Source organism: Ipomoea nil, unplaced genomic scaffold (assembly GCF_001879475.1).
Source record: "Ipomoea nil cultivar Tokyo-kokei standard unplaced genomic scaffold, Asagao_1.1 scaffold0276, whole genome shotgun sequence".
Classification (NCBI taxonomy): Eukaryota; Viridiplantae; Streptophyta; class Magnoliopsida; order Solanales; family Convolvulaceae; genus Ipomoea; species Ipomoea nil.
In genome coordinates, this window is record NW_017616704.1 from 3,530,593 (window position 1) to 3,601,802 (window position 71,210).

At 35.8% G+C, this 71,210-nt stretch overlaps 9 protein-coding genes and 1 non-coding gene across 13 annotated transcripts; 8 read left to right on the forward strand and 2 right to left on the reverse strand.

Moving 5' to 3' along the window:
• Positions 1-12,590: 12,590 nt before the first annotated feature.
• On the forward strand, positions 12,591-14,957 carry LOC109156591 (arginine/serine-rich coiled-coil protein 2). 2 transcript variants are annotated; one of them, XM_019304447.1, is made up of 4 exons: positions 12,591-12,696; positions 12,794-12,922; positions 13,646-13,698; positions 14,416-14,957. In XM_019304447.1, exons 1-4 carry the CDS (start codon positions 12,639-12,641, stop codon positions 14,647-14,649), a joined length of 474 nt encoding a protein of 157 aa, XP_019159992.1. In that variant the 5' UTR covers positions 12,591-12,638; the 3' UTR covers positions 14,650-14,957. The 2 variants fall into 2 exon arrangements, with proteins under 2 accessions (XP_019159992.1, XP_019159997.1); XM_019304452.1 differs by having other exon boundaries at positions 14,419-14,957.
• A 142-nt stretch (positions 14,958-15,099) lies between these two features.
• On the reverse strand, positions 15,100-15,173 carry TRNAT-AGU. The gene has a single exon. It is a non-coding gene; the product is annotated as a tRNA-Thr (tRNA).
• Positions 15,174-16,251: 1,078 nt separating this feature from the next.
• Positions 16,252-19,785, forward strand: LOC109156567. Its single transcript, XM_019304422.1, has 5 exons — positions 16,252-16,357; positions 17,197-17,482; positions 17,649-17,765; positions 18,080-18,203; positions 18,314-19,785. The coding sequence occupies exons 2-5, from the start codon at positions 17,204-17,206 to the stop codon at positions 19,441-19,443; spliced, it is 1,650 nt and encodes a 549-aa protein (XP_019159967.1). The 5' UTR covers positions 16,252-16,357; positions 17,197-17,203; the 3' UTR covers positions 19,444-19,785.
• Positions 19,786-20,752: 967 nt separating this feature from the next.
• LOC109155722 lies at positions 20,753-21,445 on the forward strand. Its single transcript, XM_019303354.1, has one exon. The coding sequence runs from the start codon at positions 20,753-20,755 to the stop codon at positions 21,443-21,445; it is 693 nt and encodes a 230-aa protein (XP_019158899.1).
• LOC109155728 lies at positions 21,442-33,473 on the forward strand. Its single transcript, XM_019303367.1, has 5 exons — positions 21,442-21,554; positions 29,872-31,382; positions 31,749-32,274; positions 32,477-33,011; positions 33,183-33,473. Exons 1-5 carry the CDS (start codon positions 21,442-21,444, stop codon positions 33,471-33,473), a joined length of 2,976 nt encoding a protein of 991 aa, XP_019158912.1.
• Positions 33,474-40,612: 7,139 nt separating this feature from the next.
• Positions 40,613-43,334, forward strand: LOC109156574. 3 transcript variants are annotated; one of them, XR_002050056.1, is made up of 9 exons: positions 40,613-41,248; positions 41,361-41,498; positions 41,589-41,657; positions 41,750-41,821; positions 41,930-42,012; positions 42,113-42,244; positions 42,375-42,588; positions 42,991-43,089; positions 43,131-43,334. XR_002050056.1 is itself a non-coding variant. In XM_019304439.1 (9 exons), exons 1-9 carry the CDS (start codon positions 40,796-40,798, stop codon positions 43,033-43,035), a joined length of 1,176 nt encoding a protein of 391 aa, XP_019159984.1. In that variant the 5' UTR covers positions 40,668-40,795; the 3' UTR covers positions 43,036-43,113. The 3 variants fall into 3 exon arrangements, 2 of the variants coding, with proteins under 2 accessions (XP_019159974.1, XP_019159984.1); XM_019304439.1 differs by lacking the exon at positions 43,131-43,334 and having other exon boundaries at positions 40,668-40,969; positions 41,000-41,248; positions 42,991-43,113; XM_019304429.1 differs by lacking the exon at positions 43,131-43,334 and having other exon boundaries at positions 42,991-43,113.
• An 8,047-nt stretch (positions 43,335-51,381) lies between these two features.
• On the forward strand, positions 51,382-52,146 carry LOC109155737. Its single transcript, XM_019303377.1, has one exon. It carries the CDS (start codon positions 51,382-51,384, stop codon positions 52,144-52,146), a length of 765 nt encoding a protein of 254 aa, XP_019158922.1.
• A 2,552-nt stretch (positions 52,147-54,698) lies between these two features.
• On the forward strand, positions 54,699-55,442 carry LOC109155745 (uncharacterized mitochondrial protein AtMg00310-like). Its single transcript, XM_019303390.1, has one exon. It carries the CDS (start codon positions 54,699-54,701, stop codon positions 55,440-55,442), a length of 744 nt encoding a protein of 247 aa, XP_019158935.1.
• A 66-nt stretch (positions 55,443-55,508) lies between these two features.
• LOC109155752 lies at positions 55,509-56,564 on the forward strand. Its single transcript, XM_019303401.1, has one exon. The coding sequence runs from the start codon at positions 55,509-55,511 to the stop codon at positions 56,562-56,564; it is 1,056 nt and encodes a 351-aa protein (XP_019158946.1).
• A 7,283-nt stretch (positions 56,565-63,847) lies between these two features.
• Positions 63,848-64,624, reverse strand: LOC109155763 (uncharacterized mitochondrial protein AtMg00810-like). Its single transcript, XM_019303412.1, has 3 exons — positions 64,412-64,624; positions 64,216-64,291; positions 63,848-64,098 (listed from the first exon to the last, which is right to left on the reverse strand). The coding sequence occupies exons 1-3, from the start codon at positions 64,622-64,624 to the stop codon at positions 63,848-63,850; spliced, it is 540 nt and encodes a 179-aa protein (XP_019158957.1).
• Positions 64,625-71,210: the final 6,586 nt, after the last annotated feature.

The following is a 71,210-nucleotide window of genomic DNA, read 5'->3' on the forward strand; positions in this document are numbered from 1 at the left end:
ATTTCAACGCGTTGGAGTGGGTTACCAGCATCTCTCGCTGAACAGATATATTTGGCTTTCAGGCACAGAGGACTAGAGCACTGGAGCGCGCTAGAACTGGAACGTAGAAGTAGATTAGTTTCCCTTTTCGGCCTGCGCGCTATATTATGCATTGTGTTTCAATGGATATTAGTTAGACAGCCTGTGCACCTGGGTTCTCTAGCCCAGGTGTGGCATAGCACCCCGTACACTTATGATATACTTATTACCTCTATTATATAAGCTTAAAATGTCTTTAAAATCTGGGGTGTTACAATAATCAACACCCAATCATGTGAATTCCCATCCAATATACCAAGAATAATACCATACGAATTCCACGATATAACCTAGGGTTCTAATTATTTTTAAATCAACAAGAACACAATTCATCTTCTAAAATCAAGATTCAGTAGGAATATCATATAAATACCAAGAACATCATATAATCATTAAGAACATCAAGAACACCATATAATCATCAAGAACGTCATATAATTATCAAGAACACCATAATTATCAAGAACCTCTCATCATCAAGATCACCCATGGAATCATCACACCAATCATCAATAATAACATCACAAATCATCAATACACAATAATATGGGGAAATCCTAAGACGGAAATCATAGCTATGAAAATAGGTTTTGTTGAGACATGGGTTACCTCTTAGCCTTAATTGATTCCTTGGCTATGAAGGGTCTTTCTTTAAGCTTTCTTCTTTCTTGATTTCTCCTAGGGGAATTCTTGGAATTCTTGGTGTGGTGAGAGATTATTGTGGTGGGAGTTCTTGGTGCCTCCTTATGTTCCCTATTTATATATCTAAGAGTCTTACTTAGGGCCTAATTACTATAGGTTTTCTAACTCTATTCCTTTTAGGACTAAGGATTGGGTTTAGGGATAAGGGCCCATGGACTATGGTGGACCTTTCCTAATTAATTATTGTGATTTAATTCTTTCTTTTGGATAATTGGTTAAATGATTAATTGGTTTGAGGGATCGTAACACGGGGTGTTACAGTGCAGGTCGGGAATTACAATTGCATGATCGCTTGCTTCTCTTTTGCTTTGGTTTGCCCAAATCACCAAGACCATTGAAAGCACCACCCTAGACTCCTTTGGAAGTGTTGCATCCATCTCCATAGCTTCATATTTGGCTCTCATTGACTCCAAATTCATCCAAAATGCCTCAAAAGCACACAATTGCCTGCAATTCTACAATTTATGCATCAAAAGATATAAGCAAAGAAATTAAGACACTTCTTTGCATAAAATCAAAGTGTTTGCCACTCAAAATATATCTATACATTGGGTAAAAATATGGACATAAATGCACTTATCAACTCCCCCACACTTAAACCTTTGTTTGTCCTCAAGCAAAGACAAAAGACAAATCACCATCCAAGCAATGAAATTCATCACACTCCCAACTTGCACAACTTATCAATCCACAAACCTACTTGCTACAACACAACTTGTTTCAAGAATCATTTTAGCATCCCACACAAGTTCCATTCTCAAGCCAATAACCAAGCACCAAAATTATTAAAGTGTGTGATGATCAAGTGTGCACAAATGCTAAGCTGAGATTATGCAAAACTTGGCTTTGAATGAGATTCCATAGGCTTGCCCTTCATACTCCCACTAGTTCAACTCTAAGATTGAATGCTAAGATCAAATAGGTCTTTATTAGGCTTGTAATGGGGCTAATGGTGAATGGCTAACAAAGAAGGGGTATAGAAATAAAACAAAGGAGAGAACTTCGCATTCATTCACAATTGGAACTAGAAGAGATATAACTTCTATGGACAAAGGAGCAATTTACAATTGACATAAAGCAACACTCTAAAGAGGTGGGGGTTGAGTACACCTTTCAACACAAACTAGAATCAATCTTCAAACTTTTATTCTTCTTCATTTTCTTTTCATTTTTTCTCAATTCATGACTTTTTTTTCTCAATCTTCTCATCATTCTTTTTTTTTCTCAATCTTCTCATCATTCTTTTTTTTTTTTCATTTCTTTTTTCAAAACAATAAACAAACTTATTCCATGAACCAATACCCTCACACTTAGACAAAATTATCAAGAGGATTGCTAACAAAACAAGCTCCAATAAATATCTCTTCAAAGAAAAAGAATAAATGCTCTATTCTCTCAAGGGTGGAGGTAAACATTTTTGCTAGGGGTTAAGGGTTAAATGATGAGGGTTAATTAACACAAGAAAAAACAATCACAATGAAGGGACAAGTGCTTAGCACTTATTAAACAAACACAAAAGGTTCAACGGGGACAACTAGCGGTAAACACATGTGTAAAGGGTAGGCTTGAAAGGCTCGAGCTAAACGAAAATGGCCTAAATCATTTCTAAACATGCAAATCTTAGACTTCACTTGGAGAGTAATGAGGCAAGTTCTAGCAAAACAACCATGACTGGAATCTCACATAAACCTTCACTAGCAATGCACAACACACTAGATCAAGAATTTATTCAATTATTAAGTGGTTAACAAGGGTATTGGCAAGAGAATAGATCAATCATGAGTTACCCCTTGGCTCATCAATCACAAGTTGAATTGCAACAAGTTCCACCAAAACAAACCACAAACCAACAAAGAGGGAGTAATCACAACTTCAAGCAAGGAAAGGCAATTTACCAAACACTATGCACAATGATTCATCCAAGCAAAGTTTCAAAAATTTTAAAAAAAAATTTAGAAAACACCTAAATTATCCCCTCCCCCAAACTTAAAGGCTACATCGTCCTCAATGTGAAAGAAAACAAAGCACAAGGGGAGAAAGGATTGCACAATAAGCACAAAGATCACAATCTCTACTATCTACACCAAGTAAAGCACTATACACAATTTAAAGAAAGTAGAGAAGGTAGATGAGACTCCCCTAATGAATCTTCTTGTGCCAAAGAGTCATCATGAAGCCTTCTTGGAATTAAGCATACTCCTTTGTGTCATTCCTAGAGTCAAGAGCATATATACATGAAAGCACAAGTGAAAGCATGATATATCAAAAATAAAAGTATTAAGAAAAATAAAGAAGAAAGTAAAATGCAATAAAATGAAAGATAACATGGGGTACCTCCCATGAAGCGCTTAGTTTAACGTCACTAGCTCAACTCAACCTCTCAAAATCAACCATCAAGGGATTGAAGGAGAAAAATTCTCATCTTTCTATCAACTTTTCCTTCCTAGTATGTTTTCAAGTGACGCTCATCAATAAATTCCTTGGAGCTCAAGTTCATCACTTCAAAGTTTAAGACACTATGCTCATCCAAATCAAACTCCAAGAATATTTCTTCCTCAAAGCCATTTTTAATTCATAAGTCCACCAATGATTTCTTCCTAAACCTTGGATCAAGATAGTAGCCATGAATTTGATCCTTTTCTTGATCTTCACTTTTCTCCCCTTCTTCATGTTCTTCATCTTTGGCAAGTAGGGAGAATCTTGGGTCATCATCATGCACTAATAAGAAGTGGGAATCCTTTGATTCAAATATAGGCCAATGTGGGCCAACACTCTCAAGGCCTTCAACTCCTCCCGGTTCCCACACTCTCCTAAAGTTCTCACCCAAGGTAGTGTCATCCATTGAAGGGTATTCCTTGTTTGTGCCACATATTTCATCAACTTCATCTTTCTTAAGCACTTCTTTAATTGGACCATCTTCAAGTTGTTCCTTATCACCATTCCATTGCAACTCTATACTCTCTCCCCAAATTGGTGTTTCCATCTCAATGCACTCATCATAAACCTCATCATCTTCATCTTTATCTTCAAGGTCCTCACCCTCCTTTTCATTTCCATCAACCACAAGACCTTCATTTGGCAAGAGCAATTCTTGTAAAAACTCTTCATTGGAAGATGAATCTTTAATGGGTTCTTGAGTTGCCAAACCTTGTCTTTGAGCCATCAAGTTGTCTAGTTGAACTTGTAGCTCATTCATTTGCATAACCATATTGGCCATCATGGACTTCATCTCGGACTCTTGATCAAATGGTTGACATTCTTGTTGAGGTTCTTGGTAAGGGACTTCTTGAAATTGGTCTTCATATTGTTGTTGAGGTTCTTGAACTTGGCCTTGATATTGGAAATTAGGATCAAAGGTGTAGCATCCTTCGGCTTCATGTGGTCCTCCACATATGGCACACCAAAGAGGTTGTGGCATGAACATTGGTGGTGTACCTCCTTGAAAAGCTTCTCGATTGACATGGTCATTATATTCCAAAGCTTGTTGTTGATCATCTTGATGAGACATTTGGTAAGTGGGAGTCAATATATGGCAACTTTCCAAAGATGAGAACCACCACATATAGCACACCATGGAGATTGTGGCTCCAAAGCTTGAAAAGTGTTTTCTTGAAGAACTTCTTGACTCATGTTGACACCACACTCTTGAGGGAAAGGTTGACAATCTTGAGGTGCTGTTGGACTTGTGGAGTTTAACTTGTAACAACTCTTCAATGCATGGGCTTCACCACAATAGGAACACCACTTAAAATAAGAAAGGAATGATTGAAGTGGACCACCTTGAAAGGTCCTTATATCCATTTTGATGAAATCGGGCAATGACATTCTTTGCTCTTGGAAATCATACCCCTCCATAATTCAAAGTTCTTGATTGAGTGGTGAAAACTCTTCCTTTTCAATTAAGAGTGAATGCACAAAGAAAAGATCCTTCAACCAAATTTCAATCAAGGTTAGACAATTAGCTCTTTGAACAATAAAAACAAACAAAAAGAAAGAAAAAGCTTAGTCTCCTAAGATTTCCTAAACTCTAATGCTAGTAAAACAAGCAATAACAAAGAACCACCAAATTGCAAACCCCCGGCAACGGTGCCAATTTTTGATGTAGCAAAAATAAAATGTGAGCTCGGGTGTGAAATATCGTCCTCAGGGGATTGGAGGATATGGAAGCAATATGCAATCACAATAAACTAGGCACTAGCATAAGAAAATCAACAAGAAGCTAAGCAAACTACAAGTTTGAGGAAATAATAAGACTAACACATATACACAAAGATAAACACAAAATAAAGAAATAGGACTCAAGCTAGGGAGCATTATCATCTAGATGCCTTAACAACCTAAGGGATTAGGGAGAACAAGTAACCAAAGAATCAAGCGGGAATGCACGTAGGTATCATAGTCTGTAATGGGACAAGAATCACGTAATTTGGATATTTGTAGGTCGAGATATGGTCCAAGGACTATGACGTCGACGTGCCAGTCGGGAATTGCAATTGCGTGATTGCTTGCTTGTCTTTTGCTTTGGTTTGCCCAAATCACCAAGACCATTGAAAGCACCACCCTAGACTCCTTTGGAAGTGTTGCATCCATCTCCATAGCTTCATATTTGGCTCTCATTGACTCCAAATTCATCCAAAATGCCTCAAAAGCACACAATTACCTGCAACTCTACAATTTATGCATCAAAAGATATAAACAAAGGAATTAAGACACTTCTTTGCATAAAATCAAAGTGTTTGCCACTCATCGACTGCCACAGGTGTCGCCTTGCCTACCGGCTAAGGCGTCGACCTGCAAACCATCTGAGCGCCCAGCAAGAAGGGCAAGGAGAAAGTGGCCAGCGGCGACATAGAGGAGATCGTTCCTCTAAAGCGGCGCCGACGTCCTAGCCCCTGGCCAAGACTCCCCTGATTACCGCCCTGTCCAAAGGGGAGCTCCCCTCTTCGCTCGTGGCCAAAATCAACGCCCTCCTCCAGGTCGAGAATGACATGGTTGGTTTGACTCTCGACCAAATGGCTGAGCGAGGGGCCCAAGATCTGATCCAAGTACGTTCCCTATATCATCAAGCATTCTGGTGCAACTTACCACACTCGGTCTAACCTCTGGGGTTTTTTGCTCTTCAGCTGACCCCGGTTCTTACTGCCCTGCACTTCCGAGCCAAGGCGGCCGATGAGGCGGAAGCTCTAAATAAGATAATTTCTCATCACGAGCAACCCGACCCATTTATCCAAGATATAAAAGCGTATTTCAAACCCAGGGGTTTCACTTTTTAAGCAAATCAGGCAAAGAAAACCCTTTCACTCTCAAACTCTCTTCGAGAAAAACCCTAACCTTCAAAGCTTCAAGCTTTTTCAACCTCTATCAATGGCGAACAACCAGACCCCCTCGTCTTCTACATCGTCTAACTCTAACCCAACAAATGACGAGCAAGTTCTTGATGAACTTAGCAACAAAGTCAAAGTTGGTTCCATGTTTGATCCAGCAGGTTACATCCGCCATAGTGACAACAAGGAAATTGCGAAGAAGGTCCTAAAATGCATGGAGGATGCAAGCCTTCTAAAGTTTGCAACCTTTGATTACAAGCAGACTCATCTTTTGGACGCGACTGAGTTCTTCATGAACGCGAAGCTGTCAGAGAATGAGGATGTCATTCTCTCAACAGTGCAAGGAACTCAAGTCACCATTGTTCACGGTGAAATCAGGGCACACTTCGATTTTCCGGTGAGGGAATGAGCTAAGCCCGATTACTTAGGTCATGCATACAACCAAGATGATCTATGGCAAGCAGCCAAAGGAGTGGACGCCCCGGACAAGCTCAAGTTCTTGTTGAAGAAGAAGCTTATGAAGCTAGAGTATGAGCATGTCGTGGACATACTCACCAAGATTGTGGAGAGCAGAGTTGCCGGCACTGATGATGTAATTGAGGAGAAGTTCACAATGCTGAGTGTGCTTCTAAACAACTACCTGGTGGATTGGTCAGGGGTAGTATACCACTTTCTAAAATCGTGTGTCCACAGATGCATTGAGAACCAAACCATTACCAAGACTGTTGGTTTCTGATTTCTCGTGGCCGAGTTGTTGAAGACCAAAGACATCAAGCTCTGAGAAGGCACATCCAAGCTCCAAGAAGAAGAAAGATGAAGTCCCAACTAGGGCTGGGCATTTCGGTTCGGGTTACCCGAACCGAACCGAGTTGTTGAAGACCAAAGACATCAAGCTTTGAGAGGGCGCATCCAAGCTCACCCGAACCGAACCGAGTTGTTGAAGACCAAAGACGAACCGAACCGAGTTGTTAAAGACTAAAGACATCAAGCTTTGAGATGGCGCATCCAAGCTCACCCGAACCGAACAGAGTTGTTGAAGACCAAAGACATCAAGCTTTGAGAGGGCGCATCCAAGCTCCAAGAAGAAGAAAGCTGAAGTCCCAACTAGGGTTGGGCATTTCGGTTCGGGTAACCCGAACCGAACCGAGTTGTTGAAGACCAAAGACATCAAGCTTTGAGAGAGCGCATCCAAGCTCCAAGAAGAAGAAAGCTGAAGTCCCAACTAGGGCTGGGCATTTCGGTTCGGGTTACCCGAATCGAACCGGTTCGATCTCAAACCGAAGTACCGATCGGTACTTGGTTTGAGGAAACCGATAAACCGATCGGCTTTCTGTTTTTCTTTTTTAATAATAATTGATATATAATGTATTAAATGTCCAAGGTGAGGTTTAAACCCTTAATCATTTAATTATAAAACAAGAGCTTAACCCATTAAGTTATAGCCACATTTATGTTCATATTTACATTTGTATGCTAATAAATGTATACATTTTTCATTAAATGTTGTACACTTCAATTATAATGGACAAAATTATCCCTACTGCATTCTTGTTAGACAAAAGTACCCTTACACCGTTACTATTTAATTCTAACTTTCATAACTCTATCACTATTATCATGCACATATATCTTTTTCCTATTGTTTAAATTTCTATGAATAGTAAATCATATGTGTGTGTATATATATATATGTGTGTGTGTGTGTGTGTGTGTGTGTGTGTGTGTGTGTCTATATATATATATATATATATATATATATATATATATATATATATATATATATATATATATATATTTATATATATATATAAATAGGCACGCACACATACCAATATATGTGTCCGGGTACTAGATTAGTATTATAGATATTTTATTTATTTATTGTAAAAACAAAGTATAATTTATATCAAAATTGTTTACATTATTAATAAAAAAAATATAAATTTTGTTCATCTCTATAGTTTTCAAATACGATGATTAAAATTTACTATGTCAAAGGAATTCTAAAATATAATTTGAACTAGGGGTGGGCACTTTGGTTCGGTTTATCCGAACCGAACCGAACCAAACCGAACCGATCCGAACCGAACTAGTAATAGAAAACCGCATGGTTCGGGATTTTGTAACCCGAATGGTTTAGTACCGAACTGAACCGAAACCGAACGGTTTGGTAAAAATCGAACCGAACCGAATGCTATATAATTTTTTTTAATAAATAATAATAATAATAATAATAATAATAATAATAATAATAATAATAATAATAATAATAATAAATTAAGAATAATAATAATAATAATATAATAAAGAAGTAAATCCAAGTTCCTTGATGCTTGCTCCGCCGTTCAGTTCTCATTCTTATTGGTACCGAACCTTAAATTTTATATTTGATTTCTTTATAGCTTGTTTTCTACATTGCACTTTTGTTGTTTGTCGCAATTGTTCTTTACCTCACAATTATATCTAACTTGAGTTATATTTACAAAATTCAGTATTTTCCTTAGTTTCATGTTTTTCTATATATTTAATGTGTTTTACAGTCATTCTAATTTTGATTTCCAGTGCATTATAATTATTTTCTAGTACTGAAATATATTTCGAGTGCACTAGCAATGACAGATGTGTCCAAAAATTAACTATATAGTAAGTGACACTTGTTCTTTTAATATCAACAATAGATGATTATTCATCTTATCAATAAAAATATTCCAATTGAATATTTTTATTTGATGTTTCATGTTTGTACTCTTTAAACATTGGATTTGAAGTTTGAACTACGTGATTCATGTTTGAACTTTGAACTTTGAACTTTGGATTCTAATTTCTAAGTATGTGATGTTTTGGTAATTAGATTGCTATTAGTATGTGATGTCAGTATTTACTATTTAGTAGTATGTTTAAACTTTGAATTATTATTTTGTTATATAACGTTTATATTTTAGATGTGGATTATGTGAATAGGTATTGTTTGGTAGTATGTGTAAACGCGAAAAATTTGAATTGTATATATTCAAAATTCAAAGTATCGGTTACAAGTAGTATCAAGTATATATCAAACGGGAAGGGGTACAATCTCTGTATATGAGAAGTCCTCTGATTCTCTACTAGCAGTATGCCTATTGGAAGTATGCCGAATTTGGAATATTCCAAATTGGAAGTGTGTCGAGTTCAAAGTATGTTGAACTTGAAGTATGCCAAGTTCGGGAGTATGCCGAACTGGAGTAGTTCCTTGCTGAAGGGCCTTCGGAGTTAGTAGCTTGTTCCTCAATGAAGGGCTAATATGCAGCTTGATCTTCAAAGAAGGGCTTCCGATGTTCAAGTGGCGTGTTCCTCGGCGTGTATACGCAGTTGTGGTTCCTCAGCGCGTATACGTAGTACAACTGCGGGCGTGTTCCAGACGATATCCTGGCGAGATTTCGGCAGAGCTTTGATATGCAGATTTCCAGAGCCCATTCTTTGAAAATGAAACCACTATTTATAGTGGTGAGGGTGAGAAAAGATCTCCAACCAACTCTTAATTCCATATTTAATTTAATTTCTTTGATTAAATTAAGGAATGTATCGGGACACCATTGTGCCCAGGTTCATGATTTCATTAAATTTCCAAATAATATCAAATATTCAAATTCCTCAAAATTATATAATCCACATATATAATTTTAGTGGGCCAAGACCAAGTCAAGCCCGCTAATTAGGCAACCCAATTCATCCAAGCAGCCTGGTCCAACTCGATTAAATATTTCGTCATCTCGGGCCGAACAATCCAACATTCAATTACATTTAATTAAGTAATTAGACTAATTAATTATTCAATGGGCCATTTAATTAACCCAACTAAATAAATATTAGTCCAATTAGCCTAATTAAAGTAATTAATTTAATGATCAATTATCCATCACGGTCCAACAATATTATTGAAAATTTTCAATGCTTACAGTATGTTTGGAAAATTATGAAATGTTGAAATTTGATGATCGTAATTCTTGTAAAGTCTTAAATCGAACCGAAGTCCGAACCGAATTAAATCCGAATTGAAACCAAATCGATTGAAACCGAACCGAACTATAATGTTAAACCGAATGGTTCAACTTTTCTAAAACCGAAAAACTGAAAAACCGAACCGAAGACCGAAGTGCCCAGCCCTAATTTGAACTGTAACTTGTAATTATTTACATTTATCAATTTTTTAATGTTGGGCATAAATTTTCACGCAACGCGCATACAAAATGCTAGTATTATATATATATATATATATATATATATATATATATATATATATATATATATATATATATATATATATATTACAATAATTAATAATTTCAACTACTCAAGTCTTGACCTCAACTCTAAGTCGTAAGTCCCAACATTTGGTGATTTAATAATTATTATTTTTCAAATATTAACTATGTAGATAGATGATTCTTCATCTTGTCATCAACAAAACATTTCAAGTGGCACTCCAAGTGAGCCAACTGAACAATCGATCAGACAAAAACACAAACGTTCAAATAGTGGACTTTCACCAAAACCGAACTAAAGTTTTTCAAAGTGAACCGAAACCGAATCGAACTCTATTGTTAAACCGAATGGTTTAATTTTTTTTAAAACCGAAAAACCGAAACCGAAACTGAAAAAAACCAAACCGAAACCTGAAATGCCCAGCCCTAGTTCCAGCTGCCCCTACTCTCACTAAGAAGGGAAAAGCTCCAGCTGCAAAAGAAGCATCTCTTGCTAAGGCACCAACAAAAGGAGCACCAACTCTAGCTCTTGCCAAGGACAAAGCCGAGCCTTTGAAGAAGTCTTCAGCCCCAGCTCCAAAGTCGAGCCTCCCAACTCTAGCCTTCCAACCCTAGTTCAAACAAAGTAGATTTTAACTGATAAGCTATTTTTCAAACACTCTCAATATCACATCATAAAGAATAGACTGAAGGAGAAATATATAAAAGGTATCTTGCTTTACTTGTAATAAATTAATTTCATCATTTTAATTGAAATTATCATGCCCATCTTAATTTTTATCCGGTTGTTATATCATGCACCGCGCGTCAGACACTACATTGTGTCTAAACCGACAGTGTCTCACGTATTATTTTTATATTATCAAATGAAACTACAGTTATATCAAAATGATACTGTAGTTGTGGTGAAATGAAATTACAGTATATATAAAATGAAACTGAATAACATTTCACATATTTGAGTGTATATTGTATAATGAAGCTGTAATTATATTGAAATGATCATGTAGTTGTGTTTTAATAAATTATAGTGTATATAAAATAAAATTAAATAACATTTTCACATATTTGAGTGTATAAATATTGAATGAAACTGTAGTTATATCGAAATGAAATTGTAGTTGTGTTGAACTGAAACTGCAGTGTATACAAAATGAAACTGAAGAACAGAGTTATTTTTTGCGAAGATTTTGTTTATTTTCATTAAATAAAACGACGTTGTTTTGACAGTGTCGGTTTAGACACACTGTAGTGTCAGACGCGCGGTGCATGATTGATCATGCACCGTGGTGCATGATATAATTTGCCATTTTTATCCAATCGTTATGCAATGGACCCATGTCCAGCATGCATTGTGTACACGGTAACGGTGCCGTTAGTGGCACCGTTATCTTCCACCAATTTTTTTTAAAATTTCAGACCGCTTTATTATAGGAGCATATGTTCATATTTTATTACGATATGTTCATAATGTCAGAGTTCTGTGTTCATAATCCATAACTGTACATTCATAATTGCATAACTGTACATTCATAATTCTGTAATTGTACATTCATAATTATGTAAATTCATAATTTTCGAAGCTTTTCGAAGATTTATGTTCACAATTTTAGAGCTCTATGTTCATAATTTTATGACTATATGTTCATAATTGTAAGTTCATAATGTCAGAGCTCTGTGTTCATAATTCCATAACTTACATTCATAATTCCATAACTGTACATTCATAATTCCATAACTATACATTCATAATTCCACAAATGAATAACGCCGTTAACGCCATTAACGGCAAGACAAAATCAATTTAAAAAAAAATAAATTAGAATGCCGCGTTTTCTCTGAAAATGACGTCGTTTTGGACACGAGTCCCCAGCATAATTTGCGATTTTTATCCAATCATTATTGTATGGACCATGGTCCACACAAATTGTGTGGACCATATTTTGTTTACTATAAAATAATGTACATTCAGTACAAAAATAATGTACATTGTGTTCAGAAAATGTACATTATTTTTGTTCCGAGTGTACATTACATTGTATAATGTACATTCAGTACAAAAATAATGTACATTTAGTATATTAAAAATGTACTTTTTTTTATGGTCCACATAACATTGTGTGGACCATGGTCCACACAATAATTTGCCATTTTTATCGTACTGGGCCTAGACTGTTGGAATAATCTAGGCTCTGGCCCAATATAGAATTTCTTATACAACCCAAATATTACTACAACTTGTCTTCTTCGCTCTCAAAGCAAAAGCGGAGCTTGATTTGTAGGAGAAAGCAAAATGGGCACCGAGAAGAAGAAACACAGAAGAAGCTCAGAACCTTCTTCTCCACAACGAGGTCCTCCCTTTAACATCTCTTCTCCACCGTCCCCGGCGGTGCGGTGTTTGCATAGTAAGTTATTGTATTCACGTAGAATTTTGTGCGATGTGAACAGATGAAGTGAAGAGGAAACGACATAGAAGTGAGGAAGACGAGAGAGAGGGAAAGAGGGAAAAGAAGGACGGTTCCAGGAAAGAGAAGAAGCATAAATCTCATAAATCTTCCAAACGCCACTCTGATAAAGGTCTAGTGTTTACCTGTTATTGTGAATTTTGATAACAATAAGGCATTATACAATTGTTGAAGCCGCAGTTGTTGATCATGAATTGAAATTTCATATCACTTTCTTCTCATTTGCAGCTTAATATTTACCTCTTTGTTTCTCTACAATTGGTACATTGCAATTAGTTGCTGGTCATAACAGCTTATAAAATGACTTGAGATTATTTTGATGGTTGGTCAGGTATACTTTAGGTTATTTTTTCCTAATGCAGAAAGTTAGAATAGGTTTCTTAGCTGGTTCTTATAGCTGTTTCTCATAACTATGACTTTTCCATTTCCTTTTTATTTTTTCCATAATGAGCTTTCAGATTTGGTTCCTCTTTGCAGTTTATGTTAAATGCCCTAAGAAAATTGTAAATATAAGTTGCTGTTGTATATGGTGTAGTTCTTCTATGCTTTTCCGATTGCAATTCCTTTGCTGAACATTGATGTCTTTTTGCTATATAATCTATTCACTTGAAATTCCTTACTTTGTTAACATGCCTTCCCTTTATTGACTGTGCAATTGATATTGTGAGTACCTTTTATAATAGACTTGATGCCTATACAGCCATTACGAGTTAGACAAAAGTTCCAATTTTGTACTATGGTTCATGTGTGCTTAAATTAAATTATTCTCCTACGAATTGGTGAATGTGTGGTTTGAAAGAAGTCATAGTCATACTTACCAATGATATCATTTCAGAGAAGTCAGGAGAAAAGCATAAAAGTAAAAGCCACAAGCATAAGGATTCCTCAGTGAGTTCTCTTTCTATTCCTATCATTACAAAAGCTCAGCATTCTAAAACACGTTTGCAGTTGAAATGAGCTGAAAATAAACTCCCTACTTGTCTTGCATTTTCTGTTTATCGTTGAACTAATTTTTTAGACCATAAACATATGAGCAGTCCTTTTGGATAAAAATGCTAGACCCATCCTCTGCTTTCAGTTTGATTGAAAATGAAATCATGAATTGCCCTCCGGACACCTCCGGTCTCCTATTGCATCGAATAGGATTTATTTTGTCATTGTTGGTGTGCTAACACTATTGGTGGCTATTTATACAAAATCTAACCCTCAATGTTAATAAGTTTACAGAAATAAAATGAAAGGTTTAATTGTGTTTCAAACTCACATTTGGTATTGTATTTAGCTGCAATTTTCTGATTGATTTACATCAACATCATTTACATTGTGATGTATTTGGTTCAGTTTAGGAGCATATTCTTCTAAATCATGAGTTATTCATAGTTTTAGAGACTTCTGAATCTCTAATTACTTCCTATGAGTGTCAATGGCATGCTGGTTATTTTGGAGTTCCAACTGCTTAAATTAGTAGTAGTTTCTTAAGTTCGAGTCCTTTTTTTAATGCCCTGGAATTGATCTTTCGAAGTATTGAGTCTAAAACCTTTATAATGTTCTTAAGTTCGGCCATACATTTCTGTTTGACCATTTCTTCTCCATGCTTCCTCTCAGAAGTTAAAGTTTGAAGAACTGACAAAGGATGACTATTTCTCAAAGAACAATGAATTTGCGGCCTGGCTGAAGGAAAAGAAGAATCTGTTTTTCATGGATCTTTCATCTGAGGCTGCACATGATTTATTCTTGGACTTTGTCAAGGAATGGAACAAGGGAAAGCTTGCGAGTGAATACTATGAAGGCATATCAACTGGGCCACGATCGTCTCACAAGTGGAACATCAAACAGTAAGCATGCCAGCCTCTTTGAATCAGCAGAGAAGTGAAGTTGTCAGTATACATTATACATAGGCTTGTGTAACTCTTTGTTTACATTGCTGGTTTAATGAGAACTAGGCAACTAGCATGACTAGTTTAACAAGAGCTTTTTGCTCAGCATACATTTATGTTGTCATCTGTAATCCTATAATTCTATTTTAATATTTTGCTTTTTGCTCAGCATACATTTATGTTGTCATCTGTAATCCTATAATTCTATTTTAATTTTTTTGGTTAAGAGTTGTTCACATAATGAAATTTTGGAATCTTGAATGTTTGCAATTGGCTGGCAAATCAGATAAGGATTTTAATACATATCAAATAAAATATGCAGTTGTAAGTCTGTTTATTTAGAGATACGTCTATTTATTGGTACAGTGGTACATAAGACTAACAGCATACGTGAACCAAAAAATCAGCATTTTGCTCTCGTTGAGAGTCGAACTCAAGACCTCCCGCTTACTAAACGGGTGCTCTAACCAACTGAGCTACGAGAGCTGTTGATGAATTTATTTGTTTATATAGATTTCTTTCGAGCACACAAATTGAGTCAAACTAGTCTAAAGCCAACGTTGTAATTGATCCAAAGGCATTAATGCAGCGTCAAAGAATAAATAGGGGGACCCCACCTGCTTCCCAATATATCAACTTATTATAACGTGTGACAAAAATGAAAGAAGAGAGCCGAATTTAGTGTAATTGGTTTGCCGTTAAATTTAAAGATCATGATCGTAGATAGGAGTGTGGATTTAGAAGATTTACATTAGATCTCTGCACGCATATAAATATTAAGATTTATTTAATGAGTTGATTATGTGATTGATGATTTTACTTTTGTAGTAGCTCTAAAACAGTAAAACGACAAATTCTTCTATTGACCATTAGTGAAATATACATTTTTAATATACTAAAAATATATTATTTGTGTACTAAATTTACATTATGTGATTATATAAAATATATATATATATATATATATATATATATATATATATATATATATATATATACACTTTCAAATAATGTACTTTTAGTATATTAAAAATATACTTTTTATTTATGATTCACAAAAATGTGTATATCATGGTCCATGGAATAATGATTGCTCTCAGGGTCGTTTTTGGTATTTTTTTATGGTACCGTTCTTATAAATAAATGAGGTCTTACCAAAAATATAAGCGCAATCTTTAATGGTAACTGATGAATGATACACGTTTCATTGTGCCGAAAGAGAAATAGAATGGTTTGACAGATTCAGGGCTAGAGACATTGTGCCCTTAGGAAAATATAATGGTTTTGTCATGTTGAATTAATTAGATCATAATTATTAGGAGAGATAAGTGATTTGGGATAAAACTGATGACTTTTGGAATTAATTGTAGATTTTTTTTTAAGTAGGTAGGTCAAAAATAAATATTGAACCCTCTAAAAATTGAGACATTATGGTGTTGCCGGTCTTGCACGCTCTTAAATCCGGCCAGCTCTAAAATAGAATCTTGCGGATTTAGAATTAGTTGGACAAAGTTAAGATCAACTAATTAAAAAAATATATATATAGAAAAAGACTTTGCCTGCCTCAAGTCGTCGCGAGACTTTAACCCTCGGCCCTCGCATTCTAACAGAACCAAAATCCAATTTCTCAAACATTCTGTGATTTTCGCCTCATCAAATCTGCTATCCAGGTAATCGAACCTCCGTGAAATGTATCTATATAGGTGTTTGTATGTAGAACTTTGCGTACTCGAGGTGTGTGTTTCAGTGGTATAAATGCCCTTACTGGAAGTTTTACGTCTATGTAACTGTGTTTTGCGTTTTCTTCATCATAGCTTCTTCCTTCGTATTGTGTTTTCATGTCCGGGTGTGTATAACGAGCTTCTAATATGTAGAAAACTCGTTGTAAGAGGGAGCTGTCACCGATTCCTGGAGTTTTTTCATCTTAGAAATTGATAGTGAGCTGATTTTTCTTAGTTCAAGTAAGAAAAATCACGAAGGAAAGCAGAATTTCAGGCTTTCTTTTTTTTTTTTTTTTTTTTTTTTTTTTTGGTTTTAAGGATTGGTTCCTAATTCAGAGATTCTGTTCGGTATTTAAACTTTGAACAATCAAGTTTTAACTCTGGTGTTTGAAATTCTCCATTTTCCTAGAGAAATGAAAAAGGAAAAAAGAGAATATGTTTACTTGTAAGTTTCTTCAATTTGGAAAGTTAGATATTTGAAGTAAAATGTAGTTGGTGAGCATTAACACAGTTTTTGCTCCTTATGTACCTGGGCCTAGAATTTAAAATCAAATTGATCCCTTTGATTTCTATGCCAGTTTTTCTGAAAGCTAGTAGCTGTTTTATCCCATTCAACTTTATATCAGTTTGAGCAGAATTGCCGGATAAAAGGAAGAATAATTGTGTAGTACCATTTGGACATAAGAATTACATGGCATAGGTATTTTGAGATTTATAATTCTGCATGCTAAACATCTGTGCAATAGTATTTGGAAATTTTCTCATTAATTTCAATTGCTTGTTTGTAAGGGTGTCATGGCTGCTGATGGTGGGTGGCTCTCTGAAGACGTTCCTGAATTTGGAGCAATCTTCATGTCCAACAGAAGTACAAAGGATGAATGTTTCAATAAAAGAGTCTTTGGACTTCCGCTGTCTTCTGCTAATTTTGTGAAGAATGTCAAAGCTGGAATGTTTTTGTTTCTTTTTGAATATGAGCAGCGGAATCTTTATGGGGTTTTTAAGGCTACTTCAGATGGTGGAATGAATATTATACCTCAAGCATATCGTTCATTGGGAATGTCCTTTCCTGCACAGGTATTATTAAAATATGATGTTCTTGCTTTCAACTAAATTTTCATATCTTAAGAGAGGCACAAGTGCCTAAATATAGTATATGTAACTATATTACTTTTTGGCTTAATATGGAGATTGTCATTCCAAAAGCAAAAGTCTCTTACACGATTAACTGCTCTTTCTGCAGGTTCGCTTTCGTATTGTTTGGAGATGTCATCCCCTTTCTGAGAATTGTTTTCGTGATGCTATTAGAGACAACTACTATGCACCTAACAAGTTTAGGTTTGGTTTGTCTGAGGAACAGGTCTGCATTCACTTCAACTTAGATAAAAGCATGATATGTTCTCAAAGATATAACTCTTCTGCACATTCCCTGTTTGACTATTGAGTTTGATTCAAACCAAGCTTTACAAGCCAATTGTTAAATAAAAGAAATTTAATTTTGTGATAACTGTCTTCTTAATTGGTTAGAGAATGGAAAGCAAGATCCTATCAAAACCTTGTTGCTCAGTTTATGTTTCTGTTAAACTGTGAATTGAATGGATTGTATTAACATAATTGTGTCTTTTTCTTTCTTTCTTTCTTTCTTTTCTTTGGTTCCTACTTTTGAGTTTTCAGGTTCAGAAGCTTTTATGGCTGTTTGACACTAGTAGGTCCAGCAGAGTTCAAAAACCTCTAGTATTCGAGAACTTGAAGAGAAGGTCCATCGAATCTTCTGATAGGAAGATAGATTTTGCTACAGGTGCTTTGAAACAAGACTAATTCTGTTGAGTTATTTAGCTTTATCATTTGAGTTATCTAAGGCCCTGCCTAAGACTGAAAGTATTCTTGCTTCGAAACTTGAATTTACAGCGCGAATCAGTGAGAATTCTTCGTCTGGAAGTCAGTTAATTCAGTTGCAGAGAGGTCTTGATCAGTGCAGGAGTACTTCTAATAATTCATTGTTGCTTGAAAACCCCGGGACACCAGTTAAGCAGGCAGACAGTAGATTTACTTCAAAACATGGATTTACAGCTCAAGTTAGTAAGGATTCTTCATCAGGAAGTCTGTTAATTCAATTGCAGACAGGACCTGACTGCAAGAATACTTCTAATGATTCATTGTTACTTGAAGATTACATACCATTATCTGATCCCGAAGATTGTGACCCTGTAAACTCTGGTGATGGAAATGATCAAAGTGACTCTGAACTTCACCCCATAGTGAGGAGGCTCTACTCTGACACTAAACAGAAAAGGCGGAGTGTGTTTACTCGGTTGCAATGTGGCTCACAAGAATTGGGAGAAAACTCTCGTAAGAATATAAATTATCTTTCTCATACAAAATGGGATTCAGAGTCTTCATCTTTTGAACAAGAAAGTGAAAGAAAATCTGGGGTTCCTCAATCAGTGCACAGAAAATTGAAGAAATTGGAGTGGAGACATGAAAAGTGGATGGTGGAGGATATAACTCCAAGTAAGAAGGCCAATGTGTTTTCCCGCATTAGTTTTCCTCCAGACTTCCCTATGTATGACAGGGACAGAGAAGTTAACAGTCTCTCTAGATTGAACAGTACATACAATGCGAGCTCCTATCTTAACGAAGCAAATGAGAATGCAAAAAAGAGAAGCCACCAAGTACCTATCCCAGACCATTCAGATGGTAAGAATATCAGCATGTCAATCCAAGTGGAGATGCTTGGAAATTCAGAAAGAGTTGAAGTAAACTTAAAGGACTCATCAAGCCCGGTGAAAGTGAAACTAACATCTCACCATCTGGATTTCAATCATGTTCATGAAAGAAGAACGTTGAAAACACTTAATGTGATTGAGGAAATGGACAGCCGTCAAGTGTTTAAAGAGCCTTTTCCTGAAGATGAACATCACAAGAGGAAGAAATTGATGAGGTCAACAGGTAGTGATTTCTCAAATTGCATCATGGCTGCACCATGCCCTGTTGCTAGTGAAGGTGGCACGAAAAAGGCTTTGAGGTTGAGAGACTGACATGAGCTAGCTATAAGTGGTTACATAGTAGTATCAGAACAATGAGAAAAAAGGCATTTAGAAAATGGTGTTGCTTTCTTGAGTCACAGAGATTTTTGCTCATGGCATGCTACAAAAGCTCTCCAGGGGTAAAGCACTTTACTTCTACATCACATCATCCTCTCTATGCATTTTCTTATGAGTATTAGTATAGAGCTTGTAAATACTTTGACTCTCAATGATGGCTGAAACCTCCTCCTCTAAACAACTTCTGTTGATTTGCTTATACATTCTTGTGTGTAAACTATGTTGCTCCTTTTCTGAGTTTTTGTTTGAATGTGTGGATTACGCTAGGAACCCTTCAAAAATTGTCAGACAAATATTTTAACATACTACAGGAGTAGAATGATGATCTATGCAATTACCCTGAACTAATAGTTTTAGCTTTTTTGGCATGCCCAATAGCATGGTTGAAAATATTACTAGGCGCTCCTTGGGCGTCTAGACGGTGATTAATCGGCGCCTAGGCGACCGTGTATTTTTATTTTTTAAATATTTGTTTACAATTTTTAAATTTTTTAAAACTTGATAATTATAATTTATAAACTGTTTAATACTTTAATAGTTAATACTAAAATATTAAATATTAATCTAAAAAAATCTAGAGTTTGAAGAATTTAAGATTATTTTGTTCAAAATGATGTCGAGTGAAATAACACATTTAAAAAAGAAGAAAACAATAACTAATCGGGTGACTAGGTGACCTAGTTGGTGCTTAGGTGACCTAGGCGGTCAGCACTTTGGCGGTCTACGCAGCGCTTAAGCTGTCTAGTTGGCCAATTGTCTAAACCACAGATTATGGTGATACGATAAGCAGTCGACCAACACCTAATCAGTACCTTACAACACTACATTAATTAATTAGTGTTTAGGCGAGATTTTTACAACATTGCTCAATAGATGTACTTCAAATTAAAACTAGCCCTTTCCTCCTCTCCTATTTCATCTTTATCCTTAACAAAAAAACTCAATTTTTGGGAAAAAGACCAGATGATGGAATGTTTCGACCGAATTCTTTTTACACGCATGAAAATTAGAGTAATCAATAAGCTGATTGCGCGAATCACAATTTACCTTTCAATGGCTCTAGGAATTGAATTTTGTGTGCTTAGAATTAATGCAACAATACTGAAATTTAAGTATAAAAAATAATATAAAATTCTTGTTTCTCTCTCGCCGCTTTAGCGAGGTTATGGTTTTTTCCCAGGGTTTTTTTTTGATTTCGACGTTTTCAAGCGACACTGATCGCGGTTTCTGAACAATCTGAATCATGGCCACGACAGATGTTACTGCTTTGTGCGCAAGCCTCACTCTCGCCGATGTTGATGATGATGAAGTGACGATACAGTTACCTCTATCGCCGACCAGCCATGACGCGGAGGAGGAGGTTTATTATGCAGTAGGCAGATTGGTTACGGATAAGCCTATTCGGCTAGCTTTCTTTCACGATACAATGGCTGCCGTATGGAGGCCGGTAATGAGGGTTAATGTCAAGGAGCTTAGTCTTCGGAAATGTTTGTTTCGGTTCTACGATGACAGATATATTAGCCGGATCATTGCTGAAGGCCCCTATTCATATGAACAGAGCTTGCTGATACTGAGAAGGGTTCCTCCGGGAAGTGATCCGGAGTCGATTCCGCTTACACACACGGAGTTCTGGGTTCAAGTTCATTTGTTGCCGAGAGGTTTTCAGTCGGAGGCAGTGGTCTCGGCCATTGCTTCGTCCTTGGGGACCTTCATCAAGACCGATGAGCGTAATTTTGATGGCTCAATGAGAACTTTCTATCGTGTCCGGGTTGCATTGGATGTGGCGAAAGCCCTCAAGAAGCAGATGAAACTGAAGAAGGATAATTGTGGATGGGCAGTCATTGATTTTAAGTACAAGAGGATGCCGACTTTCTGCTTTTTTTGTGGCGTCCTGGGGCATGGTGACAGGTTATGTCACAAGTATTCTATAGTATGAGGGGCATACCGATAAATGGACAGCGGTGGATTCCACCGGAATCTACTGTGGAACGCCAGAAGTGGAAGGCGGCCAAGGTGGAGGACGATTGTGGTAAAAATGAGATGTGGTGAGTGTACGGGTATGTAATGTCGTCCTCAGGGGATTGGGGGTTATGGCACGCAATATGTAATCGCAATAAACTAGGCACTAGCATAAGGAAATCAACAAGAAGCTAAGCAAATCATAACGGGATTGAGGCTACGGTAACTAAACAAAGTAACACAAACACATATTAACAAGATGTGAACACAAAATAAAGAAATAAGACTCAAGCTAGGGAGCATTATCATCTAGATGCTTTAACAACCTAAGGGATTAGGGAGAACAAGTAACCAAGGAAACAAGTGGGAATGCACGTAGGTATTGTTGGAAAAATAGCATTAAAATGGCATAAAATAACATGTTAAGTGGCTATTTTGTGGTACAATTATCAGTGGGGTCCACTTCCGATTTGGATCGGGTCAAAATGGATTCGGGTTCTTCGTAATGAGACGAAGAGATTGATATATTGTACGCTCAAAACGGATAATGGGTGAATGAGATATTGATTCTCAAAGTAGACCCATTGAGTTGAAAAAATGTAAGGGAAAAGTGAGCTTTGTCCCACATTGATTTGGAAAGAGGATTTCACCCCCCTTTTATACAAGAGCTCTTTTGGAACTTGTAGAATTGTATAGCATAGAGGCTCTCTCGCGCGGGGGGGGGGGGGGGGGGGGGGGTTGGTGCAAATCAAATTCCAACTAGAAACGAGATCGAACAGGCTTCGGCACCTGGGGGCATGAATGAGTTATGTCAATTTCTGTACAGTTTTCCAACACTATATGGCCACACCACGAGAGATCACCCGAGATCAAGTGATCTCTCGTGCGCTGTCATGAGGTCACACGAGAGTTTGACTCTCGTGCTCACAGTTCAGTCTCGTGTGCACTGAAGCACGAACTTTCGTGCATCTCGAAAGTAACTGAGCTGAAACAGCGCGGACCATTCGTTGGTTTTGGACTGTTACAGGATTAATCTTGTATTAATTCAACCTTTTGAATTTTTGAGTTAAATCTCAAAAATGGTGGCTGTTTCAGGTGTTACAAATCGTGGATTAAATGCTAAACTAAATGCTATTGATTCCTCACCTCCTATATAAGAAGGGGTGTAGCAGCAGTGTTTCAACACAGACTGAAAACAACACACACAACACTGAAATTCTGTTTTCCCAGCTCCAAAATCTCTGCTCCTACTCCCTTCTTGTAGCTGTGTTCGTCCCATGCTCTAGTTCGCCGGGTTCGTTCGTTTGGGTGCTCAAACGTCGAATCGTTGTACGTTTTATCCTGGGAAACCTAGGCCACAACGCTCCTAGCACTTTTGGGAGGTGGCAAATAAGGTTTTAAGGAAAGACAGGCACTTTGCCTAACTCGTACGAATCTTTCTTCCTTCTCCTTCTTTCTTGTTTTGGATTATGCTCTAAGCTAAAATCCATTCTTTCTTGTTGTTTTGGAATTATAATCTAAAGGATTATATTTTCTTTTTTGTTGATATATATTGGTATATCTTTTTCGTAGATATACATGTATATATAACCGTTGGGTCCGTTTTATATATATTTGTGTGTGTGTGTGTGTGTATATATATATATATATATATATATATATATATATATATATATATATATATATATATATATATATATTTCGGATATATATATCCAATAATATTTTATATATATTTCGTGTGTATATATATAAATATTATTTTACGGATATTAAATCGATTGTGGTTCATTATCACCAACAATCTTAAAACCTTATTATCTTTGATAATGAACAAGTCGATGGATTCCAAAAATGTTGGGTCCGTGAATGTTGCTCGTGGTGCACATTCAAATGGTCGGAACGGCAACGATGTTGCACATTCCGTGATGCCAGTTGATGGCAGCAACGTTGAAAATAATATTTCCATGGGAGTTGCAAAGACACACGATGGTGCTCCGGAGAACTTTGGTTCACAAACCGGTAGACCTGTGGCTCGTGGCACACAATTGGTACCTATTGTGTTGTCTAGTGGATCGGCTAAAAGCCATGGAGGATCCTATGATTGTGTAATGACTACATGGTCTGAGGACTATTGTAGTGTGACCAATGTCTTCAATGATAATCGAAGGAAAGGCAAGCGGAAGCTTATCTTTCAAGAAGATTATGAGAATAAGGAGAAATGCCACTATGAAGCGAATCGTCATCCTGGTGAAAAGGTTGAGGACAACTTCGCTATGTTTAAAACATGTGGATGGTTGGACGAGTAAGGTCACAACCGAGGTACCCCCGATGTGCGCTATGGACCACCCTTCGTGGAGTGGACGATTGGAAAATGGAACAAGGCACACGGGTTGAAGGATCACTACGAGATAGGAATAAGGAAATGTGTTTCCAGTGTAATTTTCCTATTTATTTATTTTGAATAAATGTTGTAGTATCCTTGTGATACATTTTATTGTTGAATAAAATGAATTGTTCCATTTGTGGGTATTGAACTTTGTATATTTTGAAATATTCTTGTGTAATATTTTTAATATATAAAAGGTTCAATATGGGTGCGTGGTGCATCACGGATCATTATGTGGAAAATGCTAAAATGGCTTAACGGCCGGAACGAAATGTAACAAGCGTGTTACATGTTTGAAATCCCGTAAAGAACTTCGGTTCAGGTTCATGTAGAACGATAAGGATTTCAAGGATCAATTTGTCAAAAATTGGGATAACTATATAATCGTGAGCGTCACAACTCAAGTGTTGAATATTTTATATAATATTCTAAGAACGATTATATGAGTTTGATTCAACTAGTGGGAAATTTGGATGATTTGGTTTTGTTAATTGTGTTATAATTAACTTGATAAAAAATTCCAAGTTATACTAGTATATTTAAATTTGAGACAAATTGTGTTTTAGTGAATAGTGCTTTTGTGGCACTAATGGAAAGTGCAATTTAATTTGGCACTTTGAAGTGCAAATTAAACCACTGTAAGAGTGCTATTAAGCAATAGGTAGAGTGCCTAATTAGGTACTTTCGGCCACTTGGTGGCTGCATCTTTAGGTGTTGAAAACTTAAGCATTTGGTGCTTTGGTAATAGCAATAAAGGTGTTAGAGTATGATTGGTCTTAATGCTAATTAGCTTAAACCTTTCGTATGTGGCTAATTAAATTTAGCGTTATAAAAGTGCTATGTAATTAGCACAAAAGGAAGTTTGGTTAATTGTGGAATTAACTAATAATCCTAGTGCTAAGTAGCACTGGAATTATAAATTAAGCAACCGAATGTTGCTGTGAGTTTATAATTTAAAGCAATAGAGATTGCTTTGGAATCGGTGCGTTAGTTTGGCAGCAATGATTCGTGCTTCACTACTAAGCACTGATTCGTGCTTCAATTTCGGAAGCATTGATTCGGGTATGTGGCCTTTCGGTCAAAAACCGAATGGATTCGTGAGGGCTAATCTGTTAGCACCTACGAGATGTGTTAGAGTGTAACACATGTTTATTCTTTATAAGAATAAAGAGAAAAACCAAATTAATCGTGGATTAATGCGGTTACGAACAATCGATGTGGTGAAAATGAAACACCTATTGGTGATTTCGGCGCAAGCATTGGTATCGTACTCGAGCGTACGACACGGTATTCACCTTGATCAAACGTTGTTGCCGAACATAAATATCAAGATGTTGATAAGTTCGGGTCTACCTCAAAGTATGTGGGGGAGACAATACTTTGGACAAGTAAGTACCTTTTAATTAAGGTTACCCACATGGAATTCTTACGAATTGTGGGTACGTAGGAAGTTCTCCTACTAATGCCCGAAATGTGGGGGTGGCTTGCCAAAGGTGTGTATTGGTTCTTAGTACACGAGTCCAAGAGTTTGGATGTACATAAGAACACGAAAGATTGATTCAAGAAATTCATCGTTCTTGGAAGATGTATTTTTGTGAAGGATCAATAAAGGACCTAGCACGTTGAAAGGAACTTTCGGCGTAGCTATGGTTGAAGGGTGTGAAAGAGAACCCGAGCTCAAAGCTAGACGTAGCAAGAAAGCTAGGATTGAAAAATCCTTTGGTCCATATTTTCTGACGTACATGTTAGAGTGTGATGCACACAATCTAACTTGTTTACTAGAAAAGAAATTGGATTTTCTGACATGGTTGTTAGAAAACGAGCCTCGAACGCATGTAGAAGTGGTGACTTCTACAGATGGACCAACCCAAGAGAGGCTATCGAGAGTGAAGTAGATTCTATCTTAAAGAATCATACTTGGAACTGGTTGCTCTTCCTCCAGGTTGTAAAACCTCGGGATCCTAAGTGGATCACTAGTCGGAAGACAAAACCGGTTGGTCATATTAAAGTAAAATGGCCAGGGTTGTAAGTGTAGATTACATGCAACGTGAGTGCCACGGTTACTTCGATATGTATTCTCTGGTGATGAGAATGAAATCCATTAGTATGACACTTGCCATAGCCGTCTAACGAGACTTGGAAGTTCATTAAAATGGATGTGTTGCTTTCTTAGTAGACATGGAACGACCTGAGGGTTTGTGGTTCCACGATGTGAAAAGAAAGTGTGTAATTGGTGAGATCATTGTATGGTTCGAAACAATTGCCTTAGTAGTTGGCATGTGAGGTTTTGATCATGCAGTGATGACCAACGAGTTTAGTATAAACGAAAGTGAAGGCGTGTCTACGTATTGCGTACGATGGACGGTGAAATCGGTGTTTGTTTATACACGATAAACTCAACGTGGGTAGTAACGATCAAATGATCAATTCTACCAGGAACATGTTAAATTCGAGATTTGACATGAGAGGTGTGGGCTTAGCAGATTTAATCTTTGAGATTAAAATTGTGAGAAGACCGTATGGTCTCGTGTTAAGCCAATCTCATTGTGTTGATTAAATCCTTGCAAAGGATGTTAATCAAGTGGCTTGAACACCGTTAGATACTAACGTACAATTAGCCAATAATCACGAGTATTGTACTTCTCATGGAGAATACATTCAGATTATTGGTAGTTTAATTGTATCCAATGGGCTATACTAGGTCGGACATTGCCTTTGCGGTTAACGAACTCGGTAGACATACGAGTAACCCTAGTGTTACGCACTAGAAGGCAATAGTGGAATTTATGAGATACTTGTGTATGCTTGTGACTTTGAACTACACAACGTGGGATATCTAGCCGTACTTGGAAAGTATAGCACGGATATCAAAGGACGCTAAATTCATCAAAGGTTACGTCTTTACGTAGGCCAATGAAGTCGGTTGGACGGAAATTCTCGAAATGAATTTGTGATAGCTAAGATCCGACGGGATCAAAGCTGAGAGCCTTACACTCGTGTCGCGAGCGAGTAGGTCGAATGGCTATGCCATTTTTCGGGAATGTCCCTAGATATAAACTCGTACCTCTAATTTGTGTGCGTTGCGAGAGTCAAGCCAAAATTGGTTAAGTACATAGTTAGATGTGGAATGGTAAGTCTAGACTTATAAGTCGAAGACGTAATACCATTAAACAATTTCTCACAACGGGAATTATCTCTATTGACTACGTGATGTCAAAAGATAACGTAGCGGCCGCTAACTCGCTAACCCGAGGGTAAGCAAATAGTTGTGGAGAAATTGGAACGAGGAATGGGTCTAAAGCCCTTGGACTAAAAGTTCTATAGTGGACACCCAACCTAGCTGGTACCTAGGTTCAATGGAACAACTAAATTATGAACGGAGCGTGTCACTGTGGGGGTCTCGGACTCCCTACCACTCCTCGTTAAAAACAGTAACTCCCGCGCAAGGTTAGCATGTTGATGCTTTAATGGGGGGTGTTGCAAATCAAATTCCAACTAGAAACGAGATCGAACAGGCTTGATTCAAGCCCGAGCTCGTGTGCGCCGGCACCTGGGGGCACGAATGTCGTCCGGAAATTGGCTGGCCTTGCGGGCTAAGTTATGTCAATTTCTGTACAGTTCTCCAACACTATATGGCCACACCACGAGAGATCACCCGAGATCAAGTGATCTCTCGTGCGCTGTCATGAGGTCACACGAGAGTTTGACTCTCGTGCTCACAGTTCAGTCTCGTGTGCACTGAAGCACGAACTTTCGTGCATCCCGAAAGTAATTGAGCTGAAACAGCGCGGACCATTCGTTGGTTTTGGACTGTTACAGGATTAATCTTGTATTAATTCAACCTTTTGAATTTTTGAGTTAAATCTCAATAATGGTGGCTGTTTCAGGTGTTACAAATCGTGGATTAAATGCTAAACTAAATGCTATTGATTCCTCACCTCCTATATAAGAAGGGGTGTAGCAGCAGTGTTTCAACACAGACTGAAAACAACACACACAACACTGAAATTCTGTTTTCCCAGCTCCAAAATCTCTGCTCCTACTCCCTTCTTGTAGCTGTGTTCGTCCCATGCTTTAGTTCGCCGGGTTCGTTCGTTTGGGTGCTCAAACGTCGAATCGTTGTACGTTTTATCCTGGGAAACCTAGGCCACAACGCTCCTAGCACTTTTGGGAGGTGGCAAATAAGGTTTTAAGGAAAGACAGGCACTTTGCCTAACTCGTACGAATCTTTCTTCCTTCTCCTTCTTTCTTGTTTTGGATTATGCTCTAAGCAAAAATCCGTTCTTTCTTGTTGTTTTGGAATTATAATCTAAAGGATTATATTTTCTTTTTGGTTGATATATATTGGTATATCTTTTTCGTAGATATACATGTATATATAACCGTTGGGTTCGTTTTATATATATTTGTGTGTATATATATATATATATTTCGGATATATATATCCAATAATATTTTATATATATTTCGTGTGTATATATATAAATATTATTTTACGGATATTAAATCGATTGTGGTTCATTTTCACCAACAGGTATCCTAGTCTACGAACCATTTTCGTGATTAATAAACAAGGATTAGAACAAGGAATTGCCCCACTTTCGCGGTGAATCAATTCCAAGTCCATCAAGCACACAAAGCATCTAAAGCCCCTAATTTTCCCTATTTTCGTAGGAAGAAATCGGGTCTATGCAAGGGGTGGCTTGGATTTATCACCCAACTCTCGTTGAGGCAAGGAATCCTCCAAAAACAAGCTAATGAATGTGTACATCAAACATTAACAAGATATAAACACAAAACCTTCACAAACACATGAACCCTAGTTTGGAGTTCTTCCCCCTTTTTGCAATAATCACAAATTGAGCATCAAGATAGAAAACAAAACCCTAACTCAAGTCCATAAACTAACTACTCATGATTAAATAGCATAAAGAACACAAAAACATAAATGTAAAGCATAAACATTGCAAGATAAAGAGATAAAAGGGAGAAGAAGCTTCTCTATTGAAAATGGATGGTGGAATCTTGAAATGTTGGAATCCATGCAAGCTTCAAATCTAAGATTACAAGCTTCAAAAGTGTTAAGAAACATAAATCTAAGCCTAATCTAACCTAAAAATATGAAGGGAAGTAAATGAGAGTGTCTAGGGTTCTAACAAGAGTCAAAAACCAAGTAGAAATGACCAAAACTCGTGCATATATAAAACAGAGCGCAGGTGACACGGCCAGGGACATGGCCATGTCCCTGGCCGTGTCCAAAATGGCAGTGCACACTGGAATTTGTACAGAAAATACACGGCCACAGACACGACCGTACACTTGGACGTGTCTTTTGGCCTTCAAAACGTCAGAATTTGGAACTATGGTCTTCATGAAAGATGTAGCCCTTCGAGTCTTCTTTCCAATGGCTCAAGAATCACTTCATTTGGACATTCCTAGGCAGAGATATGGTTCAAAACCCAAACAGTAGTCAGTTTTGGATTGGCAGTTTAGAACTTCAAATTCAAGGACAATTTGGACCCCTGTGTATTTCTTTTTAGGCTTTGATGTATGAATATGAGTTGTATATCTTTGAGTCTTCTTTCCAATGGGACAAGAATCACATAATTTGGATATTTGTAGACCGAGATATGGCCCGAAAACAGAACAGTGACCAATCCATGCGAGAATTTCAGCTTGTTGACACTTGTTCCACTTTTGCCTTGGTTTAATTTGTCCATATGATCAACACCATTGAAAGCATCACTCTTTGATTCCTTTGGAAGTGTTGCATCCATCTCCTTAGCTTCACATTGGCTTCCCTTGACTCCAAATGCATCCAACATGATCTAAAATCCTTCATTTCTACTCAAAGATAATGAATTGTGCATAATGGATCAAATGAGAAAAATAAAGATCATTTTGAACAACATTGTGACACTTCATAAGCAAAACAAGGTTAAATATGGGGTAGACATGTGGTATAAATATGAACAATTATGCACTTATCAGAGGAGTTGGCTGATACTGTGAAGGGGGTTTCGGAAAGCCAAGGGGTACCAGAGGTTACTATTTCGGATCCTAAGCGGCGTCGAACTGGTTCTGCTGATGAGATGGGGATGGAATGTGAAGTATCGGTTTCAAAAACTTGCACGAGGCGGGTCTTGCGGGGCAAGCCCGCCTAGGATTATGAATTTCTTAACCTGGAATTGCCGAGGGCTTGGCAACCCGACGGCAGTTCAAGTATTAGCGGACTTGGTCCGTGAGAAGAGGCTAAAGGTTGTGTTTTCGATGGAGACCTTTTTGGTGAAGAGCAGAATGGAGCCAATAAGGGTTACGTTGGGTTATAATAATATGCTGGTGGTCGATGCAAGCGGGCGCAGTGGTGGACTTGCTCTTTTGTGGGATGATGCCATACGGGTGGATGTCACGGGATACTCATCGAATCATATTGACACCACTGTGATCTTAGATGTGGGCAGTCCAGAATTTAGATTAACGGGGTTCTACGGGTTCCCTAAGAGCTACCGTAGTTGGGAGTCATGGAATTTGCTCCGTACACTGGCAAGTACATCCAGTCTACCTTGGGTAGTCATGGGGGACTTTAATGACATATTGCACCAGTATGAGAAACGGGGACGACGGCCACAACCCCAATGGCGGATCACGGGTTTCCGGGATGCTAAACGGGACTGTGGTCTCACTGATTTTCCCTTTGCGGGCTATCAGTTTACATGGCAGCGTTCGAAAGGTACGCCGGATATGGTCGAGGAGAAGTTGGATAGATTTCTTGTAACTGAGTCATGGCTGGTGCAGTTTGAAGGGCCTAGGTCTTTGCCATGTCCTTATAGTGACCATCTGCCACTTATGTTGTCGCCTATAGTAATCAATCATCTACCGCGCCGGCACAGGTTCTGCTTTGATAATATGTGGCTGCGTGAGCCGGTACTTCGTGAAGTAGTAGAGCATAGTTGGGGCAGAACGACAGGTATGGATGTGTTTCAGAGAGTGGAGTTGTGTAGTCGGGACATCTGGCGATGGGGGCGTGTGTATAACAAAGGCTTTCAGCAGCGCATTGACCAGTGCAGAAGGAAGCTTGAAGCCCTACAACCACGTAGGGATATGGCTGGTTGTGCTGACTATGATAGAGTGGAGCAGGAGTGGCTAGCGCTATTAGACCAGCAACATGTGTTTTCGCGCCAGAGAGCAAAAGAACACTGGTGGAAGGACGGTGACCTGAATACAAAATTCTTTCATAACTCGATCAAGGCAAGGAGGAGACGGAACAGGGTTACAAGGTTGAGAAGGGAGGATGATTCAGTAGCGGAGGGGGTGGAACAAGTTGGGGCTGTTATGTTGGAATATTATCAAACTTTGTTTACATCACAGGCAGGGGATGATGCTGATGTTATTGCCTGCATTAAAAGGAGTATAACCACGGTGGATAATGCAATGTTGTGTGTACCAGTGAGTATGGAGGAGTTCAGGAAGGCGGTGCTTTCCATGCATCCAGACAAATCACCGGGACCAGATGGTTTTGGCCCAGGTTTTTACCAGTATTTCTGGCCCACCGTTGGGGGGGGGGGGGGGGGGGAGGTAACCAAGTTCTGCCGAGATTTCTTAGATTCAGCAAAGCTCCCTAGTAAGGCGAATGATACGCTGGTAGTTCTAATCCCGAAGAAGCCGGTTCCTGAAACGATGAAGGACCTAAGACCTATAGCACTATGTAATGTCCTATACAAGATTGTGGCGAAAGTGTGTGCCAATAGGGTAAAACCGCTCCTTGATAAGATTATTTCAAAGGCGCAAAGTGCGTTTGTGCCTGGGCGACTGATTACTGACAACATTATGCTTGCTTACGAGACACACCATTGGTTAAAATGAAAGACGCATGGGGTGAACGGTGTGGCAGCGCTAAAAATAGACATGAGTAAGGCCTATGACAGGGTCGAGTGGCGTTTCTTGCGTTCTGTTATGTTGAAAATGGGCTTTAGTGAGAAGTGGGTAAGCATTCTTATGGAGACAGTAACTAGCGTTAAGTATCACATTTTTCATGAGCAGTTGGGGCCAATTGAGCCGGGACGTGGTTTATGTCAGGGAGATCCGCTATCGCCTTATTTGTTTCTGATGGTTGTAGAGGGGTTGAGTGCTTTGATAGACAATCGTATGAGCCGTAGCTTATTACATGGGGTATGTTTAGCAAGGGGGGCACCACCAGTGACCCACCTCTTGTTTGCAGATGATTGTTTCCTTTTCATGCGTGCTAATTTGGTTGAAACTAGTCAGATGAAGGAAATTTTGGATATATATGCAGGAGCTTCGGGCCAGTTGGTCAATTATGATAAGTCAGTGGTTTGTTTTAGTGCCAACACTCCCAGTGCTAACAGGGATGAAGTTCAGAATGTCCTCGGTGTTACCCCGGGGGATACATCGGGCCGGTATCTAGGGCTCCCATCTTTAGTAGGTCGGAGCAAGAAGGCAATATTGGGTTTTTTAAAGGATCGTATTTTGGCCCATGTGAGGGGTTGGAATACTAGGTTCTTATCGAGAGCTGGCCGGGAAGTTTTACTTAAAGAATGTTCTGCAGGCTATTCCCAGTTTTGCTATGATGGTTTTTTGTTTGCCTTTAACCTTGTGCAGGGAGATTGAGGTTATTTTTAATCAGTACTGGTGGACGGGGAAGGTATGCGGTGGTACGGGGCTGCAGTGGAAGGCTTGGCGTAATCTTTGTGTGCCAAAGAAGAAAGGGGGTTTGGGATTCAGGACTTTGAGAGATATGAATGTTGCACTTCTGGGGAAGCAGGTATGGCGATTGTTAACTCGTCCGAACTCATTGGTAGCACAGGTGTATAAGTGTAGGCATTACCCCAATACTTCCATTCTGGATGTTGTGGTTGGCCACAACCCATCATTCATTTGGCGTGGCTTAGTGGAGGCAAAGGGGGCGATTAAACAGTGGGCACAGCGGAGTATAGGCGATGGTCGAACCACTACAATAGGGGGAGATCCATGGCTTGTATTGGCCGATGATCCTTATGTGCGTACACAACTTCATGAAACTGTAAGGAGTGCCCCGGTTAGTTCTTTGATGAATGGTGCAGGTACTGGTTGGGACTGTGAGTGTGTCAAGGACCTGTTTGATGAAAGGGACTCGAATCTTATACTTAATTTGCCGGTAAGTACACGTAGGCCTAATGATGCATGGGTATGGAAAGGGGATCCTAAGGGTCTATATACTGTTAAATCATGCTATAGGTTGCTTGTGGGGGAGTTTCAAACTGACCGATCATGGCATTTGATATGGAACTTACAGGTTCCGCCCAAGGTTCGTATGTTTGCATGACAGCTTGCATCGAAGGTTCTGCCTACAAGGGATGCTTTGTTATCCAAACGGGTTGCATGTGTGATTCATTGTCATATGTGTGGCGTGGCGGATGAGTATACTGAGCATTTGTTCCGTGATTGCCTTCATGCCCGGGCAGTTTGGATGTCACTCCAGTTGCCGCATACAGCATATGATCAAGGTGATATATTAGACTGGTTTTTTGCTAATTTGACTAGCCTAACGGGTGATATTCAGTGCAAGTTTGTAATGCTTTGTTGGGGGCTATGGGGTAGCAGGAATGATAGTGTCTGACGGGGGATTCCTTACACGAAACAAGCTGTATTTCAACGTGCGGTAGCTTACTGGGAGAATTGGTTTGCGGTACAGGGCGAAGGTGGAGATGGATAACAGCATCAGCAGCCTATAATCTCTTGGCAATGTCCAGCTGTGGGAAGGTTGAAATTAAACACTGACGCGGCATTGGATGCGGCCCATAACAGGATGGGGTTGGGATGGATTTTACGTGGGGAGGATGGACAATTTTTGGCTGCTAAGAGTATCCGGGTTCAGGGCTAGTACACGGTGGCTGAGGCAGAAGCTCTTTGTTTACGGGAGGCTTTAGCTTGGTTGAGTACCACGGGGATGGGTGATGTGGATGTAGAGACTGATTCCCAGTTATGTTATTATGCATTGTCATCTAAACCTTTTTTTTCTGCTTTCGGTTTCCTTATTAATGATGTAAAACAAGTTGCCTCTTCAATTAACGGGGTCAACTTTAGTTGTGTAAGGTGATCTGCGAATCGTGCAGTCCATGCTTTAGCTCGGGAAGCCGTTTCTGTGACAGGTCCCGGGGAGTGGTTTGACTTGCCTCCCCTTTATCTGGTTGCAGTTCTTGGTGATGATTTAATGAATTAAGTTCCTTTTTCCAAAAAAAAAATATATAAAATAAACAAAATTTGTTATAAATATTTTATTAGTGGCCATTAAACCATTAGACCTTTCAATAGCTTAACCTTTAATCATGTATTGATGTTGAGTATGTGAAAGGTTGTATGAAACCTTATATAATGGAGTGAAGGCTAATGAAATGACACACATATTGTTGTGCCCTACATTTGGTGTTCTTCTTCTTCTTCTTCTCATTTTTCTCTTCTTTACGTATACACGCATACATATATATGAACCTCCGGGCGAGTTACCGTGCAAACATCACGTGAGAAGTGAGCTAGTTGATAGGTCAAACTACAACACGTTATCAGCACGAGTCTCTATCGTAATCTCCGGCGAACGGTACCATTGGTTCATTTTTCCTGTGCATTTTTGTTTTTGAATCATATGACATTGTTTATATATAAATATTATGTGTATATATGGCTATGAGTTTGGTTTGGGACCTTCAATTATTGTTTCTATGAAATGAGTGATAATTCTTCATGTTTGTTAACAATTTTTTAGTAATGAACTCATCATCAAGACATGGTTAAGAATTTAGGTAAATATTTGAATTTGTAAATACATATTATTTATCCAAATTCTCTCAATTCATGTATATGAGTTAGATTCTACATATGTCATGATGCTTTGAAATGGTAAATACACGTGGTTATATGTTAAATTGTATGTATATACGTGCAAATGTAAATGTGTTCATTTGTATATATATACATATGGGTTAAATATACATGTGTTTGATATTTACAAGTGAAACAATGATTCTTGCACTATTCTCCATTATTGGAATTTACTATATTCACTTAAAATGACTTCATGCCTTACGAAAAGATAATATTTACTATATTGATCATGTAGATTGATTATGTACTATTCTCCATTTTTGGCATTTATGCTTCTTTTGAAAAATACACATAAACTGACTACATGGAGAAGTATGAATCTATATGAGAACATGTGAAATATTCCATTTTCACATTCTATTTGAAATTTGCTTACAAGACATGTTTTTCACATGAATATCAACTACTGTTTCTGTAAGTATAAGTTGCATCAAATGATGATCTTGTAGATCATACCTTTCATTGAAAATGTGAATTTATTAAGATCACTTATGATTGCAGCAGTTAGTTAGCTTGGGCTCTTGATATTGAAATATATTCGGCATCTAAAGAATTGAGCCAAGTTTTTTGTTGCTAAGTCACAGAGCACTAATGCCTAGAAGGCACAAGCTCTCATTTCCATGCATCACCACGACCTTAAAATGAGTATCTGATTGATAAAGAACCCCTTGAATTAATGGAAGTTCTTGAAGGACTATTCCGACCAGAAGTCATCAAATGTTCTTCCTCAGACACATTTTGACTAGTTTAATCTCATGTTTAATTTTGAGATTATAATGTAATTCAACGATTAACTATAATTTAGCTATGTACAAAATAGTCTCGCAAGTGAAACTCTAAACAAGAAGTTTCAGAGAAATATTTATTTGGAAAGACATTGCCAACTTTTCATGCGAGTAATTTGACTCCAGCAGTAGTACAAGACAACAAATTATGAGAAGCATTCTAAGCTGATTTTAGCACTCCTTGTGGCTAAGAAACATAACTAGTTGTTGATGAAGAATCAAAATGCATGTCTGGTCGGTTTTTGCACAGGTGCCTGAAGCACATAATGTTACCAGTTGAGCAACTTTATAAGGGGTTGCAGTCGAAATTATAACCGGTGTGATATGAGTTTCGAGCTCAGAATAAGAAACAAAGTGGTCAATATATTCAAGGACGACCAAACTCATCGAGGCAAAATCCTAGCCAGAAGTAGGTTTGCTAACAATGTGGGTGCATTTGGTCGTCGAAGAATGCGCATCATCTTGATGATTTTAGGTAATTTTCCGGAAGCAAATACTGTGATACATGATGATAATGAAATGATGAGGTATTGATGAAGAAATGATTGGTGTCATGATAATGTTTGGGTAATTCATGAAAATATATTCATGGATAAAAAGGTTAGTTTATGCCTGAAGCATGAAGCATCCGAGAAGTTAACTCATGCTTGAAGCATCTGAGAAGTTAGTTTTTGCCTGAAGCACTCGAAAAGTTAATTCATACCCGCAATAACTGATTGCGTAACCGAGTAGTATATACACTCCATATGTGTTTTGAGTGCAAAGTTATTTTTTTGGATGCAAATTATTATGAGGGCAATGTGATTTTACTTTGCTGATTTTACTACTTGGATTAAATATTCGAAATTTACTATTCGGGAAGTTTACTCCTCAGAGTTACTTCTCTTAGTTTGCATGCTTATTTATGGAATATTTTCTCATGCATGCAACATGACTCTCATATGAAATTGACCGGTTGCTAATTCAAGATTGAATTATTATCAATCCCGGAAGAATTGCTATTATCAACAAATTATGAGAATCTTCTTTTGACTAAATTTATGATGTCAACATGACTAAATTCTCTCAGAATATGGCTTAGTGCAATTCTGTGTTGTTTAAGGAGTGATATACTCCTTTATAAAAATGATCTTTGACTTATTGTCATACATGATATGATTGATTTAGATGTTATTGGTTTGGAAGATAGAAGCGAATTATATCATATCAATTTGCCCGAAGCAAACGAGAGAATGAATTATATCATATCAATTTGCCTGAAGCAAACGAAGGAATAAATTATTTCATATTAGTTTGCCCGAAGCAAATGAGGGAGTGAATTATATCATGTGAATTTGCACGAAGCAATTCCCAAACCAATGAGTGAACTAATGTAAAGTTGAGGATAAGGATTTTTGGAAGATCTTGAAGATCTATTTTATTTGACAAGCTTCACAGCTTCCCTATGATTGTTGTGTACCCTTGTAATATCATTTGATATGTATGCTTTCATATCTGATTATATATTTTCTTGTTGGGGACATCAGTTTTATATGCTATTGTGGTTATCACAATCTCACCTACTGCATATCATAATTATTTCCCCTAGAACCTAGTACGTGGTATAAAACCAAACATTTCCCATCTGCGTTTTATTCACAGTGTGCAGTCTTTTTCCTATATCACCGCCATAGCGTACCTTTGTGGGCATGTATATGTTGATTATAAACCTCCATCTTTTATTTAAATTCTTAGAGCCCATGATAAGGGATCAATATATAATTAGGTACGCTGATTGCACACTTTATGAAGATCATTTCACGGCATTAGGGGGAGATAAGAGCTCAAATTTAATAGAATGCCGAGAAATTCTGTGGATGATTGATGAAAAAGATCTTCAATATTTAAATCCACGTACTAGGTAGACTGAACTAGAAGTTCAGAAGAAGTAAACTGAACTAGAAGTTTAGAAGATAATTAATCTGTCAATATATATATTGATAAAGAGTGACTAGGTCCTACATATTTTCCCCAACTTGGACCATATGTATCTACCAATGCTCCTTGACGCCAGAAGCGTGGAGACATGTTGGTATAATCCGCGAAAAGCTAAATCTAGTAGAAAATGGTGTCACTCTTGAAATCTCTTAAAGAAGTATGTCCTTAAAACATTCGTCCAGAAGGCAAAAACCCCAGTAAAATTTTAGGTGCACCCAAAATCATAATATTGGGGATGCGGAACGACCAGATAAAAATATCTTTGGGAAATGTCTAGAGTCTGGTTGAATTAGAAATTGCCATTATTTTATATATATGGGAGAAATTTATGAAAAATGTTATAGTTGTCGACAACAGAATTGCCTTTACAAATTGTTATCGTTATATGAGAATCTGGATCCAGAGCATGGCACCAGTTGTGCCTTGGTATTTTTTATGTATAATGGAGCAATTAAGGCATGTACAGCTCAGCTCGCTAAAACTGTATTCTCTTTATAACACGTACACCATTTAATGTTAACCCTGTAGGTTACAAATGGGTGTTTGTACGAAAGAGAAATACAAACAATACGGTGGTCTGATATAAAGCGAGACTGGTAGCTTAAGGGTTTTCGCAGAGACCCTGAATTAATTTTGATCAAATATTCTCTCCCACAACATATGGCATTACGTTCCGCAAATTAACATTATTGGCAGTGAATTATGAATTTAAATATGCAGTTGATGAACGTCATGACTGTAATTTACTGGTCATTAGACGCTAATATTTATTTGTAAATCCCCGATGGATTCAACACTTTTGGAATGTGGAAAGTGAAAATCGCAACGTGTATCATTAAATTACAAAATTCTTTGTAAGAATTGAATATTATTGACCTAGTGTTTTTCCTCCTGAAGAAGGAATGCATATTGAATGATTGAGTTGACTGTGTATTTTTCCTCCCGAAGAAGGAATATGCAAATATGTACCATTACGTGTTCGTTAAAGAATTGCTAATGGAGTTATTTGTTTATTATCATAGTCGATATTGATGGTTTAAATATCATTGAAACACATAGAGAGCTTGGTGATATCAACTCATGCCGAAAGACGGAGTTTTGAAATAAAAAACTTGGAAACCCAAGTATTGTCTCGACCTGAAGATCGAGCTTCTCCTTGAAGAAGTTTTATACACCAATTAGCCTATTTGAAAAATGTCTTGAAGATGTTTTATATGTATAAGTATTATTTACTTATCACACTAACGGTTGTCCAATAACCTCTTAAAGTAGATAAAGGACAATTTAGACTCGAAGATGATAATGAGGATATTTTGGGACTGGAAGTCCATTACTTGATATTTTTATTGGAGCACTATTATAGAACTAGAAGTTCTATAGTCGCATCAGGCCTGATATTGAATTTGCGATGAAATTGCTAGCAAAGTTTAGTGCTCCCTCTACAATGAAAATTGGAATGGTATTTAACATATCCTCCAGCACCTTCGATGTACAAAGATTTTGACGTTTATGTGAGAAACCAATATGTGGTTTTGATGGGCTACTTGGGCAATGGCTCTTTTATTTGATCCTTATGATGCCAAGTCCAAAACTGGTTATGTTATATTTTTACCCCCAATGTCCCATATGAGGACAAATAAGATTGTGTTGCACAAGCAAGTAATAGGTTGGTTAAGAGGAACCTTATAAAACATATTGCACCTAAGTCCTTCTACACACATGAACTCTGGAAGAGTGGTAAAATTATTATTGAAAAAGTTTACTCCAGTGAACAATCTTGCAGATATGTTCACTAAGTCTCTACCTAAAATTGGGATGCATAGGCTTAGAAGATTATTATCTTCAGGGGGAGCGACAACCCCTAGCTACACTGGAATGGACAATCTAGAAGGTCTTTTGAAATCCTGAATATTATGCTACGAAAGCATTTGGTTGTACTCTTTTTTCTTTAGCTAAGTTTTTCCCCACGGGGTTTTCTTAGGCTAAGGTTTTTAATGAGGCAATCGATGTTGGTGCACTTGAATGGATAGTCCTGAAGACCTTTGAAATCATGAAGATTATGCCCGGAAGGCTTATGGTTGTACTCTTTTCCTTAGCTAAGCTTTTTCCCACTGGGTTTTCTTAGGCTAAGATTTTTAATGAGGCAACCAGTGCAACACAGTGGTTTGACATACTTCGTGTACTCTTTTCCTCGTCTAGGTTTTTCCCACTGGGTTTTTCTAGCGAGGTTTTTAACGAGGCATGAGTATAGTTATTTAATGGCCAAGGGGGAGTGTTATAAATATTTTATTAGTGGCCATTAAACCATTAGACCTTTCAATAGCTTAACCTTTAATCATGTATTGATGTTGAGTATGTGAAAGGTTGTATGAAACCTTATATAATGGAGTGAAGGCTAATGAAATGACACACATATTGTTGTGCCCTACATTTGGTGTTCTTCTTCTTCTTCTCCTTTTTCTCTTCTTTACGTATACACGCATACATATATATGAACCTCCCGGCGAGTTACCGTGCAAACATCACGTGAGAACTGAGCTAGTTAATAGGTCAAACTACAACAAAATTCAATTTTTGTCAAGGATGCTTTAAGAATCATAATGCATGCATAGTTTGAAGATAAATGCGCTCTAAAGGGTCAAAATTTTAAAATTGTGATTTACTATATAACATCATGAGTTGATGTTATTCAACCATAAACTTATTTTAGTTTACTTTATATCATGTCATTCATGTGGCATTTCATAATCCCTATTTGTTATTATTGATATAGATTATAATATGATTATTTTATGGCTATAATATGTGATCCTTAAAGAACTATTTTCAATAAACAAGAAATATATTTAACAATCACTATAATATATTTCAATAAAAATGTAAAAAGAAAAATATTAACAAAAGTTATACCTTTGTTAAAAAAAAAAAAATTACATACTCCTGTCTGACACAAATTTTTATATTAAAATATAATTTAAAACGAATAAAGTGACTCAATAATTTATTACTCCGTAAAAATTTTTAAATGTGATTAGAATAATTTAATCATTTTAATTTCACGTTTCTCCCCTGTCACAGCTTTAAATCTTTAATTTAACAATAACGACTTAAGTTTCAATCTATGGTTGGTCGAAAGAGAACCTATGGTCGACCTTCTTGATTTGCTCCGCTCTGCAATTCATAGGAAATTTTGACGCCAAAAAATGGTAACCAATCATTTGAATGGCCAAGGTTTAACGGACCCATAAAACTACAAAAGCTACGACCTACGAGCCGAGGAATAAGGAGTGTAGGACAAATGGCCACCTCACATCTTCCCGCCCTCATTTTCCGGCCAACCCTCCACCGGAAATTCCACCCCCAACTACCCACCACCATCTCCCTCACCCATCCCCAACCCCAACCCCAACCCAGAAAAGGCCTCAGATCACATGAGAAGCTGAAGGGGGGTGTTCGGGTAAGCATGGCGGATCAAGAAACTAGTCCGCCGCCAAGCCCAAAACAAGAAACTAGTCCGCCGCCAAGCCCAAAACAAGAAACAGACCCCAATTTGGAGGAGCTGGTGGATTTCTTGTACAAAGATCTTCCCCACCTCTTCGATGACAAAGGAATTGATCCCACGGCCTACGATGCTGCTGTGAAGTTCAGAGACCCCATCACCCGCCACGACAACCTTAGAAGCTACCTCCTTAATATTGCCACTTTGAAATACTTGTTTAGGCCTAAGTTCACCTTGCATTGGGTCAAACAGGTTAGCCTTCTCTCTCAACATTATTTCTCCTCAAAATAAACCGTAATTGTTCTTCAATTCTGTTGTAAATTGATTTTGTAATGTGGTTTGAGTGATTGATTTGGTGGTGCAGACAGGGCCCTATAAAATAACCACACGCTGGACTATGGTCATGAGGTTCCTTCTTCTGCCATGGCAACCTGAGTTAGTCTTCACCGGAACTTCTGTCATGAAAGTCAACCCAGAAACAAACAAATTTATCAAACATGTTGTAAGAATCTTACTATACCCTTCATACAAAACAAACTTTTCAAGATAAATCACTTTCTTTTTTTTTTTTTTTTTTTTCTGGATATTGTAGGATTACTGGGATTCAATTGTGAGCAGTGAATTTTTTTCTATAGAAGGTTTATTCGATGTAATACAGCAGGTGCAGTTTCATCCTAGCTAGCTAGCTTGTCCATGTTATTTATAATTTGTATATGTGTTCATCTTTGGTAATGTGAAGTGTGGCTTGAGCAGTTGTGGTTTTACAAGACCCCAGACTTGGAAACACCTTCTTATCAAATCCTAAAAAGAACTGCTAGTTATGAGGTTAGGTTTGTAGATCTTGATTGGAATTTAATTTCTAACCAAAACCCGAAACTTCTTAACTTTTACTATCTGGTTTTCTTGACAGAGTTTCTATTTGTTGTGATACAGGTAAGAAAGTATGATCCATTTCTAGTTGTAGAAGCGGATGGCAATACCTTATCAGGATCAAAAGGTTTCAAGGATGTGGCTGGGTGAGATTTTCGAATTCTAATTCATGTCTGTTATGTTCTTTTCTTTATTTGAAGTATGCAATGCAATGCAATCAATCAATCTTTTGCAACGGGTAAATAGGTATATCTTTGGGAAGAACTCTGAATCGGAGAAGATACCTATGACTACTCCCGTGTTCACTCAGGCATCAGATGATCAAAAATCCAAAGTCTCGATCCAGATTGTTCTTCCATCAACTAAATCTTTGGACAGGTGAAATTTGTTAATCTGCATAAATTTCTGGAAAACATATATATGCTGTGAAATGGCTATATGACATTTGAATTTCATTTGCAAAAGGAAACATAAAAAAATTAATCTTTTATGAATTCTTCAACAACAGTTTACCAACCCCGAATGAAGAAGGATTAAAATTGAGGAAAGTTGAAGGAGGCATTGCTGCAGTGACCAAATTCAGCGGGAAACCAACAGAGAACATTGTTCTTGAGAAGGAGAAAGAGCTGAGGTCTAGTCTTATTAGAAATGGCCTCGAACCTAAACCGGGGTGCCTGCTTGCTCGCTACAATGATCCTGATAAAACTTGGGAACACATAATGGTATCCACTCCCATCCTCACTTGTTTTAGAATTGAAATACCCACACACTATTTCCATTTCATTACTTGATGGAATTTCGGGGGTCTATGACCTCAATTTCTTAAGATCACAACCATTCCCGACATATTCCAAATGTGCACTATTAACACGGTAACACCCCTTAAGCTACATCTCTAGAATGCATGTTAAGCATAATATATATGCAGTCTCGCTATTAGTTTAATCTTGTAGTTGAGGCGAACACATCCTTCAATTACGCTAGATCTCTATCTAATGATGTGAGGACTCGAGTGTTTGTGTTTTTCACCCACGCTTTTTGCTTGGCTCTATTTTGCGTATGCTAGCAATGATCCCTTCATCTCTATCTCTGATACCTGATTTCATTTACTGTGATGATTGAAGAGAAATGAAGTGCTTATATGGCTGGAGGAATTCTCACTGGATTGATGCTTTGGCAATTTTGGTACCTGGAGTAGAGGAGCAGTAGCACATATTTTTCATATAGGCAGCAAAAAAAAAAAAAAATGACAATATAAAAATTCATGTACTATTCAAGCTGTATATGTGTTTTTGTTGTTTTGTACTGAATAGTTGTAATTTGTAAAGATGCACTTGATTTTGAGATATGGATCAGGGAGGAATGTTGATTGATAACAAACAATCCTAGTCTACTAGGTTAGTGTAGTATTTGTTCTAAGGTTTCTTTAGATAGTTTAATGTAAAAGGAAAAAAAAAATCATTTTTTTAATTTCCTTATTGAAATGATATGATTTAGTGCTATATATTTTACACAAGTAATCAGAGATTCCCAAATCCTAGGCAAATTATTGTGTGGACCACGGTCCAAAATAACACTGTGAATATTATGAGTAAAAATAATGTACATTATGTTTTAAAATAATGTACATTAAGCTTTAGAATGATGTACATTATGTTTTAGAATAATGTACATTATGTGTTACAATAATATACATTACGTGTTAGAATAATAAATCATCTGGGGTAATATAATGTACATTATGTTTTAGAATAATGTAAATTATGAGTTATAAAAATGTATGTTGTAGTTGGGCGTGCGAAAAAATAAAATTAAACAAAATAACGTCGCTTTTGGACCGTGGTCTACACAACTGTGTGGAATATGATCCATGCAATAACTATTGCAAATCATGGGCTTGGGCCAGGCCTGGGTTAGCATAGACCAAGATCGGTCCGGAATAACCTGGGCCAGTCTCGTGCTGCGCCTACCCTAGACCTCTTGTACAATCATTATTGTGTGGACCATATTTTGTCTATTGTAAAATAATGTACATTCAGTACAAAAATAATATACATTGTATTCAGGGGATGTACATTATTTTTATTCTGAGTGTAAATTATATTATATAATGTACATATAATACAAAAATATTGTACATTTAGTATATTAAAAATATACTTTTTGTTATGGTGTTGTGTGGATCATGGTCCACACTCCACACAATAATTTGCCCCTCTTGTGGGCTAGCTAGTTCCGGGCTAGGACTCTGGTATTTTGGTATATATTTATTTTTATATAAAATAATTATAAATTAATTTTTTCGTTGAGATTTGAACAGTTGATTTCATAATTAAGTAATTTTCAGTTAAGCTACTCCCCCTTTGATATAACAATACTAATATATCTACTAATCTACTATCTACTAAATATAATATAAATATATAATAAATAAACATATACTATATATCTATCTACTATAGTAATAAGAGCCCAAGAGGGTTAGGCCTATAATGGGTAGAAAAAATCGCCGTCAAATTTTTTAATCAAATGAATGGCACAGATTAATCAGATTTTAATTTTTCCTTAAGATTTTCTAATTTATCCTTAATGAACATGATTATCCGTTAACTTTTCCGTTAAATATTATCTTTTCTATTAATTTCTGTTAGTTCACCGTTAACTTATTGATTTCAATAAAAAAGGTCTTTGGTTCGAACTCCATCCCAGTCAAAGTTGGCATAATTAGTATTCTATTTTACTCTTATTAAATTACTAGTTTTTTACGCGCATTGCGCGATTGAGATAATGCCCAATATTTTTTTAAATAAGTACTCTAAAGTATATAAATGCAAGATTATATTGGAATTGTTCATGCATAGATACTTGAATGTTGAATTTGCGTATTTAAATAGGTAATTCTAAGTTTACAAATGCAAGATACTATACTCAAGATTGATTATAATTGTATAGGTATGGTTGAAACCAAATACGGGACATAAGGGAGAACAAATAAAAATTAAGGCATAAAATATTAAATATATACTAATATTGAAGAGCTAACTGCTGATTGCCAAACAAGGACATTGCAAAGTAGTTTCCCACTTCAATTTGTTGTGTGAATGATTTAAATACTCCTTTTGTCAATAAATCCCCAAGGTAGTTAATATGATTGGTTTAATTATATATATATATATATATATATATATATATATATATATATATATATATATATATATATATATATATATATATATTAAACAAGTATATATTATTATTATTATTATTATTATTATTATTATTATTATTATTATTATTATTATTATTATTATTATTATACCCTTAGGTCATTTTATATGGTAATTTACCCAGCTAATTTTTTCAAATATCTTTTTACCAACCGTTGATACAATTCGCTGGTCAAATCCGCTAATATAATCCGTTAACTGCTGATTGTCAAACAAGGACATTGCAAGGTAGTTCTCACTTTTTGTTGTGTGATTTGAATACTCTCTTTGTCAACAAATCCCTCAAGTAGTTAATATGATTGGCTTTATTAATTATATTTTTAATATTTTTTCATGGTATTAATAAAATACTTGGTAAATATATATATATAACATTATTTTGTATTATAACTTTGATATTTAATTAAAAAATAGCGCACAAAAAAGATAATAGACAATGTAGTGAATATAATCCATTGATGAATTTGAATGTAAAGAATTTTCACATTGGAGAAATATAAAGACAATATAACTAATAAAATTATTTTTCTTAATTAATTTATTGATAATGAATAATTTTTTTTTAATAAAGACATTGTAGGGATAATGTAGCGAATATAATCAATTGATGAAATTGAATGTAAAGAATTTTTATAATGGAGAAAAATAAAGACAATATAACTAATTAAATTATTTATCTTATTTAATTTATTGATAATGAATAATTTTTTTTTGAATAAAGACATTGTAGACACATAATTCTAAATTAATGAAATGCATATGCATGTATTATTTTTTGTTGTAGCTACTAAATTATTATCTACTATCTACTATACTAATAAGAGCCCAAGAGAGTTAGGCCTATAATGGGTAGAAAAAATGGCGGTCACAGATTTTAATCAAATGAATGGCTCAGATTGATTAAAAGATTGATAAGATTTAAATTTTACACTAAAATTTCCTAAAATACCCACACACCGTTACTAATTCCGTTAAAATTTTAAGAATTGCCGTTAGTTCACCGTTAACTTACTCATTGATTTCAATAAAAAAAAAAGGTCTTAGGTTCGAACCTCATCCCAATCAAAGTTGGCATAATTAGTACTCTATTTTACTCTTATTAAATTATATATAAATAATAATTTAGTAGCTATAACAAAAAATTATAGATATGCATTTCTTTAATTTAGAATTATGTGTCCACAATGCCTTTATTCAAAAAAAAATTATTCATTATCAATAATAATAAAATAATAAGAGCCCAAGAGAGTTAGGCCTATAATGGGTAGAAAAAATGGCGGTCACAGATTTTAATCAAATGAATGGCTCAGATTGATTAAAAGATTGATAAGATTTAAATTTTACACTAAAATTTCCTAAAATACCCACACACCGTTACTAATTCTGTTAAAATTTTAAGAATTGCCGTTAGTTCACCGTTAACTTACTCATTGATTTCAATAAAAAAAAAAAAAGGTCTTAGGTTCGAACCTCATCCCAATCAAAGTTGGCATAATTAGTACTCTATTTTACTCTTATTAAATTATATATAAATAATAATTTAGTAGCTATAACAAAAAATTATAGATATGCATTTCTTTAATTTAGAATTATGTGTCCACAATGCCTTTATTCAAAAAAAAATTATTCATTATCAATAAAATTAAATAAAAGAAATAATTGTATTAGTTATATTGTCTTTATTTTTGTACAATATAAAAATTCTTTATATTCAAATTTATTAATTGATTATATTCGCTACATTGTCCTTACAATGTCTTAATTCAGTGAAAAAAAATTATTCATTATCAATAAATTAATTAAGAGAAATATTTTCATTAGTTATATTGTCTTTATTTTTCTCAAATGTAAAAATTTTTACATTCAAATTCATCAATTGATTATATTCACTACATTGTCTATTATCTTTTTTTGTGCACTATTTTTCTAATTAAATATCAAAGTTATAATACAAAATAATGCTATATATTTATTTACCAAGTATTTTATTAATACCATGAAAAAATTAAAAAAATATATAATTAATAAAGCCAACCATATACCAGGACTATGTGGTCCAATGGTATTCGGGTTGGACTTCCATTTGGAAGGTTATGAGTTCGAGCCTCAGTGGAGGCGTTATTAGCTCTTTGTGTTTCAGTAGGTTGAGAAAGTATATGAACAGATACTACAATGTAATAGAGCTAGTAGCATTCAAAAAAAAAATAAAAGAATAAAGCCAACCATATTAACTACTTGAGAGATTTTGTGACAAAGAGAGTATTCAAATCACACAACAAATTGAAGTGAGAACTACCCTGCAATGTCCTTGTTTGACGATCAGCAGTTAGCGGATTATATTAGCGTATTTGACCAACGAATTTATTTAATTATTAACATTGGGTAGAAAAAATGACCGCCAAATTATTAATCTACTATATATATATATATATATATATATATATATATATATATATATATATATATATATATATATATATATATATATATACTAATAAGAGCCCAAGAGAGTTAGGCCTATAATGGGTAGAAAAAATAGCGGTCACAGATTTTAATCAAATGAATGGCTCAGATTGATTAAAAGTTTGATAAGATTTAAATTTTACACTAAATTTCCTAAATACCCACACACCGTTACTAATTCCGTTAAAATTTTAAGAATTGCCGTTAGTTCACCGTTAACTTACTCATTGATTTCAATAAAATAAAAAAGGTCTTAGGTTCGAACCTCATCCCAATCAAAGTTGGCATAATTAGTACTCTATTTTACTCTTATTAAATTATATAAATAATAATTTAGTAGCTATAACAAAAAATTATAGATATGCATTTCTTTAATTTAGAATTATGTGTCCACAATGCCTTTATTCAAAAAAAAATTATTCATTATCAATAAATTAAATAAGAGAAATAATTGTATTAGTTATATTGTCTTTATTTTTCTACAATATAAAAATTCTTTATATTCAAATTTATTAATTGATTATATTCGCTACATTGTCCTTACAATGTCTTAATTCAGTGAAAAAAAAATATTCATTATCAATAAATTAATTAAAAGAAATATTTTCATTAGTTATATTGTCTTAATTTTTTTCAAATGTAAAAATTTTTACATTCAAATTCATCAATTGATTATATTCACTACATTATCTATTATCTTTTTTTTGTGCACTATTTTTCTAATTAAATATCAAAGTTATAATACAAAATAATGCTATATATTTATTTACCAAGTATTTTATTAATACCATGAAAAAATTAAAAAAATATAATTAATAAAGCCAACCATATTAACTACTTGAAAGATTTTGTGACAAAGAGACTATTCAAATCACACAACAAATTGAAGTGAGAACTACCTCGCAATGTCCTTGTTTGACAATCAACAGTTAACGGTTAGCGTTAGCGGATTTGATCAGCGAATTTATTTAATTATTAACATTGGGTAGAAAAATGACCGCCAAATTATTAAATCAAATGAATGGTTCATATTGTTCAGGTTTTAATTTTTTTCTTTTAAGATTTTCTAAGTTATCCTTAATTATATGATTATCCATTTAACTTTTCCGTTAATTCACCGTTAGTCTAATTCTAATATTAAAGTCTAATATAGAATTATAACTACACCATTAATCTAATTCTAATATTAAAGTCTTAATAGAACTTAACCACAAATCCTAATGTCGGAATCTCCTCAAACAATATTAGTATATATTTAATATTTTATGCCCTAATTTTTATTTGTTCTCCCTTATGTCCCGTATTTGGTTTCAACTATACCTATACAATTATTTTATTGACAATTATAATCAATCTTGACTATATTATCTTGCATTTGTAAACTTAGAATTACCTATTTAACTCGCACGGGCTTAGCTCAATGGTTTAGTGGGTAGAATTTGGGATAAGAGACCAAGGTTTGAACCTTGGCGGCGGCAGTGCCGGAATTATGTCCAATGTGGGCAGATTCCTTGTGCGTATCAGCATTTGGCCTTGTCTGCTGAACCATTGAGTCACCGTGATTTACAACTTCCCACAATGCTCTATCGGGTCGGAGTGTGGGGGGGCCCTTGGGGTTGGGGACTCAACCTTTGGGAGAATAATTACCTATTTAAATACGCAAATTCAACCTTCAATTATCTATGCATGAACAATTTCAATATAATCCTGCCTTAATATACTTTAAAGTACTTATTTAACAAAAAAGCATTGGGCATTATCCTAATCGCGCAATGCGCGTAAAAAACTAGTTTAATTTAATAAGAGTAAAATAGAGTACTAATTATGTCAACTTTGATTAGGATGGGGTTCGAACCTAAGACCTTATTGAAATCAATGAGTAAGTTAACGATGAACTAACAGAAATTAACAGAAAAGTTAACGGAAAATCATATTCATTAAGGATAAATTAGTAAATCTTAAGGAAAAATTAAAATCTGATCAATCTGAGCCATTCATTTGATTAAAAATTTGACCGCCATTTTTTCTACCCATTATAGGCCTATAATAACTCTCTTGGGCTCTTATTAGTATATATATATATAGTAGATAGTAGAAATAATAATTTAGTAGCTACAACAAAAAATAATACATATGCATTTCTTTAATTTAGAATTATGTGTCTACAATGTCTTTATTCAAAAAAAAAAAAATCATTATCAATAAATTAAATAATAGAAATAATTTCATTAGTTATATTGTCTTTATTTTTCTCCAATATAAAAATTCTTTATATTCAAATTCATCAATTGATTATATTCGCTACATTGTCCCTACAATGTCTTTACTAAAAAAAAAAATTATTCATTATTTATAAATTAATTAAGAGACATAATTTTATTAGTTATATTGTCTTTATATTTCTCGAAGTAAAAATTCTTTACATTCAAATTTCAAATTCATCAATTGATTATATTCACTACATTGTCTATTATCTTTTTTGTGCACTATTTTTTTAATTAAATATCAAAGTTATAACACAAAATAATGCTATATATTTATTTACCAAGTATTTTATTAATACCATGAAAAAATTAAAAAATATAATTAATAAAGTCAATCGTATTAACTACTTGAGAGATTTGTTGACAAAGAGAGTATTCAAATCACATAACAAATTGAAGTGAGAACTACCTCGCAATGTACTTGTTTGACAATCAGCAGTTAGCGGTTAGCGTTAGCGGATTATATTAGAGAATTTGACCAGCGAATTATATCAACGGTTGGTAAAAAGATATTTGAAAAAATTAGCTGTTTAGATTAACATGTAAAATGACCTAAGGTATACATAATAATAATAATAATAATAATAATAATAATAATAATAATAATAATAATAATAATAATAATAACAATAATAATAATAATAATAATAATAATAATAATAATAATAATGATAATTGTTTAAAAAAAATAAAAAAGAATAAATTAAGCTAATCATATTAACTACTTGGAGGATTTATTGACAAAAAGAGTATTCAAATCACACAACAAATTGAAGTGGAAAACTATCTCGCAATGCCCTTGTTTGACAATCAGCAGTTAGCTCTTTAATATTAGTATATATCTAATATTTTATGTCCTAATTTTTATTTGCTTTCCCTTATGTCCCGTATTTGGTTTCAACCATACCTATACAATTATTTATTGACAATTATAATCAATCTTGACTATATTATCTTGCATTTGTAAACTTAGAATTGCCTATTTAAATACGCAAATTTAACATTCAATTATCTATGCATGAACAATTCCAATATAATGTTGTCTTGATATACTTTAAAGTACATATTTAAAAAAAAACATTGGGCATTATAATGTTATATATTTACTTACCAAGTATTTTATTAATACCATGAAAAAATTAAAATAAAATATAATTAAAGCCAATCATATTAATTACTTGAGGGATTTGCTGACAAAGAGAGTATTCAAATCACACAAAAAATTGAAGTGAGAACTACCTCTTGACAATCAGCAGTTAGCGGTTAGCATTAGCAGATAATATTAGCGAATTTGACCAGCGAATTATATCAACGATTGGTAAAAGATATTTGAAAAAATTAGCTATTTAGATTAACATGTAAGTTGTTGTTGTAATTTGATTATTTGGCAAATTCGTGAGACTCGAGACCCATTGGGTGGATACATCATTTTATATTCTCTCTACCCTGATATCTAGGGTTTCCCTATGTTACATCCCTGAGGTCTAGGGTTTATGCTTTTTCGATCGGAAAAGTTGACGACGAACGGTGAGCCAGCACGCTAGGCACTGCGTACAACGACATGGATATTCAGGACATAGTCGGAGGTACGACGGACATCTCGTTGGAGGAGGAAGACCTGGGGGTTCGGTTCGAGGATGAGCCCACCGGGAGTATTGATGCTACGGTGACGCACCAGACCTGGTCCATTGTTGGCCGGTTCTTGACAGATAGAGCCCTCAAGATTGAGATGATGAAGAGGGTGCTGGCGAATGCATGGCGGCCGTTGATGGGTATTGAGGTTGCGGACGTGGAGGCGAACCTCTTTATCTTCACTTTTTTTTTTTATGAGGCGGACATGAAGCGTGTCCTGGAGGAGGGGCTGTGGGCCTTTGAGAACGCAACGCTGATCTGTCAGGCTTTGAACGCGGATGAACACCCTACGCAGGTTGTCTTGAATACCGTTAATCTATGGGTGCAAGTTTTTGACTTGCCGATCGGCTACCGTACGGAGAGGGTGGGGGATTTCATGGGGGTCTATTTACGGATTGATGACCGGAATTTCGAGAGACCGTGGGCAACTTTTTATAGGGTGAGGGTCAGGCATGATGTGGCTAAACCTTTGAAGCGCCGCATGAAGATGATCCTTCGTGATGGTACGTGGGCATGGATCAATTTTAAATATGAGCGTCTGCACATGTTTTGTTACTTTTGTGGTAAGATGGGACACACGGACAAATTTTGTTTGGACGCGAGGCGTTCATCATTGAAGCCGGAGCAGTTCTTGTATGGTCCGGCTATGAAAGCGGGAGGGCTAGGTCCGGCTAAGGTGTTTGGTGATAGGTAGTTTCAATTGGGGCAGGAAAGGCGACGGGTGATAGGGTACGGCGGTGCGCCGGTAGGTAGGGGTTCGGCAGTGGGCTACGCGGGGCCGGTGGGCAGTGGGTTGCCACGGGGGGGGGGGGGGTGTTGGAGACGGTGGGGTGGCCGGCAGTACGGTGGCTGGCAGTACGACGGGGGGGGGGGGGGTGGGGGGCTGGTAGTACGGCTGTGGGGGTTTCGGGTGAGGGGGCTGGTGTGGAGGAGGGTGTTCGGGTTGATCCGAAGCGCCGTAGGGGGGCGGATGGTGGGGTGGTGGATGCGGGTAGGGGCATGCAGGTGGATACAATTTCTTCTCGTATGGTGGGACCTGGGGACCAGGCCCGCCCTCCCCAATGAGTACCTTATTTTGGAACTGCCGTGGCTTGGGCAATCCACGGACGGTTCAGGAAGTCGAGGACCTTGTGTCCAAAAGGAAGCCAGATTTTGTTTTTCTAATGGAGACGATGGTGGATGGGGATCAAACTGAGAGACTGCGTGTTAAACTGGGCTTTGAGGGGAGTTTCAAGGTGGACAATGATCGTAGAAAGGGGGGTTTGTGCTTCTTATGGGTCAAGAACAATTATACTATCTTGATTAGTTATTCTTCTAATCATATTGACCTGGTTGTGACTTTACCGGGTAGGCCGCACTGGCGGCTCACGTGTTACTATGGATATGCTCAGAGGAGTAGGAGGAGGGCGTCATGGGACTACTTGAGATCACTGAAGGGGGCTTCTGAGTTACCTTGGGTGGTTTTGGGGGACTTTAACGATTTATTGGCCCAGTCGGAGAAAAGGGATAGATTACCGCATCCGAATGGCTTGATTATAGGTTTCAGTGAGGCTCTGGAGGATTGTGGATTGATGTATCTTCCTATGATTGGCTATCCGTTTACTTGGGAGAGGGGCAAGGGCACGGAGGACTGGGTGGAGGAGCGGTTTGATAGGGTAGTGGCTTGCATGGATTGGCTGGGTCGTTATGATAAGGCAAGGCTGTATAATATTCGTACGGACTTGTCGGATCACTCGGCTCTCTTTCTTGATATCTATGGGTCGGTGCAGGTCACTAGGCCACGTGGTTTTCGCTTTGAGAATGCGTGGTTGTTGGATGAGGGATGTAGGGGAGTGGTGGAACAGGAGTGGGCTGGTTCGCATGGGTTGGAGTTGCAGACTCGACTCGTTATGTGCGGTAAGGGTTTGAAGGCTTGGGGGGGTGACCGACACCACATGTTTGGTAAGTGGATAATTGAGTTAAGGAAGGAGATGGATAAGTTGCGAGGTAGGCGTGATCCTACTGCGCTGGCCCGGTTTGCTCATCTGGAAAGTTGTTTGAATATGGCTCTGTCTCAAGAGGAGGCCTTTTGGAGACAGCGTGCCAAGCAACACTGGTTGCAAGGTGCTGATCGGAATACTAAGTTTTTCCATAAGTATGCGTCCCACCAGAAAAAGAAGAATATTGTAGAGAAGTTGAAGGATGATGATGGGGTATGGAAGGAGGGGCAGGCATTGGATTCGCTGGTAGCTTCTTACTATAAACAGATTTTCACTTCTGGCGGGTCCCCGGGGTCTTTCAGTGTGGATTCTATGCGGTCTCGTGTGACTGAAGCTCAGAATGCTCACCTGCTGCGCCCTTTTGAGCCAGAGGAGGTCCGGGCTGCGCTGTTTTCTATGGGCAAGGATAAATCCCCGGGTCCTGACGGCATGAATCCTGGTTTCTACCAAGCCTTCTGGGATGTTATTGGTAAGGATGTTACGTCTTTTGTGCTTAATTGTCTCTCTCAGTCATCTTTACCTGATTGCTTGAATGATGCGAACATTGTTTTGATCCCTAAAAGTGTGTCCCTGAGCATGTTTCTGATTTGCGCCCGATAGCTTTGTGTAATGTTTTATATAAGGTTATGGCTAAAATGATAGCCAATCGTATGAAGCCTTTATTGGAGGATATTATTTCAGAATCACAAAGTGCCTTTCTTCTGGGTAGGCTAATCTCGGACAATATTTTGGTTGCCTCTGAGGTTGGCCATTATTTGAGAAGGAAGCAGTTAGGCTAGGTGGGGTGGGCAGCCCTAAAGCTTTATATGGCTAAGGCGTATGATAGGATGGAGTGGCCCTTTGTGAATGACATGTTGGTGGGTTTGGGCTTTGATGCTAAATGGATACAGCTGATTATGATGTGTATTAAGACCGTGCGGTATAGAGTTCTGGTAAACGGCAGGCCTACTGAGGTAATTGTGCCTTCTAGGGGTCTACGCCAAGGAGACCCCTTGTCTCCGTATTTGTTTATCATTTGCGCTAAAGGGTTGTCTTTGCTTTTGCAGGATTTACAGACGAAAGGCCGTATACATGGGTGTAGGGTGGCCCGGGGGGCACCACCGATCTCACATTTGTTCTTTGCAGATGACAACTTACTCTTCTTTAAAGCCAATCTGCAGGAAACTCAGGAGGTGAAGAGATGTCTGAGTGTCTATGAGACGTTTCTGGCCAAGCGGTGAATTTTCATAAGTCAAGTGTATCATTTAGCCGGAATACTCAAGGGGAGATGAGGGATCTTGTCTCAGGGACCTTATCGGTTGCGCAAGTAGAGGATTTCGGGAAGTACCTGGGGTTGCCTTCAGTTATTGGCAGGAACAGAAGGGCGGTTTTTGCTTACGTCGAGCAAAAACTGAGGCAAAGGTTCGGCTCGTGGAATAAGAGGATACTGTCTAAAGCCGGTAAGGAGGTACTTTTGAAGAGTGTTGCTCAGGCTATGCCAACTTATACTATGAGTATTTATCTGCTCCCGACTACTTTATGTGCCTCTTTGGAAAGATTGATGAACAGGTATTGGTGGGGTCAGAGTGGAAATGACGGTAGCATCCATTGGTTGGCTTGGGATAGGATGTGTAAACCCAAGAAGTACGGAGGAATGGGCTTCAAACGTCTTCAAGAATTCAATCTGGCTTTGTTGGCAAAACAAGGGTGGCGCCTGCTGACTAACCAGAAATCCTTAATGGCTCGGGTTTTTAAGGCAAGGTATTTTCCTTCTACGTCTTTTTATGAGGCTGTTTTAGGGGGTAATCCTAGTTATGTGTGGAGGAGCATTATGGCCAGTCAGAACTTGTTAAAGGCAGGGTGTCGGCGCAGAATTGGCAATGGCAGGAATACTCGGATATGGAGAATTCCTTGTCTACCGGATCTGCAGAACCCCTATGTTGATTCTGTCCAGGTAGCTAATGGCCATGATATGTTGGTTTCGGATTTGATTAATGCAAACACCGGGAGTTGGAATAATGATTATTTGTAGCAGCTTTTTAATACACGGGACGCAGGTTTGATCCGACAGTTGCCTGTGAGTACGGATCATGATGATATGTGGTATTGGGAAGGGGATATAAGGGGTTGCTATTCGGTGAAGGATGGTTATAGGCGGTTGGGTGTGATGACTACACAACAATCTTCTGTGTGGAATAATGTTTGGAAGTTGCAGGTCCCCCCAAAATGGAAGGTGTTTTTATGGAGAGCCCTTCTGAATATTTTGCCCACACTTGATAATTTGATAATTAGGAGGGTTGTCGATGTTAATTCTTGTCCGTCATGTGGCTTAGATGTGGAATGTGTTATGCATATATTTTGTTCTTGCCCATATGCTGTTAATGTTTGGCAACTTTCTCAAATTCAAATTCCTCCTATTGCAAACAGGAATTTTGTGCAATGGGCAGAGGAGTGGCTCGGTGCTACTACGGGTTTCTCTAGTGAAATGCAAGGCCGTATTTGCGGTGTGCTCCATTGTATCTGGTCTGCTCGCAGCGCTGCTGTGTGGGATGCAGCACTGCCGGGTCCTAGCGCACTGCTCAGCCGGCTTCACGCGCATTGGACGGCCTGGTTGGACACCGAGCACCGACGGGTTGCGGCGATCGGGAGACTTCCAGTCACAGCTCCTGCGCAGGCCACCTCTACTACGCCGATTCCTTTTTCTTGTTTTGTGGATGCTAGTTTTCATCGTCCGCAACGAGCTCCCGCTTTCGGTTTTGTGGTGTTCGGCGGCGAATTTTCCTTGGTGGTAGCGGCAAACGGTCCCTTGACATGTCCGTATGATCCCCTTCTAGCAGAAGCAATGGCGTTGTGTGAAGCCCTCTCTTGGTTAAAGGATAACGGGTACTCAGGTGGCTCAATCTACACGGATTCATCACTTTTGGTTTCTAGTCTTAATTCTGTTAGTTCGTTTCGCAATTATTTTGTTTATACGCTTTTGGCTTGTAAACATTTAATTAATGCGTTGCCTGGTACTGTAGTTTGTTTTGTTAATAGGGAGGCCAACCAAGTGGCGCACTCCTTATCTAAAGATGTAGCTGCTATTGCAATACGTTCTGTTTGGAGGGATGTTCCTCATTCGTTTATTGAGCCCATGCTGGCTAATACAATCTGATTATTTTGGCTTTCAAAAAAAAAAGATTAACATGTAAAATGACCTAAGGGTAATAATAATAATAATAATAATAATAATAATAATAATAATAATAATAATAATAATAATAATAATAATAATAGTAATAATAGTAATAATAGTAATAATAGTAATAATAGTAATAATAATAGTAATAATAATAATAATAATAATAATAATAATAATAATAATAATAATAATAATAATAATAATAATAATAATAATAATAATAATAATAATAATAATTAATTGTTTAAAAAAATAAAAATAAAATAATAGAATTTAATAAAAGAAATAAATTGTAGTGTCCTAGAACAAATTGTTGCTTCAAACTGTTGAATAATTAAACACTTTCTTTAGCATTTTGATCTTTGGGTTACATCATATTTACCAATCGTCCAATATCTTTGGGTTATATTGTAATTAAAAATTTTCAATTTTTACTACTTCATATAATTTCCTTAAATTAGGAATTTTTTTATCGATAATAATTTATTAAACAATAATGGTTGAACTAAATGAACACTGAGCAAAACACCTAAATGACTGGTACCGTTAATTCATTCATTGATCTTGTATATATGTGCATTCATTAAATATATTAGAACCCTTTGCAACAAAATACTTGGTTACTATTTAAAAAAAGTTTAGTAACAATTATAATAAATCTCCTATATTACATTGTATTCATATACTATGAGTTACATATTTAAATAAACAAATTCGACATTAAATTACTTATGTATGAACTTCTCATATATAATATTGCGTGATATACTTTCAAATATTTATTTAATTATAAACATTAGGCATTAACTCATTCGCGCAATGCGTGTGTAAAACTAATATATAAATATAATAAGAGCCAATGAAGTTAGGCCTATAACGGGAATTAAAAAGCGTTGGTCCAATTGTCTGTTGAAATGAATGGTTCATATTATTTCAATTTAGTATTTTATTAAAATTTTTCCTACTTTACCCTATGTTATATCATTTACTTTTCTAAAATATCATCGCATGCCGTCAGTGTAAACTTTAGTAACGGAATATTCCGTTAACTATTTATTATTCTTAACTTACTCATTGATTTTCATAAAAAAATGTCTAAGATTCGAACCACATCCCAATTAGAGTTGACATAATTGTTGAACATATACTATGCATATGTTATAGTGTATTAAAAAAAATATAATATAAAATTGAGAAAATTGTCAAATAGACCCTTAAATTTTCTTCAAAAGGGCAATTAGGCCCTTAAACTTTACAAAAGTGCAATTACACACTCGAACTTGTCATTTTGAGGCATATAACTCCAGTAGCCAGTTATTCACCTGGAATAACTAGTCATTCAAGATTCCAACAACATTCTGGTGACATTCCGGCGAATAAAAATTCTGGCAAGTAGAAAAATTAAAACAAAAAATCAAATGATCTCAATCGAAGAAGACGACCGGCCAATCGTCTTCTCCAATGGAGAAGTCGACCAGCAGGTCGTCCTCTCTAATGGAGAAGGCGACCAGATCTGGTCGTCTTCTCCATTGGAGAGGACGATAATGGAGATGCGACCTGACTAGTCGCCCTCTCCAGTGTCCAGTAGAAATAGTCGCAAGAATTTTTTTGTTTTTTTTTTTTTTGTTTTGTTTTTTGTTTTTTGAACGGCGGTGAACAGTAATTAGCAACGGTAACGACGGTCAACATCAATAATTTACCGGTAACAAAGGTTACTGGTAAATTAGACTTATTTGATTCATTTTCACAGGTTCGAGTGTGTAACATTTTCTCTATAAAATTTAAAATGAACTTTGGTCAATTAATTAGCCAGACTATATACTTACCATTCAAAGTTGAGCATCAAATATTACAAATAATGAACCTTGAAAAATCATTTTCTTGTATTTTTTAAAAACAAATCTAGGTTAAGTTTTTTTTTTCCCCCGTTTAATTAATCTTCTTTTGATTATTTAGGACGACTCAATATTTCAATTATGCTTTTGCATTATTGTTAATGATTTAGGTCATTATCATATTAATATTTTTTGTGTGTATTTCTATAATATACAATTGTACATTACTTTACAAATATTGTACTATTATTTTTTTATCAAACAAATTGTTCTTACATCATTAAAGTTATATATATATATATATATATATATATATATATATATATATATATATATATATATATATATCATGATCAAATATGAACTTGGTTTATCTTGATAAGTGTGGATTAATTTGATCCATCCATCTACATAACATTGAATTTCTAGCCACTTTGGGTTACACGTGAATGTAATAAATAGGTTTGGACATCCAATCTAACGACATATGGTCATAGCATCTTGATAGTTTTGAATCATATACGTAGCTAGCATCACAAGTAAAACTTGATGGTAAAACAATTTGTCATAACATCTTGGTCTTGTCTCGGTTGCATGCATAATATACAAGATACATATATAATATGTTGGATCTTGAGGTTCTGTAAATCTATCAAATTTGGATTAATTTGGTGATATTAATTTTTCTGTTGCCTTCTTGGTTACAGAATTGTGGAATTTTTTATAATATATGCATGGAATTATTGGTTATTTTAGCACACAGAGGCTTTTATCCATGTGAAAGCTTTTGAAATATGATGTTATATATATTTCTGGCTATGGCAGAAAGCCTTTGATATATTCTGTGATATTTCTGATGAAGGGATGCTGAAAGTTTTATGCATGAGATATGCATAATGAAATTCATAAAAGTTTTGAATGTCTTTAACACAAAATTTCTCATATTGAGAATGTGTTAAAATATTGAAAGTCAAAAAAGTTTACTAGTTTATCTAGTATGAGAATTAGCAGTGAAAAGAATTTCAAATTTAAATCATGGATTATGATTTAAGTTGGTATGATTCTTCAGTTTAGAAGAAACATGAAAAGTTGAAGCTTTAAATAAAAAACGGTTTCTTCTCCAAAGTGAATGGATATTTCTGAATGGATGAGGTTTATCGATATATGATTTCTCCAAAGTGGATGGTATTCCAAATGGAGGAGGTTTAAATTTTTATTTAAAAAAATCACTCACTGTTAATGAGTTCAACATGGTGATTGAAATTATTGGTTATAGAATTTGCCCAGAAATAAATATTTATTGACTATGAACCTATAAAGTGGGTTCCGATATAATCAATCAAATATTTTATTTCACAAGTTCATTGATATAATATTAAAATTCTATCTATCATCATGTTCGGTTGGCAAAGTGGATGGCATTAAAATGAATTTTTGAAATAATTGAATAAAACCATTAATTATTGTTTAGTATATTCAATTCAAAAGAAATTTCCATCTTGGAAAGATATTCTGATGCTAGTTGAATGTCTAATCATGAAACTTATTCCTCAATTAGTGGATGAGTATTTCTGCTTGGAGGAGGTGTTGTTTTATGGGCTTCTAAAAAGCAAAGTTACTTTTAAGAATCAACTACGACATATGAATTTATTGCATTGGTTTAGGCATGCAAAGAAGTTAATTGATCTAAGGTATTTAATTATTGAGATTCCGGTTTGGCCAAAACCGATGTCACCAGTTTTGTACACTGTGACAACGCTACTACACTGACCAAAACATAAAACAATGGTTATAATGACAATTAAAGTCACATAGGCATTAGACATAACTATGTACGGGAGCTCCTAAGTAATGATGTTGTAGCACGTGACTTTGTACGGTCCCTGTTTAATTTAACGGATCCGTTTGCAAAAGTGTTGGCAAGGGACAGGGTTCTAAAGACATCGGGAGGGATATGGAAAGCCTAATTATTTAATTACATGTGAAGGAAAGCTCAACTCACGTCTAAGTTATTACGTTAGACCTTGAGTTCAATGTAGATGAGTACTTCATTTTGTGATTGCATGCAAGCATCAAAAGTTTAAATTAAAAATTGTATCCCAAGAAAAAGTGATGCTTGGTTCTGCAGTGTTGTAGGGATGAATTTTTACTCTTAACTGATCTTTTGAAAAATGCAAGATGTAGTGCATGATATAAAAGATTAGTCTCTGTAAGCATGAAGTGTGGCCGCTTCAAAAAAGTTTGGGCTTTACTTGGTACGTGCTCATTAATGGATATGGACACATAACCATAATAGTGTCAAGTTACAGTGAGTTATAATGACTGTAAAACTTGTGTGTGTTATATCTACATTTCTTCAAAGAGACTGCATGATTCAAGGTTCGTCCATCACTGCAATCCGAATTAATGTAACACATATAACACTATGTGAAAGTTCAATCTGTAAGACACTTTCATTTATGCATGAGTTTTGGATCTGTCTTGGTACAATATTAATCTTTACTATATAAATGGAGGAAGAATGTTAGAAATTTATATAGAAATGGAGATTAATGTTTCAGATGGACTACCATGAAAGGTAAAATAATATTTAGAGTTGTGGCGTTATAAATATTATTTTAGTTTGGTAGAAAGTAAATTGAGAAATATGAATATTACGTACGGTTGAAACCAAGTAGTACACAAAGAATCGTGCTTAACGATTGCTTAAGGATGCTTATCGAATCGTGCACAAAGAATCGTTGCTAACGATTCATTAGTTGTGTTAAACGAATCGTAAAGATTCATAAGTTAATGCACGGCTCGAGTGGATCGATTTCAATTCGCCTCGGGTGAATGGATTAACAAAAGGAAATTATCATCCACTCGTGCAACTAAAATGCAGACTCGTACAACTCTCTTTGGTTTCAACTTTGTTGGTATTTGATGCAGATTCGTTGTATTAACGAATCAAACCAATTTTGGTTTGCTGAATGCATCGAATAGAGTAACATATATTTATATATATTATATACTATTTATTTTGCATGGAGCCATGCATGGATATATGAATAATATATATATATATATATATATATATATATATATATATATATATATATATATATATACTTCACTTAATTATTGTTATTTTTCCATGCTTAATATATCAATTAAGATATATCTTAAGAAAGTTAAGTTTTTAAACTACACTAACTTCCATGTAACTTCTCCAAATAGTTATATTTTGCATCTATAGATTAAATAGTTTGGGGAAACATCTGAAAGAAAAAGGCAAGTAATAGGCAAGACATGCAATAAACTTGCAATAAATTGAGAAATTTCACACGTCTTACAATTCTATAGGAAATTCTCATACAAAAGAATTTCATTCATCTTCTTGTATCCCATAAAATTAAATCTTGAACGTTGTTGCTTTTTCAGAGGGAGATTTAAAGCTTATAGGAAAGTGATTACACGCCTGAATATATCAAATGATCCAGTTTATGTTCCCTGATCTATTCTGTATTTTTATTGTATCTCAAATGTATTACAGAGTACAAGCACTTTTTCCAACATTTGTTGGCCTTGCATGCTAAGTTAAACTGCTCTCCGAGTCAGTGCGTCTGACAATTCTTTGTACGCTTCACATCTCAACGTCTTTTTGATTGTTCCTTATGAATGTTAATGTTCCAAATTCGACCATTGTGTACATATCAAATAAAAGCTGCTGGAATAATCACTTGGAATAGAGTAGTGTGGAGATCTCACTTAACCTTTTGTGTATACGAAAAATAGAAGAAATTTCTTTGGAATATACGTTGCCTTCCGCCAGTTGCACTGGAACCTTGTACAGAAAGTTGAATATCCTTCCAATAACCATCCTCACCGTATGGAAACAAAATAGGATATTGTAATGGAAGGTAAGATGGGTTCAATTCACTTATACGCTTCAATTCAGCACATTTGAACTCAACCAAATGTTGCATTGACCTAACATTGGGTCTAGGTCACCAATTATTAGAGCTGCAACTTCCAAAACTGTTAGTAAGTTATAGGTTCCTACATCATTATTCCTTTTACCAATAATCTCATCTTAATCTCCATTGGTGAGTTAGACTCAATCTCGGACTTAGTCATACGAAATGATTTAACTAAGAGATTATGCTCATCTAGAACTTCTTTTATGTCTGCAACTACATCAACATGTATCTTAGCTTTATCATCGTCTTTCCTACAAATATTAAAACAAAGGTAATTTTATATAAGTAAAAGTATAATATTTGAAGACATTTTGTTTACTTTTGACACGTATTCATCCAAAATAGTGCATTTAATTTGGTTACCCCACCTAAAACCAAAAAAATGAAAGAACTTAATCTTAAGAACATTGTAAAATATTTACAGAAAAAAAAATACTAAAAAACTTATTGTGAATCGTCAATCAAAAAGTCAATTAGCCTTGTAGGCTTTCCTACAATAACCTCCCCTGGGGAGAATAAATCTCCACAATCCTCCCAATAACATCTATAAAATATTATTTAATTAAAAATTATCAAGGAAACTGTATGATTAAGATAATTGAACATGTTAAATAGATTCAAATAACAATAAAACTTATCAATCAATTCTTTTTTCATTAACATCTGGATTTTCTTTCAAAGATGACAAAGACTTTAATCGATACATATATGCCTGGGAAAATTGCATCCTTTCATTCGTTAACCACTGTTTGATAGTTGAACTTCAACATATACTTGTGAGTGCTTGTTTTGTAGGTATAGAAATTAATCAAATTAGTAATCTCCAAAAAATTCTTGACTCCATAATTCGCTCTTCCTTAAATTTTGTTAGCATACTTTGAAACATACTCTTTTGGAATATGTGCATGAAGGAAAGTCCCCTGCAATGAAAGGGAACAAAACACATCACCATTATTTGAATTGTAGGTGCAAACCGTATTCATAAACAAATATTTTTAGAAATTAATAGTGCATATAAACATACCTCTTGATCATGAAACACGCACTCTTTGCATTTAATTGGTTCAACACCTCTTCTCTCTGGAATATCATACGTACACACCACCCTAACTTTTATTGCATTTCTTATGTTCAAGGGCGAGATATCACGTTCCAGAATGTAGATTGGAGCCATGTGTAATGGGTACAATGAGATTTCTAATCTAATTAGCTTCAAATGTTTATAGCCGAGTAGAAGTTAACACCTATACGTTTACTACAATGCACTGTATATATATAGGACTCTAGAGACACCTGCATATTACACATTCGATGCTACGATGAGAATTGTATAAATTGTATTGAATGATGTGATTACAATAGGTACAGACTATGGGAATATATACAAGAGAGAATCACAGGAAGATTAGGATAGGGAGTCATAATCTAACTCAAATACATAGAGTCCTAATACTCCCTCTCAAGTAGGGTACAGTGGAAACCTGTAGCTTGTCTCTAAGAAAGGGAAATCTAGGGACAGGTAAAGCTTTTGTAAAGATGTCTGCTGATCCTTGGTAGAAATAAAGTTGACTTGAATATCTCCGGAAGCAACTCTATCTCTAACAAAGTGATAGTCAATCTCTACGTGCTTGGTGCGAGCATGAAAAATAGTATTTGCACACATATATGTAGCACCAAGATTATCACACCATAATTTAGGAATGGGGATACCTGGAACGTTGATTTCATTTAGTAGTGATAGGATCCATATTACCTCAGCACAAACATCTGCTAGAGCTTTGTATTCCGCCTTAGTGGAAGATCAAGCAACATTTCTTTGTTTCTTACAGATCCAAGACACAAGATTGGATCCAAGAAAGACAACATAACCACTAGTAAACTTACGATCTTCAGGACGACCATCCTAGTCAGAATCAGAAAAAGCATGAATTTCTCTAGACACTAACTTTCATATATGCAAACCAAAAGAGATTGTTCCTTTAACATACCTCAACACACGTTTTAGTTGCACCCAATGTGATACTGTAGGAGCATGCATATGTTGACAGAGTTGGTTAACCGCAAAAGACAGGTAAGGTCGTGTGATGGTGAGATATTTCAATGCTCTAGCATGGCTCTGGTACTGCGTAGGATCATCATACAAATCTGCACTAAATGGGACAGATTTTGAAACAGGAATAGGAGTAGATAGCGGCTTGCATTCTGCCATCCCAGCACGCTTCAAAATATCATTCATTTATCTTTGCTGAGACAGTAAGATCCCCGTAAGTATTTTCCCTAATATAATATATTATAATATATTGTATTAATTAAATGGTTGTGGTGCAAGTGGAATATTAAGTCAGTTAGTGACTTAGTCTGTTAGGCAACTCAGGATATTCAGTTAAGCTTTAACTGAATATTTGCCTACGTTGATGGCATGTAGGCTTCTAAGCATAATGAGTCCTCCCACAGCTCCCGTGTTCAGAATACACGCACCATCAGGTATTCGGGAGAGAAGTGGTAGACAAAACACTAACCTTTATTCTGCAGGTTTACCATCTCGTGGCAATACCAATGACTATGGCTGGGGATATTCGGGCGATCCTAAAGCTTCTGCTGTAACGAGGTAGGTTACTTGTTTACTACAGTTTATGTTAGCCTTAATATTATTATCTAACATTTGGTATCAGAGCCCTATCAATCTCTACCTGGTTATTTGTATTGTTGCAAAAGTAATTTCGATAATGGATATTAATCCACATATACATAGATTTTCATATGTGTTCTATTTTCGAAATTTGACCTGGAATTGTTTTATTCTTGTTGCCGATTTTGGAGAGAGGCACCGCTGCAACTTTTGGCATGCAAGATGAGCAGAACAGTCTGGGCCTCACTTTTCCGGTAGCTTTCCCCTCCGGCCGCAGTCCACGATGCAACTGATGTTGAGCGGCAGAGGGACGACGGATTCCCCCCGGTCGCCGGTTGCCATGAGCAACGATGGCGAGCTTTGGGTGTTGATGACTCCGACGAGGGGTGCTGTTGACGGTGGGGGTGGGGCTTTGGTTCTCCATCGTGAACCTTGCCGCTGGGAGCACACCATCGGCGGTGGCGTTATGGTAAGGCGGCACCGGAAAAATTCAGTTCGTCCCCAACGAGCAAATGTAGGTCCCTCCCCTCCTTCAGGCGGCAATGCAAAGGTGCACGCATCTTCTGTTCGTCGCCGAGATCGCCGCGGCTCATCGCTGCTTCATTTACGTCAGGCGTTGGCTCCGATCGCTGCTCCTCAAGGTCACGCAACGCTGGTTCTGGTTTGGCAGCGTCTTCGGTGGCGGTTGCTCCTCTTGCTATGAAGACGACGGGCAAGACGGAACAGGGAGTCCTCGCTGGTTTTCCGGTGATTCAGTAGAAGAAGACTCCTGGTACGTTTTTTTTTTCTTCTTTTTTTTTTTTTGGTTTTAATTAAAAGGCAACTTAACTTCTTTTTTTTTTTTTTTTTTTTTTTTTTTTTTTTTTTTTTTACCTTTTTGTTATTTGCCTTATATTTAATATTTATATATATTAGTTTTGGTAAATGGTATATATATTAGTTTTGGTAAATGGTGATTATTTGGTTCATTATTACCATATTTATATTACCTCAATTAATACTATATATTATTTGTGGCAAATGGTAAATAGTAAGTAATTGTTTATTTTTTTGAAATAATAATGCCCTTTAGTTATTCTTTAATTTTGGCATTAAGATTTTCAAATTTGAGTTCAGATTAATTGTGACATTATTTGTGATTGAATTATTGTTATTATAGTAATTCTTGTTACAATTAAATAATTATTATTCAATTTTTGAGCAAATATGAAGTTTTGATTTGCTACTTGAATTTTAATTTAATATTGATGTGCATATTAAATTGCTTGAATTATTGCAATTTATTTAGTATTTATGAGTTAAAATATATTAATTTACAAAAATCCAATCATACTTTGTATATTTTTAAATTTATTTTATTATAATTGTACATTTAGAAAAATATATATTAAGGTTGGATATAGCATATTATTAACTCATAGATTTAATATTAAATATCATTTAATTTTGGATCCTTAGGCTAATTTTGGACAATATAGCCTATTAAATCAGCTTGTTGGTTTCTCATTTAATTTTGAACATATTTTAGTCCTATTTGTCACTTGAGACTTTAAAACCCTATTTTTGAACAAGCTATTTAGGACTTATCTTGGTCAGTATGGATCTTGCTATTATTTGATTGATATTTTAATAATAATCGTAGCACTTTTATTTAATTATAACATGTTTAATTTATTAAGTTTTAATTATTACTAACTACAGTACTTTGTTAACAGTATGTATAGTTGGTAATAATCTAATGTTTGGATCTATTTCAACACAAGACCATTTATTATTCATGTTATAATTAACTTGGGCTATTAAGATTTATGTGCCTGACTTAAGCAGTTTAGTGCTATAATTATTGTTTTTTGTCTGATTTTGAGTCATTAAGTATCTAAGGATTACAATTACCATTTGAAGTCATTAAGACTTATAATTATTGTTTTGGCCATTAAGAATTATAATTATTATTTAAGTTAATTATGTTTTTAATCTATTAATAGTTTTCAGGGCCTTAACAATAATATTCTGTTTTCTTAATGGTAAGCAATGTACATAGTTATGTTGCCTTTACATTATTGGTAATTTGGTTATAGCTTAATTTTAGTCTCCAACTCATTGCAGTCTTGATTAATTATTATGTGGTAAATTGAGATTAGTATTTAGCATCCCTTAATTACAGTTTTATATTTATTGTGGTTATTGTTAATTTACATTATTGATTACTGTTATATTAAGTTGAGGGGCTAATCTCATTTATTACCTTTCATAATAATTATTAATTCATGGTAATCTACTCTATTTGTACAATGGTAAGATTACCCATGTCACTTCATTTTTCTTATCAATAAACTGTTGCGTACCATTGGGCGATTCATTGAGATTACTAGCATTGACGTATCAACTAAACTCTTCGCGAAAGTGGGAGATTTTGGAGGCTTTCTTCGTTATCGAGGTTAGTGCTATTGATAGATGCGGTTTGAATCATTACGGTTAAATCATTAATTACAGTTTACAGTTTATTATTATTCACTACAAGAAAAATCGCGAATCGCGACGGACAATCGCGACGAAAGATATTCCGTCGCAATATAGCGACCGAAAAGGCTACGGAATATATTCCGTTGCGAAATGGCGACGAAAAAGGCGACGGAATTAAATTCCGTTGCGAATTTTGGCGCCTCTACAAGTTAAAGAGGATGAATTCAGCATCCATAATCATACTTTCTGGATACATAAACTCAGTATGAGCAGCCACCCAGCAGCTTATTTTATTTAGTATTGCAACACAGGATTATGAAAATTGAGGATGAAAAGGTGGGTGACAGTGGAGTAGATAAAGGGAGGGTGTTGAAAATTATATATGTTAAATTTCTGTTGATGCACTACTTGTATAGTACCACAAGGCCTTATTATAAATAATGATATATTCTCTGGTTGGTAGATGCTGCCTCAATTCCTCTGCATAAATTAAGAAGATAAGGTGACACTCATTGGATGTTTCTGTGTTTTTGTTTTATCATTGGTTTTTGACTTTTTTTTTTAATCAAAGAATTTCACTCCATAGATTTCAATGGTTACATTCTGACCTCTCTTTTTTTTTTTCTCTCTTTTTTTTAATTTTTTTTTTTTTTAGTTTGTGTTACTGCAATCTCTCATCTCTTTTTAAAAATAAAAAATAAACAATAGTCAGTAATTAAATAAGTGGTAAGCTTATATAAAGTTTAGAAATTTAGTATAAATTACAAGATATAATTAATAATGGCCTTGTTTGGTAAAATAGTTAGCCTATCAATTAACATTTCTCTAAGATCGGTATGTTACAAGTCCAATTAACATTTCTCTAAGGACTAATTTGATTGCTTCTTTGTTGCTTTTTCTATTGCATAATCATTACTTTGAAAATCATGATAATATATGTGTAAATATGTAGGCATATTTACAGTGATATGATGGGCGGGCATGGTGATGAAGATTGAAATATATAGTTTTGTTGACCAGGACTATATGGTCTAATGGTATTCGCGTTGGACTTTCATTTGGAAGGTTGTGAGTTCGAGCCTCAGTGGTGGAGGCGTTATTTGGCTCTTTGTGTTTCAGTAGGTTGAGAGAGTATACGAACAGATACTACAATGTAATAGAGCTAGTAGCATTCAAAAAAAAAAAAAAAAAGACTTTGATTGAGTTCATGTGAATATATTCTTAGGGGATCATGCTAGTTTTGAATTGTATGCGTTTCCAAGAATTTTTTTTTTTTTTTTTTAATTTTAATTTCCCTTTTGCTATTGGCAATTTGAATTGAAGGAGTTTGATGAGGATCGGATATTTGTTCTCAAAATTTGTTCTAAATAAAATTCTAATTCAAATTTAAAAATTTTAGTTGTAGGCGGTTTTTAATTGGTTGGCCGACTAGGCACCGAGTTAGACACCTAACTCTATCTAGTTGGCACTCTACTCGGCCGAGTGGTATTTTTTGCTCAATTGCTCATCTTCTTCTAATAATTTAAATTTAAAATTCTAAACAAAAAGTCAACAAGTCCACCGAATTTTAGTTGGTTTGTGTGAATGATTCATTGGTGGGTACGTTAAAGTTTTTGCTATATTGGGTTCAAGTTTTGTTTTTAGGTTCTAGAGTGTTTTATTTACATAGTATTTGACGAACAGGTTCGTGCATATCTAGTACGGAGTAATATATATAATATACCATTGTGCATTTGTGTTTACGATTGCGAATTTGAGAATACAATTGTTCCATGTTTTGTTGGTCGTGTATGCAGGGCCGGATTTTAGGTTTTTGTGGCCCTGTTTTGGTAAATAATTGAGGTCCTCCAAAATCTTAATTTTTAAAAGTAACATATGCGAGTTTTGAACCTTTGACCTCTAAGTTAAAATATAATATACACACATTTCTACCATCTCTTCATAAAACCTTATTAAATTAATTGTAAACTTTTAATTTTTATTTCTAAACTAACTAGGTAAATATTAAATATTGGACTTCTAAAATTGGGGGCCCCTCTAAAATTGGGGGCCCTGTGCGGTAGCCCAACTTGCACAGTCTAAAATCCGGCCCTGCGTGTATTCAGGTATAATTTGGTGTTTGTTTCTTTTACTTGTGTCAATAACTATAACAGATATTTTCCAAAATAATAATAATAATAATAAATACATAACATTTGGCGCTAGTTTGCTTATAAAGGAAGAGTTCTACATATGTACTCTTAAATTCTACTTTCTCACTTTTACTTCATGAGTGCATGTAGTATTTTCAATAAAGGAATATGTTAAGTCACACAATTAGCGGCTGGAGAATTTTAAGAAGGCAATGGGTTATGAATGTTGATGTTTCCTCGTACTATAATTTGTAATGTTTTGATTTTAGATTTCCCATATAGCTTTGTACCCGGTGTTTTTATCATGACTCTTAATGTTAATGTTTCTAGTGTTCAGATTTTGATGTAATTGCAACAGTACAGAATTGTGCAATTTTTGGGTTTTATTTGTGTAATCTAGTACGAGGTATTGTGCATGGGGTGTTGCATTGTAACCTAAAAATGAGTCTTGGAAGTCCTTAAAAAATGGTCTTTAGTTATTTATTAAAACAAATAAAATCAACAGAAAATACTCATCCACGTCAAATGAAATTTATTATTTGAATATATATTAATTTTTAAAATTTTGACTTTTCTTTTTTAAAGGTTGACTAACTCAGATGTATGTGCTAGAAAAATTACTAAGTTGTTCAAAGAAAGAATAGATCCCAATGGTTATGTATGAGGACAACTTAGTTTTGAGACAGTTGAATTTTATTGGGAAGAATTCAAGGTAATATTTAATCTCATGCATTGTATTTTAATTCTAAAGTGAGTTATTGTTATTTTGTTTACATGTCTAACGTAAGTTCATATTTACATTGTGTTTTGTAGAAATTTTTTGAGTGGGATGGTACTAAAACTGCTGTAGTGTATAATGCTTGGGAGATAAAGGCTAAAAGAAGATATGCTGATTACATAAGAAGGAAAAAGCCAAGACCTCCCTATGTCCCACCAGAAATATGGACAAAATGAAATGATGTTTGGAATTCTGAGGAGGGCAAGAAGAAAACAGAATTGGCTAAGAAAAATTATTATGTTGTTTAGATTTGAATTGACTATTATATTATGTATTAAGTGTGGATTGATAATGTATTATTATGTTGTTTAGAGTTTAATTGACGATTATATTATGTATGAAATGTGGATTGGTAATGTATTAGTATTTTAACTTAATTTAGAATTATGTTTTCTTTTATTTCAAAAACATTCATTACTATTTAAAATCAAAATTTTATTTTAAAATAATTCAAAAACGCGACGGAATCGCGACGAAATATAAGATTTGCGATGGAATATTTGTTGCCAATTAAGCGACGAAATTACGACGGAAAATATTTCCGTTGCGAAATGAGCGACGGAATTGGCGACCGAAAAGATAATATGGCGACGGAATATTCGGTTCAGAAATAACGAAGAATTTGCGACGGAAACAGTTTCGTTGCGAAATTGGCGACGAAATCGCGACGAAATAATTCCGTCGCCAAATGGCGACGGAAATAGTCCGTCGCCAAACGTTGCGACGGAATTATTCCGTCGTCTACCAAAATACGACAAGGTGATAGACGACGGAATAAATTCCGTCGCGAAACGCGATTCGCGACGGAATATTGCCCATT

Bases quoted from the DNA above. Each gene is read 5' to 3' on its own strand.
- LOC109156591 (XM_019304447.1), top strand. From the start codon at position 12,639: ATGGGCACCGAGAAGAAGAAACACAGAAGAAGCTCAGAACCTTCTTCT. The intron at 12,697-12,793 runs GTCCTCCCTTTA...CGATGTGAACAG, and splicing joins ACCTTCTTCTCCACAACGAG to ATGAAGTGAAGAGGAAACGA. The intron at 13,699-14,415 runs GTGAGTTCTCTT...GCTTCCTCTCAG, and splicing joins ACAAGCATAAGGATTCCTCA to AAGTTAAAGTTTGAAGAACT.
- LOC109156567 (XM_019304422.1), top strand. From the start codon at position 17,204: ATGGCTGCTGATGGTGGGTGGCTCTCTGAAGACGTTCCTGAATTTGGA. The intron at 17,766-18,079 runs GTCTGCATTCAC...TTGAGTTTTCAG, and splicing joins TTGGTTTGTCTGAGGAACAG to GTTCAGAAGCTTTTATGGCT. The intron at 18,204-18,313 runs GTGCTTTGAAAC...TTGAATTTACAG, and splicing joins GAAGATAGATTTTGCTACAG to CGCGAATCAGTGAGAATTCT.
- LOC109155722 (XM_019303354.1), top strand. From the start codon at position 20,753: ATGGCCACGACAGATGTTACTGCTTTGTGCGCAAGCCTCACTCTCGCC.
- LOC109155728 (XM_019303367.1), top strand. From the start codon at position 21,442: ATGAGGGGCATACCGATAAATGGACAGCGGTGGATTCCACCGGAATCT. The intron at 31,383-31,748 runs GTTTTTACCAGT...ACGGTGTGGCAG, and splicing joins ACCAGATGGTTTTGGCCCAG to CGCTAAAAATAGACATGAGT. The intron at 33,012-33,182 runs GTAAGTACACGT...TTTGCATGACAG, and splicing joins ATCTTATACTTAATTTGCCG to CTTGCATCGAAGGTTCTGCC.
- LOC109156574 (XM_019304429.1), top strand. From the start codon at position 40,796: ATGGCCACCTCACATCTTCCCGCCCTCATTTTCCGGCCAACCCTCCAC. The intron at 41,658-41,749 runs GTGCAGTTTCAT...TGGCTTGAGCAG, and splicing joins TATTCGATGTAATACAGCAG to TTGTGGTTTTACAAGACCCC. The intron at 42,013-42,112 runs GTGAGATTTTCG...ACGGGTAAATAG, and splicing joins GGTTTCAAGGATGTGGCTGG to GTATATCTTTGGGAAGAACT.
- LOC109155737 (XM_019303377.1), top strand. From the start codon at position 51,382: ATGGATATTCAGGACATAGTCGGAGGTACGACGGACATCTCGTTGGAG.
- LOC109155745 (XM_019303390.1), top strand. From the start codon at position 54,699: ATGAGGGATCTTGTCTCAGGGACCTTATCGGTTGCGCAAGTAGAGGAT.
- LOC109155752 (XM_019303401.1), top strand. From the start codon at position 55,509: ATGTGGTATTGGGAAGGGGATATAAGGGGTTGCTATTCGGTGAAGGAT.
- LOC109155763 (XM_019303412.1), bottom strand. From the start codon at position 64,624: ATGAATGATATTTTGAAGCGTGCTGGGATGGCAGAATGCAAGCCGCTA. The intron at 64,292-64,411 runs GTATCACATTGG...GATTCTGACTAG, and splicing joins AACATATGCATGCTCCTACA to GATGGTCGTCCTGAAGATCG. The intron at 64,099-64,215 runs GTAAGAAACAAA...TCAACGTTCCAG, and splicing joins CAATCTTGTGTCTTGGATCT to GTATCCCCATTCCTAAATTA.